The sequence below is a fragment of the Sciurus vulgaris genome (genome assembly GCF_902686455.1).
Source record: "Sciurus vulgaris genome assembly, chromosome: 2".
Lineage (NCBI taxonomy): Eukaryota > Metazoa > Chordata > Mammalia > Rodentia > Sciuridae > Sciurus > Sciurus vulgaris.
In genome coordinates this window covers 178,745,473-178,815,311 of record NC_136462.1, presented here as the reverse complement: position 1 = coordinate 178,815,311, position 69,839 = coordinate 178,745,473, and the positions used below count along the sequence as shown (strand labels likewise).

At 50.0% G+C, this 69,839-nt stretch overlaps 3 protein-coding genes across 5 annotated transcripts in view; 2 read left to right on the top strand and 1 right to left on the bottom strand.

Annotated features, from left to right (window-relative positions):
• The first annotated feature begins 3,561 nt into the window (after positions 1–3,561).
• On the top strand, positions 3,562–10,032 carry PDRG1 (p53 and DNA damage regulated 1). Of its 2 annotated transcripts, none has more exons than XM_079126633.1 (5): positions 3,562–3,727; positions 5,111–5,186; positions 6,242–6,316; positions 8,490–8,570; positions 9,147–10,032. In XM_079126633.1, the coding sequence occupies exons 1-5, from the start codon at positions 3,641–3,643 to the stop codon at positions 9,227–9,229; spliced, it is 402 nt and encodes a 133-aa protein (XP_078982759.1). In that variant the 5' UTR covers positions 3,562–3,640; the 3' UTR covers positions 9,230–10,032. The 2 variants fall into 2 exon arrangements, with proteins under 2 accessions (XP_078982759.1, XP_078982760.1); XM_079126634.1 differs by having other exon boundaries at positions 3,593–3,727; positions 5,062–5,186.
• A 2,070-nt stretch (positions 10,033–12,102) lies between these two features.
• On the bottom strand, positions 12,103–57,557 carry TTLL9 (tubulin tyrosine ligase like 9). Of its 2 annotated transcripts, none has more exons than XM_079128288.1 (15): positions 57,326–57,557; positions 54,237–54,280; positions 51,030–51,122; positions 44,281–44,392; positions 43,161–43,346; positions 32,381–32,449; positions 31,961–32,035; positions 30,033–30,123; positions 28,704–28,744; positions 27,803–27,890; positions 21,105–21,163; positions 19,850–20,046; positions 18,286–18,399; positions 17,073–17,197; positions 12,103–12,592 (listed from the first exon to the last, which is right to left on the bottom strand). In XM_079128288.1, the coding sequence occupies exons 1-15, from the start codon at positions 57,338–57,340 to the stop codon at positions 12,516–12,518; spliced, it is 1,386 nt and encodes a 461-aa protein (XP_078984414.1). In that variant the 5' UTR covers positions 57,341–57,557; the 3' UTR covers positions 12,103–12,515. The 2 variants fall into 2 exon arrangements, with proteins under 2 accessions (XP_078984414.1, XP_078984413.1); XM_079128287.1 differs by having other exon boundaries at positions 51,030–51,183; positions 57,326–57,556.
• A 6,216-nt stretch (positions 57,558–63,773) lies between these two features.
• The window catches only part of DUSP15 (dual specificity phosphatase 15), an 8,951-nt gene continuing 2,885 nt past the window's right edge, over positions 63,774–69,839 (top strand). The window contains exons 1-4 of the mRNA XM_079128373.1: positions 63,774–63,989; positions 64,661–64,694; positions 66,363–66,445; positions 69,038–69,087. Of these exons, the coding sequence (XP_078984499.1) occupies positions 63,969–63,989; positions 64,661–64,694; positions 66,363–66,445; positions 69,038–69,087 (188 nt within the window). The 5' untranslated portion in view covers positions 63,774–63,968. The remainder of the gene's footprint in view (positions 63,990–64,660; positions 64,695–66,362; positions 66,446–69,037; positions 69,088–69,839) is intronic.

Sequence of the window (69,839 nt, the reverse complement as noted above, 5' to 3'; positions counted from 1 at the left end):
CCGTGGGTCTTGGTGAAGAGTAAAATGGGAGCTTGGAAGGTTCTGACCATGGAGGTCTGGAGGGGACAGGGCAGGGAAGAAGAGGAAGTCAAGCAGGGCTGTGATCTCAGACAAAGTCTGTGGGTTCCTGCTTCAGCCGGATCCTGCAGGGCAGCTCCAGGGCATTAAGTTCCACCTCCTTGCCATCCACCTGACCCCTGCCTTGCCCCAGGCAAGAAAGATGGCTGAGATGATGGGCTATTGCTTGAAGTTCCTCCAAGAGGTTCCAGCGGCCCAAGGGCTGTCCTCCCCAAGGAGAGATGGGGGTGGCTGGTCAGTGACCCCAGAGAATGGTTAAAAAAAAAAAAAAGACCTAAGGGCATATCATTCCTGTTGGCTCCAGTTCTCAAACACCACCTCCCTAGAGTGGGCTGGCTGAAGTGGGGACGTAGTCCAGAACAACCCCAGGGAGGTTTCTTTGGTTAGAAAAGATGTAAAGTCCACCCCGCCCACACCTGGGTCTCCTCCAGTCTTGACTCCCCTGCCCGCCCCCCGGGGTGGGGAGCTCGGTGTCCTGAGTCAGCTCTGTTCGCCGTTACATAGTCAGAAGTTTAGAAGGTCCATCGTCCATTCCATAAACACACGCAAGGGCTCACTGTGTGCCGGGCCGCAAGCTGGGATCGGGTCAGCCAGCAGTGAACACACGACACCAGGTTCCCATCCCGAGGCGCTCACCCCCAGGAAGGGAGAGATTTAGAGGAAACAAAACATAACGGAAGCTCTGACTGATAAGTGCAGGGACGGGAGACTCCAGGGAGCTAGGGGCCCAGAAGGGCTGCTGGCCAAGGGGGGATCTGAAGCAGTTGTGCAGGTGGAAGAAAACACGTCCAGGCCAAGCACGTGCAAAGGCCCTGAGAGCCCTCCACGGGCCACTGACCCACCACTATCCCTGGGTTCAGTGACCATCCTCCTCTGGATGGTCACAGCCACAATGCACAGAAAGACAGACACTGTGGGACGCAGTGGCTAATCCCTCTCCTCTCGGTGGGGTTCGTTCCTGTAGGTGTTAACTCACCTCAGCAGGCAGAGAGGAGCCACAGCCACAGGCTTGGTGTCCAGTGAGGACCTTGAGGCTTTTGGTGGGCCACTGACAATGCTTTCTGCATCCTGCTATTCAGAGGAAACCTTCTGTGTCCTCTGCCAGCCACGCTGTTCCCCCAGATATCCACATGGCCCACCGTGGGCGCCTCACCTCCTCCTGGGCCACTGACCAGCTTCCCTCTCCACCTTGCTCTGCTCTGTTTCCCCCCTCGCACTTACCGCCGCCTCAAATGTGATACATTTATGTGCTCGTTTGTTGATTATTCGTCTCACTTTCCAGACTGGGAGCTCCTTGAGGGCAGGGACCACGTCTGGTCTGGCTCATGGCAGATTCCCTACCACAAAGCCTGGGAAGGCAATCCACATTTGTGAAATAAACGGATCTGAAAGGTAAGTGATCTCAAGAGCCTTTCTCCTGACTCTCTTCCCCAAATTCAGTGGCCAGGGGTGGCCTTTAAGAACCAGTCACACCAAGAAACCACTGAGAAGGGAGCCTCCATCCACCCCTCCCCACCCAGACCCATCTGGCCAGGGTCAGGGGTCAGCCTGTCCAGCCTTCACTCCGCGCCCAGGTGGGCGAGGCCCAGGGCTAGGGTACAGGCATCCCAGGGGCCCGGAAGTAAGGCTCGGTTCTCCTTGGCAAATGCCCCGCTTCCTTCACAGGGCCTGTGTCTGCATTTCTGAACCAGAAGGTGTTTACACAAAACATCCTGGGTTTGGCGACAAATTCACCCTCGATGAAGAATCCTTAATGAATCTCCCTTCTTCCCCTCACTAGGCGGCTTCAGGGAAAACTAGCTCTGCCTCTGGTACTTAAAGGTGGCGGAAGTCAGGCAAAGGGGAGGAGCTGCTAGGGTTTCCAGGGCCACAATTTTGGCAAGAGTCCAGAGACAGCTGTGGGATGGAGACAAGAGCACTTCCAGACCCAGGTCTGAACCTGACGTACTGTGTACAAGGCGTAGTTCTTCTTTTTTCTCCCTTCCTCCCTTCCTCCCTTCTCTTTTCTTTTTAAACTAGGGATTGGACTCAGGGATGCATCAGCACTGAGCTACAGTCCTTTATTTTTCACTTCTTATTTTGAGACAGGGTCTCACTAATTGCTGAGGCTGGCCTCAAACTTTTGATCCTCCTGCCTCAGCCTCCAAAATCACTGGGATTTCAGTGAGGCTTGGTGAGGCGTTGCCCTTCTGGCCTCCATCTGCAACTATAAAATGGAACAATAAGAATCCTGTCTACACAAAGGTTGCTGTGAAAGTCAAGCAAGACAAGAGTGTGAAAGGGCTATGTTACTAGGAGCCAAAGGGGAGAATAAAAAGCTGGAATCAGGGAGGCAGGAGGTCAGGGCCTTCCCCTCCCTCTGAGCCTTGGTTTTGCAGCTATACAGTAAGGGTTTTGGGCATAAAGATCTCCAGGGGGACCTCTGGTTTTGATGGGCAGCTACGTTCCATTGTCTGCCTCCTCTGGGAAGCCCTCCTGGATATATGGTCCACACAGATTCATTTACCAACTCTTAGAGGACTTCTTTTCTGAGTGGCACTTCCTTGCTCACTGCTCATTGTTTTCCAGAACCTTCTTTGGGTCAAGATCAACTATTCCGAATGTTGGGCTCAACAAAGGGGCTTAATGAACACTGTGGTCAGATGAATTTAAAATGGTTACTGCTTCCTTTCCATCCTGCAGGGAGAGACAATTGAGGGATTTCTATTCCCCTTTATAAATTGAAAACTGAAGGTGTCAGAGATTAGATAAAAGTTACACTGACACATGAACTTTCCTGATGTTCCTTAAACAGGGGAAGGATGATTAATCTTTCTAAAGCCCTTATCATTATCCTGCATAGCTCTTTTTTTTTTTTTTTTTTTTTTTTTTTTCCTTCTCTCCTTGCAGTGCTGGGGATGAACCCAGGGCTTCACACATGCTAGGTGGGTACTTACTGAGCTATAATTCCCAACCCGCCCTCCATGGAATATAATTATTTGTTTTGTCATTAATTGGTGTTTCCCACTAGGATGAACTTCCAAGGGGACAATGATTTTGCTTTATTTAACTGCTGTGTCTTCAGCATTTAAAACGGCCTGGCACATGGTAGGTGCTCAAGAAATACTTAAGGGAGGGAGGGTTAACAGGCAACTCCAAACCGGGTGTGGTGGCGCACGCTGTAATCCCAGAGACTCCCGAGGCTGAGGCAGGAGGATTGCAAGTTCAAAGTCAGCCTCGGCAACTCGGCCAGGTCCTAGGCAACCTCGTGAGACTCTGACTCAAAAATAAAAAAATACAAAGGGCTGGGGATGCGGCTCGGTGGTTAAGGTCCCCTCGGTTCAATCCCTGGTCCCAGCAACAGCGGCAGCTCGGGGACCATGCTGTCCCGGCCTGCAGGGGGCGCTTCAGACCCACCCCACGCTGGGCCCCGCCTCGGCCCCGTGCGCGGAGCCTGCGCGCCGCCGTTCGTTGGACTGCGCAGGCGCACCGGAAGCTCGGTCGAGCGGCGCGGGCGCGGGCGCGGCCTCGGAGCAGCTCGAGCGGAGCGTCGTGGGAGCCGCGGCCGGAGCTGGCAGGAGCCATGCTGTCACCCGAGGCGGAGCGGATCCTGCGGTACCTGGTCGAGGTGGAGGAACTCGCCGAGGAGGTGCTGGCGGACAAGCGGCAGGTGGGAGGCGCTCCGCGGCGCGGGGCCCAGCGGCGAGGCCGAGCGGAAGCGCGCGGTGGCAGAGTTGGCCTGGGCCGTGGCCGGCGGCTGCGGAGCGCAGACGTGGCTGCGAGGCGCGGGCCAGACGCCCGGCGGCTTCAGCTAAGAGCGCGCCCGCTCCGCCCGCAGCCCCTGCCCTCCCTCCTCTGCCCCTCGCCGCCCCTCGGGATTCCGACGCGCCACGACTCCGCGCGGTTCCACGGGCATCCCTTTCAAAACGCAGTTCCGAGCCCCTCGTGGCTCTCGGTGCTGTCCCCTGGTCAGGGCTCTGGGGGGACCAGAGAAACAGAAGAGGAGCGCGGGGCCCTGGTAGACCCGCGCCGGGAGTTCGGGTGGGTCTGGTTCGTAGGTTTGGGGGCGGGTAGTGTAATTGGATTTAGGTTTTAAAAAACTCCCTGAGACGGCCGCGTGGAGTCCAGAATATAGCGGGGGCGGGAACAAGGGGAGGCAGGGAGACCTGCAAGGGCCCATGTCGTAGCCCAGACTCGAGAGGGATCTAGGCCCGGTGGTGGTGATGGGAAAAAGTGAGTTGATCAGAGACATATTTTGGAGACGGACTCAGTAGTAGGCCGTGATGATGGCTGGATAAAGGGGTGAGGGAGCCATTGGAATCAAGTTTGGTTCCTGAATTCCTCTCATCTCCAGTGAGAGGGCAGGGAGGGGGTCGGGTGTTCACTGAGAAGGGGAGGGCTTGGGGAAGAGCCTGTCAAATTAAATACTGCATAAAGGTCTGCCAGATGAGGACCAAAATAAGAGTCAAAAGTGTATCACACACTGGGTGCCAGGTACTGTGTTGACTCATTCAGTTTCTTGTTCAATAACCTGTAAGGCAGGTTCTCCATTTTTCAGAGTAAATAGGAGGGTAAAAATTACACAGCTCAGAGCAGGCAGTGCAATTCAAACCTGGGTTTTCCAGCTCCAGGGCCAGCACTCTCAAGCAGTATTTGGTACTGCCTCAGAGTAACTTGTGGTAGTGCCCCCACTGCTGCTGTTCCAGGCTGGTGTTGTTGGGTTGCTTATAATATTAGATCAGAATTAGCTAGAAGGACTTGTCCAAAAATAGGTCTTCCCGAGTCTGCTTCATTACAGTGTCCAGAGAAAAGGTTTCCTTCCACTCCATGGAGATTCTGATACACAAGTTTGAGTGGATAATATAAAATCACCCATTTAGTCAGTGAAAGTTTTCTTCACACCTTCTCTGGGGGCTAGGCATCTGCACAAGGCATCATCTTTAAGGACCTGGAAGCTGAGTCCAGTTTAGACAGGATGCTGGAGGTAATGCCTTATCTCCTCAGCCACTCATCTGTTAAGAGGTAGCTGAGTTCCAGTCTGCTCCTGTTTCAGATTGTGGACCTGGACACCAAAAGGAATCAGAACCGGGAGGGCCTGAGGGCCCTACAGAAGGATCTCAGCCTCTCTGGTAAGTTGGAACTTCCTTACTGTAGCCTGGAGGCCTGTTCAGTCTTTGAAGGCCTTCACCTTGTCCCTGATAGTCATCAGGCAGGAGGCCACAAATGTGTGTGATTCAGTCTCATGGGAAACTGAACAACCTGTGGAGGTTAGGGAGCAAATAGCACTGTTCATACATAGACTGTGGCTCACAATTTTAGCTACTCACTTCAGTGATAGGCCATGAGCTCCTATCTCATGGATCATGGCAGACGCCGAGACTGGGGATATGTATGAAAATGATGGTTCAGGTCCTCGTGCTGTACAGATAAGAAAAACAATATAAAATACATAAATGGAAATTGTGCAAAAGCTAAAGACAAAATTGGACATGGGTGGGTGTTGAGACTATCCAGGAGGCAGGAGGGGGTGGAGCTCTTTGGATAAGGCCAGGTGGCTGCGGGCAGAGTAAGCAAGTGGAAGATCAGCTTGGAGATAGGCAGCAACCAGGTTGTAATGAGAGGCACTGGGGGCCAAAGGAGACATTTGCATTTTGTTTAAAGTTCAGTAGCATGTGCAAAACCTTCCAGTTGCTTTATATCTCACCACAATACCAGAGTTGTCCTACAAGGCCCCATGTAACCCAGTCCCCATAAACACCTGCCCTGCCTGCACTCATTGTCTTACACTGTCTCTTTGTTGTTCCTAACACCCAAGCATGCTACAGATCTTTGTGTTCCTGTTTTCTCTGCCTGACTCCCCCTTCCCCAGATGTCTGCCAGGCTTACACCCTCACTTTCTTCAGTTCTTTGCTCAGATATCACATCATTAGCGAGGTCTTGTACCACCTGGTATAAGTAACAAATCCCCTACCCTAGTATTCCTCTTAGCTAGTTTTATTTTTCACACCAGCTCTTAACGGGGTCTGATAAATCATATCTTTGTTTATCCCCTGTCATCTGCTAGAGCTCCATGAGGGCAGGAGCTTTATCTTCTTTTGCTGTGTTCTCAGCCTCTAAAACAATGCAAAGATGATAGGTGCTAAAAATAAATACTTGTTGAAGAAATGACTGTTTGCTATTTCAGAAGATGTGATGGTTTGCTTTGGGAGCATGTTTATCAAGATGCCTCACCCTCAGACGAAGGAAATGATTGAGAAAGGTAAAGCCTGCTGAGAATGGGTCGGGACGGGGCTGCCTGCACACCAGCTTGGGCCTTCCAGGCAGCTTGATGGAAGGCAACTCTGTTACAGGGTTCACACTGATGTGTGTCTTGATCCCTGCTCTGTCACTATGGGCTATTTCCTCATCTGTAAAAGGGGACATATCCATATAGCACAGTTAAGTTGAGCTAAAATAGTATATGTATAGCATAGTGCTTGTTTATAAACTGGGTTACAAATAACAGAAGACCCAACAAATTGAAGCTTAAGGAAATATGATTCTATTTTTCTCATATAAGAAGTTGCCCAGAGGACTGCCAAAGCTCCCAGCAGTGGCACATAGTATATTCTCATGTCACCATTATGGGCCTCCTGTCCTTGAGCCTTACTGAAGGAAAGGCAGAAGACTTCCTCCATATATGGCCTTGCATTCTGTTTGGAAATAAGGCCATCCGCCCCAGGGACTTCTGTCAACATCTCATTGGCCAAAGCCATACATAGCTAACTAAATCAGGGAACTTGTAGGTACAAGGGAGCAGGAGCAAGTGACCTTTTGTCTTTTACATCCCCTGTAGTAGAGAATGGAAAACAGAGGTTTGGGGAGAGCGAACCTCTAGGTCTGCCACAGCCTGGGCACCCAACATGTGCTATGCCTCCAAAACCATGAAAATTCTGAAATCTCTGAAGAAACATCATAAAAGCAAACAGGATTTATAAACATGGGTCCTTGACTAGGAGAAGGTTACACATATTTTCTCCTTCATATCCTTGAAAATATATAGGACCAGCAAGGTTGCCTCAGTTCCTGAAGACAATGTCTTTCTATCCTTTGAAACCAAAATTCTCAGGACTAGATCAAGCCTGTGAGTTTCCAGCTTTTCTGTTTGAAAAGCATGTAGTCACAGTATTGTCGGTGAAGAGTTACCGTGCCTGGTGGCAGCCCGAAGCTACTCAGGCCGAGCTCTCAGCAGGGTCACTTGTATTCCTCTTAGCTAGTTTTATTTTTCATACCAGCTCTTATTGGGGTCTAATAAATCATATCTTTGTTTATCCCTGTCATCTACTAGAGCTCCATGAGGGCAGGAGCTTTATCTTCTTTTGCTGTGTTCTCAGCCTCTAAAACAATGCCAAGATCTAGTCCAGGGCTCTCTTGGCCCACAGATGTCGTCTAGTCAGTGTACCTAGAGGGGCTAGGACATCGGTGTTCTCAGGGATCTGTACTGACTAGACAGGCTCATGAGACTCTTTCCTCAATGAGGAGTGGACCCACTGAGCCAGGGGCAGTGGTGCTCGCCTATAATCCCAGTGTCTTGGGAGGCTGAGGTGAGAGATTGACTCGACAACTTAGTGAAACCGTGTCTCAGAATTTTAAAAAAGGGCTGGGGATGTAGCTCAGTGGGAAGGCCCCCTGGGTTCTGTTCCTAATGCTGGGGGTTGGGGGAAGAAGAAGAAAGAGAACTTGCCTAGGCCCTGAAGCTTGGCCATCCAGGGCTTCTCTCCAGCCAAAAGAATGAAAGTCTGAGGGACGACAGATTAGCCAGAGAGTTACCTATAGCAGGCGAAATGTCACAACAGTTAATAGATACGAACTTAGAGAGCTGCCTCTGTCATGTACCGCTTCTTAGGTACATGACACTTAAGAAGTGATATTAGGATGACCTTTTGTGTCCTTGGGGTTAATTAGACGAATCTGAAGCATTAGGGTTGCCCACTGATTGTTTAGCTCACACATTTCCACAGTCCTCGTTTTCCAAAAACCCCTCACCTTGACAGACTTGGATTTGTAAAATCCCTCAGTCGTCCATGTTCCAGCCGTCTTGCGTTGGCTGCATGCCTCGTTTTGTTTCTCACAGTTAAATCTTCCCTTACTCACAGAGGGCGGGTGGCCTACAGTTCTGAGGTTGCCTACCCATCTATCGGCCACCTCAGTGTTCTTTTCATAATAGAAGAAAGATGAGTGAACCAGGAGTCAGGGAAGTAGGTGCTCAGTCCTATCTTGGGCAGATCATGTCCCTCTTGCCTTTAGTCCTTCCTCAGTTGGTTTCTGAGGTCCCCTTTTCCTTCCCAAATGCTACCAGCCCTATCCGTAGCCCCTGGGGAGAGGCTGCATCCCCGCAGCTGGTTACTCTCTGTATTACAGCCTCATCTTGCTTCCCCACCTCATTTTTTCAGATCAGGACCACCTGGATAAAGAAATAGAAAAACTCCGGAAACAACTTAAAGTGAAGGTCAACCGCCTCTTTGAGGCCCAAGGTATCGTCCTGGGGGACCTAGAGCCAGGAGGGGAGGGAACCATCAGTCACACTTTGAAGGACGGGAATGGCAAGTCCCTTAGAGATGGGCAGTAGCTAGAGCTGCATGTGCTGAAGCAGTGGTTGTAGCCACCCAGAAATAAAATGGATAGGGAGGTTTGTGGGTCTTCTAACTCCTATCACAGCGTCTTTTCCAGGCACCAAAACCTGCCTGGGGTGATGTCATATCATATGCCAGGACTTGGTGTAAGGACCATGATAATTCTGAGAAAACTCAGGTGATGTAGTTCAAAGCTGAAATCCTAGGTAAACCCAAGCATTTCTGTGGTGGGTCCAGGTCTGGCATAAATCCTGAGTTGTGTAGGCAGCAGCCATGACTTTGCAGGTTCTTGAGGCCCAGGAGCAGTGTTGCTGTGCATCGTCTAGTGCACTGCAGAGTTGGAGGCCCATCCTGTCAGACAGGCTGCATTTGGCAGTATTAATGCAGAGTTAGCTGCTTTCCTGGGCCTGACTCCAGAGCCAGCAGTAGGTTGGGCAGCAGGAAGCACGACTTGCTCATGAATTCTTCTCCCCCCAGGCAAACCGGAGCTGAAGGGTTTTAATCTGAATCCCCTCAACCAGGATGAGCTTAAAGCTCTCAAGGTCATCTTGAAAGGATGAGACTCAAGTACCAAGATGGGGGACCTACGACCAGCATCCCCCCTGCGGTTGCCAGAGGACCCTGGAAACCTGCAAGGACAGAATCGGCCCTGTCAGGGCATAGGCTTCAGAAATATGTCTGTGGCTCCTCTATGAAGCCCTGTCTGCAGTACTTGTCTGCTGTGATGGCAGGAGGGACCCCTCAGCTCTTCCCTGTCTGCTGCCTGACCACTGAGGGTCAGTGGATACAAGGCTTATTGACAGACCCTGCTGCCACCAGTAGGTGTGTGGGGGTGTTGAATGACTACAGAGGCACTTCTCAACAATGGCCTGCTGTCCAGATGGGCCCTGGGAGGGGAGAAGGGAGGAGGCGTGCAAGCTTCAGGCCAGCATTCCTCTCCGGGAGAGGCCTTTCAGGCAGCGTGAGTAACAATTGAAGCAGAGCAGGAGGCTGGGCTGGCAGGTGGCTTCTGAATGAAGCTTGGACTCTTGGTCCTCTGTTCATCTCTGCCATCACGGGGCAAACCCACATCCCCCCTCCCCCCAGTTTTGTCCTTCCTGCTGGCTTTCCGGAGCAGGTGCTGCTTATCAAGCCCCAGGGCTGCTCTCTCACAGGGGGCCTTGCAGAGTGCCACAGCAGGGAGGGGTGGGTGGGCCTTCCTCCAGCTCATGTTCATATCTAGTGCCTCTGAAAGCTTTTAAAGGTGGCCAGTGCTGCTCAGTCTTGGCTTCTTCCTGGCCCAAGATGCTAGGATATATGTGCTGTGAGGACAACTGTCCTTTGTGTATATTGAAGGATCAATAAATGTTAGCTACTTGAACAAGTAGCTTCTAGTTGTCAACCTCATTCGGTCCTTCACTGAGGACACAGCATTCCTTCCAAAATACCCCCTTTGACGGGATGGGGCTCTTGCCTTGAAATGATACCAGGTTCAGACAGGTAACAAGTGACAAATGAGATGTACCTCACATGGTCTCCTAGCTCCAAGTGGCCCAAAGTTATGTGAGAACATGGGCTGGTGTGGCCAGATCTTCAGACTTCAAGAGGAGCTAGAGGGCTGGGGAGATAGCCCAGTCGGTAGAGTGCTTGCCTTGCATGCACAAGGCCCTGGGTTCAATCCCCAGCACCGCAAAAACAAACAAACAAAAAAGGAGCTAGAAATCTGGGTGGTTAGGTTGAATCTCCTGCCTTTTAAATATTGCTGATCAAATGTTCAGAAACGAGTGCCCGTGAAGTGAAACACCTTACACAAGCCAAATTTGACCCAAACCTGCAATTCACCTCTCTGAGTCTTGTAGAAATCCCTGTTTTCCCCGGGATGACCCTGAGAAGTAGGAGGTGGAGTCTGAACAAACTCCACATCTCTCCACGGGGACTAGAGGAGGGAGTAGCTCCAGAGTGGAAGCCACACAGCCGTGAGCAAGAGGGCAGCTCCTTGAGCGCCGAGTTGGAGCAGGTTCCAAGCTAAGTTGAGAAAGCAAGAGGCACAGCAGGCGTGAATCAGCTGTGTGACACTTCATGGTTCCCTCAAGGCAGAAACCGTAGGGCAGACATGAGGGTAGGGGAAGAGGGCACTGTCTACCCTATTGTGAATTTTGAACTTTATGTGAATATATTGCATACTTTAAAATACAAATGTAAAGGTAGGGAGTTGCGGGATTAACTTTGGTGGATGATGCTGTCTGGTCCCACTGCTTACAGTTTCCCTGCTTGCTGGCAGGCGGGTGCCCGAAGAGCTGACCAGATTCTTTTCCTGGCAGCATGAAACCTGGACCTGTGGCTGGGAGTGCACAGGCTTGCCTCGCGGGATGAGCCACATTCCCATGCTCTGGGGGCAGAAGGTCCAAAGCCGGTCTCCTGGCCTTTCCAAGGGCAGCTGCTCACTTGGGTTTGCTGACGCCTTCCTTCTGCAAACCCCCTTGGACTTAACCCAACAGTCAGGTTCTGCCATTTGTAGCCAGAACAACCCAGAGATGGAGAGGTGGAGGGAGCTGCCTGGATCCCTGGGGTAGGTCCTGGAGCAGTAGGCCCACCAGTCCAGCTTGTGCCAACACCTCTTAAACCAAGGGAAGGCTGCAGAATGGCATGTAGAATGAAAGGAGTGGGTAGGGGGTGCCAAGTGTTTTACTTGCACCCAATTCCCCAGGCAATCTTGCTTATCAGCCCAGGACTTAAAACAGCTCCCATCCTCAAACAGGAAGCCCCAGAGAAGTTCCTGAGGCACCTAGCTGCCAGACAAATGCATTTTTGGGGGGAAGGGGTGCTGGAGATGGAACCCAGGGCTGCCTAACCACTGAGCCACATCCCCAGCCCTTTTTTATTTCGAGACAGGTTCTCACCAAGTTGCTGAGGGCCTCAATTAGGACTGGCTTGAACTCGAAATCCTCAGCCTCCTGAGCCACTAGGATCATGGGCATGCGTCACCACTCCCAGCGACAAATGCATTTTTGAAGAGACCTTTACTAGGCAGCTCTACCTTCCCAACCCTCACGTTGTCCATCTGAAAAATGGGCACACTGGCTTTCAGATGGTGACCGGGAGGTCCACTGACAAGCAGGGTCATTGTGTTGCGAAGAGGAGGGCTTAGCACTTCCCCAGACACCTAGTAAACATAATCTAATAATTGCTTGCTTTGAAAGTACAGTTTAGAGACAAATTCCTTGAACCCTGAACTCTTGATTCAAGGGGCCCTTCCAGCATGACCTAAGAGGCACCAAAATGCCAAAGCCAGCCAGGCATGGTGGTGCACACCTGTAATCCCAGCTACTTGGGAGTGGAGGCAGGAGAATTGCAAGATGGAGGCCAACTCTGGCAACTTAAGTAGACCCTGTCTCAAAATTAAAAACAAAAGGGTAGGGCACCCAAGTTCAAGCCCCAGTACCACCACATGAAAAAAAAAAGCCAAAGTCCGATGAACTTGGCTGCAGCCAACAGCCTCCCCTGAGCCAGACCCAGTGCCCAGTGACTTTCCTCCACATGAGGTCTGTGCTCATTTATTAGATGTGATCTCTCTGGGGTAGCAGAACTTGCTGCACTTGTCATCTTTGGGTCCAGTCACCAAGCCAGTCTGTCAAGGTTAAAGCCCCTCAGGTTCCAGGGATTGGTTGTCTCCTGGTGCGAAGAAGCCCAGGGGTGGGGGATCCAAGGAGCCAGGCCAAGCAGCAAGCAGAGGCTGCTTAGCCAGCGAAGCTGCTGCCAAGCCTGAGGAAGGGAGGGTGCCATGCGGTGCCGCTGGGCTGGAACTGGGGGGCCAGAGAGGCCAGGGTGGCACCTTGCAGGGCCTCTTGGCTCCCGTGGCAGCTGGGGTCAGCTGGATGCTTTCTTCTGGGCTTGAAGGGAGCGGAACAGCTGCCTCAGCTGTTTTTTCCGATCGTTGACACAGCCTGGAAGGGAAGTGAGGTGTTGGCTGGGATGCTGTTCTTGGGAGTGGAGGGCCCGGTGCGTGCATGGCCAGAGGGAGGAGGGGACAGCAGGAGTCACGCAGCCATGCGTGGCCAGGGTTTGCTTCCTGGCTCCACTCCTGAGCTGCCAGGACCCTCACGTGGCCATTTACCTCTGTGAACATGAGTTTCCTCAGTCGGGACAATACTACCCCCTTAGCGAGAGCTAACGCTGAATGGCTGGCCTCCAGCCAGGGCTGCTGCAGGTGTCGAACGGGAACTTCTGAAACCCTCACAGGGCCCTGTGCAGGCAAGAAGATGGAAGCTCAGAGAGGTTACTTGCCCATTTGACACAAGCAGCAGCACGGGGACTTGAACCCAGGCTAGCGGGGCCAGAGTGAAGCTCTTGGCCACTACCCACGCTCACTTCCCTCCTGGCGTTGCTCGGGAAAGAGGCATGAAGCTGCACAGTACCTGAAGCCCAGAAAGTGTTAGCTTTCTTCCTTTACTCCGCCTGTGTGCCAGCACAACTGGTTAAGAGATGAGTTGTCCCACAAGTTGTCCCACAAGTGGCCCCTGGCTCCTGGCAGTGTGTCCCCAGACAGTCCAGGCTGAGGCCACCTCTCCCAGCACGTTCATGGTGCAGCCTGTTTCCTGCTTGCTCTCACAGCCGATCCTTAAGGCAACTCCACAGTCATTTAATCTGTGCCAGGCATGTTGACGGCACTCACAAAGGCTGCTTCAGTGACGGTGGCCTCGGTGCTGACCTGGAGGTACCTGCCATCTTTCTTAGCGCTCAAAACCCGGTGCCTGTCTCTGGGGCACTCACCAGTCATCAAGCATCCCAAGCTGAGAGCCCACTATGTGTATCTTCAGGATTTTCCAAAGTGAGTCCCATGGAACCCGAGCTTTAGCTATAATTGGCTCATTCATAGTGCCGAGATTTCCTGTCCAGTGCAAACCCCTTTTTACAAGTTGTAGACTGATCTCTGTCTACAGCTCTGAGCTTTTCACCCAGATGTCCCTGAACACATCCCTCACTCAGTCCTCAATCAGTTATCTTCCTCCTTCCCCTAGCCCCGCAGCCTCCTGTGTTTACCACCATCCACCCAAATACTCGACTGGAAACTTGGCTCTCTACTGCACTGAGTCATTGGGAGCTTTTAAAAATACCCATGCCCAGTCTAATCATATTTTTATCTCTGGTAGGCATATTTCTTAAAGCTCCTGGTGGTTCTGGTGTGAGGTGAAGAACCACCGTGCCCTTTCTGTGCTGCCCAACAGGGGCCCAGGAGCCGCAGCACTGGTATTGGGTGTGCTTTGTCCACAGAGATGGCTGCAGTTTTTCCCATTGCTGTACAAACCTCTATGGGTGACTGCCACTCCTCTCAAGAGAGGGGTCTGTTTCCTCACTCTGCAATTCTGGGCTGGCTTAGCAAACTGAATTAAGCAATGGATCATAGCAGAATGACAAAAGGGGACTTCTGAGCCTCTGTCTCAAGAGGCTTTGCCATATTTTCTCTTGGAACCTGGGACTACCAGGGGAAGAAGCCAGGGACAGACTGCTGGCCACACGGAAGGAGGCCCAGCTGACCGCCAGTATCAACCCTCATTTGGGAGAATGAGGCTCTCCTGGGTCATTGTGTCCCAGGGGCCTATAGCCCAGGAGTTACCCCAGGAGAGAGCTGAAGAATCATGAGGAAGTAAAATAGTCACTTGAAACTGCTGGGTTGAGGAAGGGCTGGTGACAGACAGCATGCAGCTCTTAGGCCCCACCCCTTATTAAATCCTAATAACTAGATTCCCAGGCGATCATAGACCCACTAGATCCACTGGCATTACAGTCATCCACCAACATGGCACTGCGGCAGACACTGGGCTCCACCGTGGAAACCCTGATCACAACCCCCCTCTGCCTTCATCAAGTCAAACTATTGGTTCCAAGCTTCCTGCAGCTGGGTGGCCATGTGACCCCGTTCTGGCCAATATGATGACACGATAATCCCTAGAAGGGCTTCCCTTTTGGAATAAGAAGTTGATGCCTTTGAGAAAAGGCATCGGTCCTTGGACTTTTTGGTCTTTCCTCCCGGGACAAGGACACAGTGTCTGGAGTTGGCGCAGGCATTTTGCAACCTGGAGACAACAACCATGAATACCAAACCAACCTGTTAAGTATAGCAAGGCAGAAGAAAGAACTGGGTCCTCAGGAGTATCACACAACCATCGTGTCAGCCCTGTGTGGCCTACCCAACACTTCCTGTGGCTCAAGACAAGCCAGTCCCTCCCTCTCTATTTAACAATTAGTTGGCTTTTTAGTTGCGGGCTGCCAAACCCAATCCAAGTCATACCAACCCTGAAAAAGATATAAAGTTTCATCGAAAAGGAAAAAGGCACCATAAAACAAAAGTTAAAAACAAATGACAAAACCAGGGAAATCTTTACCGTAAGTTTGACAGAGGGGTAATATGTCCAACATACTAATATCCAAAGCTTTTATAAATTAAAAAAAAAAAAAAAAAAAAAAAAAGAAGCTATAAACAACCCATAGAAAAATAAAGGGCATGGATCACTTACAAAAGAAGAACTGCAATTTTGAAAAACCAAAACCTCACCTGGAACCAATGATGTGCACATAAAACAATAATGTGCCAGGTCTCTGTACCTCTCAAGTTGACACGGATTTTTTTTTTTTTTTTAATTCAAAACTGGCAAATTGGTGTAATCTTTCTGGAAATCAGTTTGGTTGTAATAAGTTCATCCCTTTGGCCCAGTAATTCTGCTTCTAAGAATCTGCCCTAAGGTAACTGCCAGAATTTCAGTTGGGTTATGGGAGAGGAGTCTACCACAATATTATAAAAGTAAAAAATGAGATTTGTGCCAAATGGCCAATTAGAAGAAACTGGCTTGGTAAATTTTGGCATCTATGCAAACTTGAATATTTTGCAGCTGTGTGGTAATTTTAACTAAAAGGTCAAGAGAGTCCAGCAGTGAATGTTCGGGCTTCAGAGTCTCACTAGAGTTCAAGTCTGGCTCATCACTTAATACTGAGGCCTTCAACAATCCATGAACATCTGGAGACCATTTCCTCATCTGTAGAATGGTAATAAAAACTCCTCTAAAGATGAAACGAGATAATGTGTGTAAAGGGTTTAGTTCAGTCCTGGCCAAAAAATGTTTCCAAATGGGAGGTTCTGGTTAATATTCTTGAATGGGAAATGTTGGACTCAATTCCAGCCCAATGCCAATTTTATGAAAGAAAAATATAAATATGTACATTTTTGAAAAACTGGAAGGAAACACACATTGTTAAAGATGGTTTAACATGGTTAAACCATGTCTGCATGGTTTTTTAAAAAATTTCCTTCTTTAGTTTTCAAATATTCTACAATGACTGTGTGTATGTGTGTGTGTGTGTATAGTGTGTGTGTGTATAGTGTGTACAGTGTGTGTGTGTATAGTGTGTGTGTACAGTGTATGTGTGTGTATAGTGTGTGTGTATGTGTGTGTATATAGTGTGTGTATAGTGTGTGTACAGTGTGTGTGTGTATAGTGTGTGTACAGTGTATGTGTATGTGTGTGTGTATATAGTGCGTGTGTGTATTGTGTGTGTACAGTGTGTGTATGTGTGTGTGTATATAGTGTGTGTGTGTATAGTGTGTGTGTATAGTGTGTGTGTATAGTGTGTATGTGTGTGTATAGTGTGCGTGTGTATGTAGTGTGTATATGTGTGTGTAGTGTGTGTGTATAGTGTGTGTGTATATAGTGCGTGTATGTATATAGTGTGTGTGTATGTGCGTGTGTGTATAGTGTGTGTATGTGTGTGTGTGTGTATAGTGTGTGCATGTGTGTGTATATAGTGTGTGTATGTGTTTGTGTGTATAATGCGTGTGTGTGTATAGTGTGTATATGTGTGTGTGTGTGTACACACATTTTTTTTTTCACTACTAGGGATTGAGCCCAGGGGTGTCCTAACCACTATGCCAAACCCCTAGTCCCTTTTATATTTAATTTCAAGACAGGGTCTCACTAAGTTTCCCCCTCTGACCTTGAATTTACAATCCTCCTGCCTCAGTCTTCCAAGTCACTGGGATTACAGACATGCACCCTGCACCCGGTTGTGTGAATAGTTTTTATAATCAGGAAAAAATTTTCACTTTTTAGAAACTAGCTTAATGTCAAGCCCTGCGGTCCTTCATTTCCTTAATGACATATTATGCAGTTTTGCATTAGTTTTCCACTGAAGCCTTTTGACGTCCACCTCCTGACTGATTACCAATGTCTCGCTATGTGCCAGACAGTGTTCCAGGCACACAGAGGAACTAGTCCGTCTTCATTCCACAGATGAGGAACAGCAAGGCTAAATCCCTTGCTGACGAGGAGCAGATCCGATTCAGACCATCTGACTGCTTGGCGAGGCTGCCTCTAGACCCCGGCCACCTCCCGGACACAGCCTGGGGCCCGCGTCCCACCTGGCACCACATACCGAGGTGTGTGTTGGTCACGGAGTTTCCGATCCCTGACAGGTCAGTAGCCCCCTCCTCTCTGCTGACAGGGCCATCATTCCACATGAGGTCAAAGCCCCCAACTCGCTTCTCTCTTCCTGTGAGCCTGGACAGGCGGGAGACACAGAGGTTAAAGAAGCCAGGACCCAGCCCTCCTCAACCCCACGGGGGCCCACCCTGTCAGAACCCTCCTTTGGTCTGTGGCACCCACACAGGTCTCTGAGAGGCGGCCCCTTTTTTTTACCCTGAGGCCCCCACACTTGCCCTCAGGAAGAGGCACCCAGTGTGATTTCAGGTTTAAAGTCTGCTTTCCTCCCCAGACCACAAACACCATGAAGCCAGGGACTAGGTCTGCCATCTTCTTTATGTATCCCCAGTGTATGGTGCAAGGTCTGGCACACAATAGGGTCTCAAATGTTTGTTGAAAGAATAAGTAATGGTAGATTTAGTGGATGAAGGTTTCTCTGCTCAGCATCGGGTTCACCCTCTTTCAGTCCAAGAATGCCTCTGTTTTTCTTTAAGAGTCACTCCTCTCTCCCTCACCCCTATGGATCAGGTGAGGTTGCTCCTACCCGCTGGTCTGGTCTATCAGAGTTACAGTGATTGGTTCAGGAAGGGGCATGTGACCCACTCTCAGCAATGAGAATTAGCCCTCCAACCTTTGCTGGAGTAATTGAGGGAAAGCTGATGCAGAAGAAGGGGGTGGGCAGAGAGCAAGGGAGGGAGGGGGAGGAAACAGACCAACCAACCTACATTGACTAAGTACCTGGACCCACCTATTCCTGAAGCTGACCCTGGATTCTTCCCATTATATAAATATTGTTACAACAATGAATAGTCTCTTATTGGGCAGTTACCGTGAGCTAAGCATTTTGCAATGAATTATCTTAGTAAATTAATCTAACCCTGAGGGATAGTCATGTTTCCCATTTTACCTATGAGGAAACTGAGTCTCCGAGAGGTGAAGCAAATGGTCCAGGGTCCCACGTTAGGAAATTTTGAGTAAACCCTGCTAGATTGCATCTCAGAAAGCTGCAGTTGACCTCGCTCCATTACAGAGAGGCTGAGTCCGTGGGCTAGGACCCCATCCTGTGTGGACATCTCAGTTTCCCCATCTGTACAATGGTGGGGCCATGCAGGGCCCTGGGTCCTCCTCCCCCATGGAGACCCAGCTGCCATGGCGGGCTGCCTCACCTCGCCTCCATGTCCACCACGTGCAGTGTGTCCTGCAGGAGTCGGGTCTTGAGCTCATAGTCCTCCTGGCTGCTGGCCGTAAGTGATGGGGACGCATTGACCTCCAGGAGCCACCTGGGGAGGAACGGGAGGGAGACTCTGAGGGCCACTTGATCTCTGGAGGCCCTGGGACTTCCTTGAGGCTAGACTGGAACCACTGTCAGCTCCACCCGGGCTGCTCCCTCCATCTTTCTGCTCTGAAGAAAGGGAGCGTAGAGGAGGGTGCTGGTCCTGGGCACGGAGGATCCCGCGCTCCTGCCAGTGATCCTCCTCTTCCCGCAGAGACCTGAGCGCAGGGCGATCCCTGGCGGGGAAAGTCTGCCACAGCTGGCAACTGACCAGCTGGGTCGGGGCTGGCAGACGGTGGGCGGGGTGGGGGTGAGCAGCGAGGGGCGCTCGGCACCTAAGGGGTGGCTCCGGGCAGCTGCAGGAGCGCGTTGCCCCGGGGGAGTGTGAGCCCAGAACTGTGAGATCTTCTGATTTTTCTAGAAAAGCCCCAAAGCCTGATTTTTATGTAGACATCTTCTAGATTTTAGAGCTTGTCAAAAAATTTAAACACAAACAAAAACATTCTGAAGGTCAAACCCAAAGTCCCTGTATCTGCAGGCCCAGAGCAGCCCAGGGCCTCCAGCACGCAACCTGGAGGTCTTGTACAGCCTGGTCATTTTACAGATAGGAAGCTGGGGCACAGCGGAAAGGGCTCCCCAGCAGATAGCAGGGGGCCGGAGACCCCCTTTCTACTCCACGCTTCCTCCTCCCAAACCTGCTCCTGCCTCAGTCCACCCTGATAATGCAACCAGATCCTGCTGCAGGGGGCAAAGGAGAGAGACCACTGGGTACTGGGACTCAGTTTCCCTTTAGCCAGGTGCTGACTTAGGTGTTGCTCTGGCCCTATTCCTGGCTCCAAAAGTCCCTTGGCACCTATGTGGTGACCTTGGGCAGGGGAGTTGCCTCCTGGATCCAGCAGTGCTGGTGGAAGCAGCCCAGCCCAGGTACTGGCCCCTGAGCCTGGTTTTGCCCTTGACTCGCTACTGACCTCACCCTCCCCCAACGCCGAACTCACGGGTTTCCATGTCCTGCCGTGTCATGTGAGGCCATCGCTCTGGTCCCTGCCAGCTCCAGCTTGTTCTCCTCGCCAGCTCAACCCCCTCCATGGGCAAGAATGCACCACATTCTTGGCCGCAATGGCCGCCGTGACAATATTCCCTTATGTGGCACTTTGCACCCTCCAAGTGCCGAGACTTCCAGAGGGGACGTTTTTTGCCTGGTATGAGGGGAGCAACCCCGACTCCACCCATGAACAGGACAGGCTTCCGAGAGCCAGCCGATGCCCCATGTCCCACAGACACTAGCTCATTTGTCCCTCCTAACAACCCTAGGTAGAGGCCCAATGACCAACCCTGTTTCAGGCTGGCAAACGGAGGCACAGAAAAGGAAGTGTGGCCAGGGTCTCACAGCTAGGCAGTGGCAGAGCTGGCATCCAAACCAGGTTGCCTGGCTGCTCTCCAGGCCCCCGCCCACTTACGGCTTGAGGTCCTGGTCGATGAGGATGTCGTAGCCGTACAGCTCGAAGCAATGCTTGTCACTGATGATCACCTTCTGCACACTCTGCAGGCTCTTGACGAAGATGTTGTCCATGTCGCGGAAGAGCACCTCCACTGCCTCCGGCCCGTGCTTGGACGCCAGGTACTGCCGGAAGCGCTGGAGCATCCACTTGCAGCCCTGAGGCCCAGGCAGTGGGGTCAGGGGAGGAAACTCAGTTACCAGACCCTGCCTGCCAGGACCCTCCAAGGAGCCCATCCGCACTACCCTTGAGTCTGGGTAAGAGGGGCCCAGCCCTGAGTCCCAGGATCGGGATGACCTGAGTACACCCCTCTTGTGGGGTGGAGATTCTGATAACTCAGAGGACTGGCCACCCAGGACCCAGGGGACCCTGCCCTGATGGCCGGCACAGGCCCCTTACCAGGGCCTGCTTTCGTGGGCCTCCCAAGGCCTAGGATGACCAATGGCTGCAGGTCACAGGGGTGTGTGTGTGCAGCACCCCGTGTGGGGTGCAGGCACAGGAGGGGAAAGAGGGGAGCAGGTGTGACCTGAGGCTCACTCTCCAGTGTCCCTGGATCAGGCCCTTCACTCTGAGAAGTCTGAATAGTCAGCACTTCAGCCTGGCTTTGCAGGTTGTTGTATAGGATAGATGATAGATAGATAGATAGATAGATAGATAGATAGATAGATAGATAGATAGATAGATAGACAGACAGATAGGCATGGTGGCACACACCTGTAATTCCAGCAGCTTGGGAGGCTGAGGCGGGAGGATCGAGAGTTCAAAGCCAGCCTCAGCAAAAGCGAGGCGCTAAGCAACTCAGTGAGACCCTGTCTCTAAATAACATACAAACTAGGGCTGGGGATGTGGCTCAGTGGTTGAGTGCCTTGAGTTCAATCCCCAGTACCCCCCCAAAAAACAATGTCTGCATGGTAACCAATCAATCGATTGGTCAATAGGAGATCTCTGTCAAGGTGGGAGGGTGAAACGACTTTCTTTAGGGGTGCGTAATTTGACCTGCACTTTCAAACATTGAGATACCAAACATTGAGATACATGATCCATGGAGCTCCCTTGTACTACTGCCCTGGGCTCTGCAAGTGGAAAGGGTGGGGCCTGTCCTCGCTGGTCAACTATGAGCCCCAGACAGGCCTGTCCTGGGCTCCCTGCCATCCGCCCTTCCCTCCCAACCTTGCCCCAGAAGGCTGTACTGGGAGGGCAGGAACCCATTTCTCACCTTCTTTGGGTGGTAGTCGGGAGATGTCTTTTGCACAGCGACATTGGTGAGGTGAACATCTGGCAGAGGTTGGTGGTCAAGGACTGGTGTGGACAGGAAGGACAGCAGCGCTCCGCGTTACCCCAGGATTGAACGGAGACTGTGCGGGAATTGACGGGGAAAGCCACACAGCAGCTTGAAGTTCACATACGTGGGCTTTGGACAGAGAGGCCTGGATTCAAATCCTCCCGCCTCCTTACTAGCCATGGGCCCTGGAGCCTGGGCCCCTTGCCCTCATGGGCCTTTCTACCCACCGGTTAGAAGGGGGACATGATAGTACACTGACTTCACAGGATCAGATAAAACACTGTAAAAATGCCTCTTAGCCAGGGGCGGTGGCCCTCGCCTGTCATCCCAGCTACTTGGAAAGCTGAGGCAGGAGGATTGTGAGTTCAGTGCCATCCTGGGTGACTTAATAATACCCTGCTTCAAAATAAAAATCTCAGCAGGCTTGGGGCCATAGCTCAGGGGTCGGACACTCCTGGGTCCAGTCCCCAGTCCCCTCCCGACACACACAAGTGCCTCTCAAGGGGCTGGCGCAGCTGACAGCATCATCTTGTGGGTTTTTTCAACTCAAGAGGAGAGAGAGCTTTCTGATGAGTAGAGGGACCCAGAACAGTGATCTCAGGACACACTGAGCTCCCTGTCACCAAAGGGGTTTGGGCTGGGCGGCCACTTTGCAGGCACATTGGAGAAGGGATCCAGCATTGGGGTGGGGTCAGGTGGCCCTAAAGGCCCAGCCGTGAGAGTCTGCCTCTGTGTCATCACTGTTGTCACCTCCAGTGACACTGGTGACCCTGTGCAGCTCAGAGTTCACACACCATCTCCTTTGTTCCTGGATATGTCCCATCTCACAGATGAGATTGTGGAGGCTCACCTGAGACACCCCTTCCTCAGCACCCTCCCCCGGGGCTCAGCAGGATGGACCCTGCACCTCCTGAAATGACCATAACACCTAGCTTCCACCCGGCCTCGCTGGGGACACCTCTCAGCTGGGGAGGGAGAGGTTCCAGGTCGCTGGCTCCAGTCTAGGTCTCCTAAAGCCTGTCTCTCCCCGCCTGGGGCAGGGCGCGGCGGCGTCTGCCTCTGAGAAGGTGGATGTCCTTGTTAGCATTTTTCCTAGAACGTCCGTCATCTTCAGAACCTTTCAAAGACATGTTTTTCTTTCACAGTTGAGAGTTTTCCTGCCTCCATTTCCAAAGAACAAGCACATGAGCAATCACTCCATAGGACGGAGCCCCACGCTGTGGCCCGGTGATTTTCCAAAAGATGCCAGGGCGGTTCAATGGAGGTGGTGGGGGAGTTGTTTTGGAACACAGAGCAGGGACTCCTGGATATGCAGGTACAAAAGAACAGAATGGAACCCCTTTCTCATTCCATAGACCTACATATGAGACAAAACTAAAACTTCCTAGAAGGATACATAGGGGTAAATCATTGTGACTTTGGGTCAGGCAGAGTTTCTTAGCCATGATACCAGAACCACAAGCAATAAAAGAAAGATAGATAAAATGATCCTTACCAGACTTAGAAATGTCTGTGCTTTAAAGACAGCGATGAGATGCCCCACGGATGGGAGAAAGAATTTGCAAATCATGTATCTGATACAGGACCAGCCTCCAGAATACATCAAGCATTTTTACAAATCAACAATAACGAGACAGACAACCCAGTTTTCAAAAGGGCTAAGGATTGAATAGACAGATCTATAACTGGCCCACAAACCCATTTTGCGCCGTGGGGGAAAATGCACGGTAAGACTACCTCACAAGCACTGGGTTGCTCCAATGAAAAGTTGGATGATCCTGCGTGTGGGTAGGAGGTGAGGGAACTGGAGTCCCTCCCACAGTGTGCGTGGAAACGGGAGAGCGTGCAGCACCTCGGAAACCGGTTCAGCAGCTCCTCAAAAGGTTAGACAGAACTACCACGTGGCCAGCGGCTCCACTCATAGCCATATGCTCAAGAGAAATGAAAACAGTCTGCACAAACACCTGGACCTCTCTCCACCTCTGCTAGTACTGGTGATTGAACCCAGGGCCTTGCACATGCTGGGCAAGGGCTCTACCAATCAATTCTCAAAGCCACATTTTTTTTTATAATAGCCCCAAAGTGGAAACAACTCCTGTTTATCAATAGGTAAATAAAATGCTATATCCCCTTTATTGGATGTAGTACACCATCACCATGCGATAGAATACCGTTTGGCAATAAAGAGCTAGGAAGTTTAATCCCAGCTCCCTGGGAGGCTGATGGACCCAAGAGTCAAGCAGCAAAGAGCAAACAAGCCATCAAAACTGATCTGTGAGAGGTGGAGCTGCTGAGAGATCTTTAGGGGGAAGAGAATTTTCCTAGCTTCGCAATGACAGCAGAAATGACAGGCGATCTCAATGGACAGCTATGGAATCAACTAGGTACAAATGGGAATCATCACATCAGGACAAAAATTAAGGGCAAACGTGATTAGAGACTACAGTGAATGTGACGGTCTAATGTTTCTGCCGCATGAAAATCTCCATAAATTGTTAACGATAAAACGTTATGGCCCTAATAAATAAAGACTGTGAAAACATAAAAGAGAAAATAGAACTGGTAGAAGACCATCTGGGAAAATGCTCGAAGTTCCTAGTAATACAAGATACACAATTTAAAAGGAATATAAATGAGGGGGACATGTAAATGGAAGAGGTGCAAATTTTAAGGCAAAAACCTCCTTCCTCATCAAGTCAGTTCCATCTCCTGACTTTTTCATTTTGGAAAATGTATAATTCAGAATAGTCGCAAGAATAGCATAATGAAGGCCCAGGTGTGCCTCAGCCAGTAGTGCCTATTGTCTTAGAAATGGCTTTTAAAAATAATCATCCCCAACACTGGGGATCAGAGATGAAATGAGTGTGCTGGGCTTGGGGACATAAAGAGCTCCTCCGGAAAGAATCTGGCCAGATGCCCTTGACCCAGAATCCACTCCTCTGTGACATCATCCAAAGGAAAAAATGCAGTAAAAGGTTGACCAAAAAAGTTGTTTCTCCTAGAAGAAAATGCAGGGTCAATATTCCAACATATAGGTACAGGCAGTACTTTCTCAATAAGACCCTAAAGCTCAGGAAATAATAATAAGAATTAATACCAAGAATTAATAAATGGGGGCTGGGGATGTAGCTCAGTAGATAGAGTGCTTGTCTCACAAGCACAAGACCCTGGGTTCTAATCCCCAGAACCACAAAAGAAAAAAAAAAAAAAAGAATTAATAAATGGAATGGCATCAAATTAAAAAGCTGCACAACAAAGGAAACAATTAAGAATGTGAAGAGAGGTAGACACGGTGGTGCAGGTCTACAATCCCAGCAGCTTGGGAGGCTGAGACAGGAGGATGGCAAGTTCAAAGCCAGCCTCAGCAGCTTAGCGAGGCCCTAAGCAACTTAGTGAGACCCTGTCTCAAAATAAAATATTTTAAGAGGGCTGGGGATGTGGCTCAGTGGTTAAGCACCCCTGGGTTCAATCCCCAGCACCAAACAAGCAAGCAAACAAAAAAGAGTAAAGAGAGAACCCACAGAACAGGAGGAAATTTTCCCTAGCTACTCTTCTGGCAGAGGAGTGCCTGGTAGGGACACATTTTTTAAAAGCAAAAATAGGGTCGTAAATAAACTGGTGCTACACCTGCATTGTTTTTTTTTTTTTTTTTCCACTTAGGATTCTGTCTTACACACTTTTCCATGTCATTACATTTCTACTATATATCTTTTTTTTTTTAGGTCCTGGGGATTGAACCCAGGGGCACTTAACCACTGAGCCACATCCCCAGCACTTTTTATTTTTTTATTTTGAGACAGGGTCTCACTAAGTCGCTTTAGGCCTTGCTTTTGCTGAGGCTGGCTTTGAACTTGCCACCCTCCTGCCTCAGCCCCCCCAGGCACTGGGATTACAGGCATGGGCCTGTGACTACATACTTTATTATTCTTAACAGATGCACCACATCAGTAGGTGCTTTATAATTCAGTTCACCATCCCTCTAGGGTGATTTAGGTTGTTTCTACTTGATCACTATTATACACAATGTTTCAGTTAATATTTTTATAACTTGTGTGTGTTTGTATAGATGTGCATGTATTTGAATAATTGTATGTAAACTACATGTGAGCATAATACATATATTAAAGTCAGGCTAAATATATTTCTTATTATTTTGTGATCCCAAAATTTATTTGCTTTTTGAAAGTTGGCATGTAATAGCTGAAGCAAATCGGGTCAAACATTGACATGTTCAATCTGGAGGTAGATACGTAGGACTCTGTTATAGTCTTTTCTGCAGTTTCTACACATTTTACTATTTCCAGACTTAAAAATTAAAAACAGTTTAAGAGGAGGGGTGGAAAATGATGCGTATTCCCTCACTGTGAATGTTCAGTGAGTGCAGGCTCATTAAATAGAAGCTGGCCCTGGGAGAGGGCTCTTCGCTTGGTAAGGCCCCCGAGTCTGGAGATGGGCAAACACGCAACAGGAGAGGGAGGACCCCAGCGCAGACTGACCGCCACAGTGCTTTGTCTGTATTATTTAATTTTAATTTAAAAAGAGGTGCAGTGAGACTAAACTAAATTTGAATACTTGCATGTGACAAATGCTTGTTAGAATTATAAAATAAACAGACTGGAAGTGAAGTCAGCAAAAGAGGAAAACGATTTGTGAAAAGCGCAGAAGAGCCCGAGGCGGGTCCCTCGTGCAGCCAGTGCAAACATGTGACCCTGGACACACACTTGCACTGAGTGACGGAACCAAGGCAGAGAGGTGGGTTTGTGATGTTTAGGGGGCACTGGGGATTGAACAGGAGGCACTGCAGCTGAGCTGCACACCCCCAGCCCTTTTGATTTTTCATTTTGAGACAGGGTCTAAGATGCCCAGGCTGGCCTCGAACGTTTGACCCTCCTGCCTCAGCCTCCCGAGAAGGAGAGATGAACTGGCTAAAAACATTGGCTGGGGTCCCCAAACCAGAAGCTGGGCAGCAGCATTCTGTTTCCATACACAGATTATCTCCCACGTGCAGGTGAGCTGCCTCCCAAATCTTTCTGAATTGGCTCTCCATTTTCTTTTGAAGCTCAGGCCTGGAAATCTTAAAAAAAAATTGGGGCACCTGGGATTGAACCCAGGGTCACTTAACCACTAAGCCACATTCCCAGCCCTTCTTATTTTTTATTTTGAGTCAGGGTCTTGCTGAGTGGCTTGGAGCCTCTCTAAATTGCTGAGGGTGGCCTTGAACTTGTGATCCTCCTGCCTCAGTCTCCTGAGTTGCTGGGATTACAGGCATGAGCTACCACACCTGGCTAAAAGCTTCTCTTAATGTGTATTTTTTATAGTTAATACATTCACATGACCCAAAAGTCAAAAAGGGGCTGGGGTTGTAGCTCAGTGGTAGGGCACTTGCCTAGCATGTGTGAGGCACTGGGTTCAATTCTTAGCACCACATGTAAATAAATAAAAGTTTCATTGACAACTTAAAACTATTTTTAAAAGAACATTAAAAAAATTAAAAAGTACAAAGATACATGTAAGAAAAGATTTCCTTTCCACCTATCCCCACCTACCCATTTCTTCTCCCAGAGACAACTTCTGTTTCCAATTTTTCTTCTCTCTCTCTCTCTCTCTCTCTCTTTCTCTCTCTCTCTTTCTCTCTCTCTCTCATTGCTAGGATAGATCCCAGGGCCTTGTTATGCTAGGCAAGTGCTCTCCTGCTGAGCTACTGTGTCCAGTTTCTTCTCTCTGGCCTTCAGAGATATCTATATGCACACAAGTAGACACATATGGACACATAATTTTTAAACATAATTGGGAGCATGATTTTTGCCGTTCTATACTTTGGCGTTTTTGTTTTTGTTTTTGTTTTTTCCCCAAGAACAATATATCTGGGAGATTGCTTCCTATCAGTACATAAACCACTCTGGTTTTTCTGTCTTACCAGCTGCATAGTACTCCACCTTATGAGTACACCACTTGCTTCCTTGCTACCCTCCTTTTTGTTCTCACAGCCAGGCTGCAAAGTGCTTGACCTTTAAGCCTGTTTTTTTCTGTATTGTGAGTAAACCTGTAGGTTAGAATTCCAGAGGGAAATTGTGGGAGCATTTGGCTGTCACAGATATTTACCAGGCTGCCTTCTAAGGGGCTGCACTAATTTACACTCCCACCAGCAACATACAGGTTCTCCCAGCCTGGCGAAGTCAGTGTGTTAACAAAGTGTTGGTCTCTGCCAATCAGACGGATGGAAACTGAATCGCATTTGAGCCACCCACTAGGCACTGAAGAAAAGGGCACCCACACCAAAAACAACAACAAACAAACAAACCAAAAAGCCCAGGACGCAAACATTCTCCACGGGGCTGTTTGCTCTTTTGCATGTGAATAACATACATGTCCGCACCAGTCAAAACCTGCCTCGAGCAAAGCAGTCTGGGCCAGCTGTTCTGAGCAGAGATGCGCTGCGCCCTCCACTCGCCTCACAAGCCTGGGAACCCCCAGGGGAGACGACGGGCCAGTCTTGCGCCTTGATCACTGCACCTCTCCTGGGCCCCTCCCAGGCACCCAGCACCCATCATAGGGCGAAGAGGTGCCCCAGAACTGGCCACGCCGTGGACCGCGCCGGCGTGTGGGCGGTGGTTCCTGGGACCCCAGGATACACTGGTCGTCGATGCTGTTCAGCGTGAAGCGGGTGTTGGAGAACCGGGCGAAGCCGTCGCGGTAGAGCCAGGCGCGCAGCGGGATGTACTGAGGCGGGGAGGCGGAGAGAGAGGTGACCGGGGATCCACGCTGGCACCGGTCCCACCTGGCCTTTACCCCCTGGTGTCCTCCACCTGGAACGCGCCCTCTCCCTTCCTAGCATCACGCTAACTTCATCCTCTGACTCCACTCCTCCTTCCCTGGGGCGCTGGGTTGCAGGCGGGAACCAAAGGAGTGGGCTTTTTCTGTGCTGCGCCACCACATGTGACACCCCACCAGATGGTGGGGTTCAGGAGGAAAGGGGCTGAGCCTGTCTCAAACCGCCTGTGCCCAGGGCGGAGTAGTGCACCATGAAGGCTTGAGCGTTTGCCGAATGAACGAATGAATGAATGGGGGGGACGGGTTGTGGAGTGAGGTCAGCCACTCCCGGGTTAGGAGAGCAGACCCTGGAGCCACGTGGTCTGGATCTGAATCCCAGTCTGCCACTCACTTGCTGTGTGACTTTGGCAAGTCACTCAACCTCTTTGTATGAGGATAATAATAGAACCTACTTCCTTGTGTTATTGGAAGGACTGAGATACAATCTGCTAGGTCCTAAGTAGGGCCTAGTACTTAGTAGGTGCTCAATACGAGTTCACTCTGACTACCATGGATGATTGACAGAAAAGAAGGACAGGCAAATCCAGGTGCCGAAACATCTGGGATGATGAAACTGAGGTTGCTGTGCCTACCCCGCTCCCAGCCCTAGATGTTCCCTTTGCGCTCTCCTGGGCAGAGAGAAAAGCAGAGAAGCTCACACGATCTGCTCCCAGACTGGCCCCCTGGCCCCTGCAAAGAAGGGCACTTGCCCTGGTGACTCACCGACATCACCAGCACATAGACACGTAGGTCGAACTTGCGTCCTGCCGGGCAAAGAAGGGACTGATTTGTGTACCAAGTATTGCTTAGCGGACATCTGGAGGCCCGGCAGCGCGGAGGGAGCTGCCAGGGAAAACACGCGAGGTTCCGCGAGAGGGTAAGGGGGGTGGGGGTGGGGGGCTGTTGGGGAAAGACTTGGGACTTGGTGGCCAAGGAAAAGCCCCGGGAAGGGTGGCCTGCAGTGAAGAAGGCGCCGGCCTGGCCCAGAGAGGCACCGGGCCTTCAGGCAGGACAGGCCGGAGGGGGCAGAGCCGGGGCCAAGGGAGAGAGGGGAGCGGATGAGGGGCAGGCGGGCGGTCCCTGCGGTCTTCGGGTTTATTCTACAGACCACGGACGCCGTGGAGGGTGGCTGAGGCCTCTGGCTGCTGGTGCAGCTGTCCAGGGAGAGAACAGTTGGCAGGATCAAGATGGAGGCAAGAGGGACAGAGGTGAGGGGGTGACCAGACAGCTTGGGGACCTGTGTGGGCTGGGGGCGTCACTCGGTGGTAGAGGCCTGCTAGCCTGTGCAAGCCCAGGTTCCGCCCCAGCGTGGCAAAAAGAGAAACAGAAACAAAACCCAGATGGGCTGGGGTCCCGGGAGGGAGGGGGCGGAGAGGAGACCCAGGGGTGCCCCGGGGAGGGCCATTGCCCCAGGAGATAGGAGGAGGCAAGGGCACTAACTCTTGCAATGAAGTGCCTCAGACAAGAGTCCCCAACCTGCTGCTTCTCCCCTGTGTGGGCAAAGCCCTGTAGGCTGGGCCTCCAGGAGGAGGCTGGCTTCCCCCAGGAGCCTTTGCCCTCCCCACTCCCTCTCCCTGTCTTCTCCCTCCAGTTCCACCCACAGATGACTCCCAGGCGTCACTGGGTTCTCCCGAGTCCCATGTCACCCTGTCCCCTGCTGACTTACTTCTCAGTGCCTGCCGCTGCAGGGGACTGTTGTATTTTCCTGGCTCACTGCTGTCTGCTCACAGGGGTGAGCACATAAACAAACTCCAGGAGAGCAGAGCCAGCACCGGGCCAGGGGCTGGCGCTGAGGAGGCGGGTATTCTTGTTGGATAAATGTGTGCATGAAAGAATTGGTTCTCATCGGAGAATTTCCATGAACCCAGAGGGAGAGGGAAGGGCACGCCAACCACAGGGCATCGTGTGGGCAACAGCCTGGACAGAGCTCTTCTGTGCATCCCTTTGCTCTGGATGTCTGGCTGGGCCCTCAGTGGCAGCTAGTCAAGGCTTGTTGACTGACTGTTTGACTGACTGGTCAGAAGGGCAGGGAGCTGCAGGCAGCCATCTCACCTCCGATCAGGTAGGGATTTTCGATGTAACGCTGAGCCACGTAGTTCTCCACAGGAATCTCATCTTTCTGGTCATCAGAACTTTTGGGGTCCTAGTTGCAATAATATTATTAACATTTTTTTTAGCACACTCTTCTTGGGGTACCTTATTTGAACATTAAATCAACCCTCTCAGGTAAGTACTAATGTGATTCCCATTTCACAGGTGAGAAATGGAAGCACAGAGAGGTGGAGTGACTTGGCTAAGGTCACACAACTGGTCAGTGGCATAGCTGGGGTGTGGACTCCCGTGGTTTGGGCCCAGAGCCTGAGGATTTAACCTGTAGACCTGGCCGGGCAGCCACTGGTCACTGTAAGGTCGATGCGGGTGACCAGAAAGGAGTCAGACCAAAGGCAGCTGAACAAGGCTTTACTGGGGTTTGGCCCTCAAGCAAGAGTCACCAGTGCTCCAGGGTGAAAGGCCAGAGTGGAGGGCCGGGGAATCTCCGCGTGGCTCCGGCTGGCTTGGGCCTTTATAGTCCAGAATTGACAGTCATGCATGGCTATTTCCATTTAAACTGGTTAAAAGCAAATGAAATTGCATGCTATGAACAGGATGGAACTTGAGGACATCATGCCAAGTGAAATAAGCCAGATGCAAAAGGACCGATGTTGTAGGATTCCTCTTACGCGAGACCCCAGAACAGTCAAACTCCTAGACGGAAGCCCTGAGGGCGGAGGTGGGGCTGGGGAGGGAGTTGGTGGTTAATGGGTGCACAGTTTCAGTTCTGGAGTAGATGGTGGCGTTGGCTGCAGAGGAACGTGAGCGCGCAGGACGCTTCAGGAGGGTGCGGGTCAGAGGGCGGAAGTGGGAGGGTCCACACTACGTACACTTGACCACGTTACATGTGCACGTGTGCTGGGGGTGGAGCCCAGGTCTTGTGCATACTAAGCCCGTGCATACCGCTGAGGCGCATCCCCAGTCCTTTCACAGATTTTTTAAAAAGGTACTGTGTTTTTATTTATTTATTTATTTGTTATAAATTTATTTTTGGTACCAGGGACTGAACCCAGGGGTGCTTAACATTTCCAGCCATTTTTTTTTTTTTTTTTTTTTTTTAAATTTTGATACAGGGTCTCTAAATTGCTGAGGTCCTCCCTAAGTTGCTGAGGCTGGCTTCGAACTTGTGATCCTCCTGCCTCAGCCTCCTGAACTGCTGGAATTCCAGGCATGTGCCATTGCCTGTAAAAATTTCATAATTTTTTTTTTGTACTAGGGAATGCACTCAGGGGCACTCGGCCACTGAGCCACATCCCCAGCCCTAATTTGTATTTTATTTAGAGACAGGGTCTCACTGAGTTGCTTAGGGCCTCGCTAAGTTGCTGAGGCTGGCCTTGAACTTGTGATCCTCCTGCCTCAGCCTCCTGGGCTGTTGGGATCACAGGCATGCACCACTGCACCCGGCCCTTTCACAATTTTTAAAAGGAAACAAACAAGAAATTCAGTCCTTCATTATCACTGGCTGTGGGACAGGTGCTTGACACGATATCCACAGGAGGCCAGTGGTCAGATATTAGACAGCTCGGATACAGGCCACTTCCACCGATGCAGAAAGTCCTGCTGTGGTGCTGCCCACAGGACATCCAGCCGCCCCGAGGCCCCTGGGCCATCCCTGGCCCTCTACACGGCCACCAGCGGGAAGGCTGCTGCGCTCTCACATGGGGGGTGCAGCCCTCCAGGTCTGCAAACTCTTTCCCACCCGTGGTCCCCTTGGTGGTCACTCGATGAGGAGCCCAGGCTCAAAGACAAGGGTCACACACTTCCTGGGCTCACATGGTGGCCCTGTGCTGGGAATGGTCTCCTGGGCAGACCCTCCCGCAGACCCCCAAGCTGCTCCCACCCGGCAGCCAGACTTCCTCCCTGGGACCCCAGCCAAGCCCTCTACTCACATGGCTTCCGGACGGATTGATTGTGCAGCGGGAGGGCTGGGCCTCAAGGCCCTGAAACTTCTTGCAGGCCGTGCCCTGACAGTGCATGGGAAGAATGGGAACACAGGTGGCAGAGGGGAGATGCATTAATTGAGCACCTGCTGTGATCCCACGGGAGTCGGGTCATCCTGCCCTTCCCACCCACACACCATCTCACTACCAAGGCTCAGAGGGCTTCAGGAATTTCCCTAAGGACACACAGCTGTTGAGAAGCAGAGGCAGGATTTGACCCAGGACTTCTACTTGCCCAAGGTCACACAGCTATTGAGTGCCAAGGTCAGAACCAGTCTGGTTCCAGCGACCCTGCTCTGTGCACAGCTGGCTCTCTGAACTTTGAAGGGAGAGGAGGGGAGAGGGCAGCGGAGGTCTGGGGAGGCTCACCTTCCTCCAGTCCATGATGTCCTTCAGTCTCCGGAAAAGGAAGATGCCCTTGCCCTGGGACCGGGCTACCTGGGGGGAGGGGCGGGGGACACAGAAGGGCCTGTCTCAGCTTGGCAGTTTCTAGTTGACCTCAGTACCTGGGGCCCCTCCCCAGCATTTCTCTAAATCCATCTCCCCCTGGGACCCCTCAGGGGGCCCCAAAGGCCTGGGAGAGCAGGGGGAGGAGGAGAGACTCCTTTGTGCACAAAGACTCACATTTGCATGAATAATGCAGAAGAGACAATTAGAAAACCATTCCTAACAGTCCTGGGAACATATCATCCAATTCTTTTTTTGGAAATCAATTTGCCTTCCTAATTAGGTTTTGCTTCTGCTAATACCGAAATCAGCCTGCCTGCCCTGACCCCCAGTGTGGTAATTCACAGCCTCACCGAGGCTGGGCCCGGGTGGATCTTCCTGAGCTGCGGAGCCTGCAGAGCGGTCCTCTGCCCCAGGAGCCCTTCTCCAACGGCGGCCGCCTGTCAGGTCTTGCACAGCTGCAGTGCCCAGGAACTCACCACCCTCTCCTCACCCCCCAAACACAGCCCATTCCGTTGCAGGATCACTTTGCTAAGCAGCCATCCAAAATGTATATCCTGGGTGCCTACTGTGTGCCGGGCGTTATGCAATAACTGCGGCAGACCTCAGGGAGCTTCCATAGCCTAACCTGTTTTGAACTGAAATTTGCCAGCCTGGCCTGGCTTCTAGGGCCTCCTAAACCAGGTCTGGTTCCTGGATACCAGAACTGCCCTATAATTATCTATGGCTACTGACTCTGTCCCCTAGAGTCACCTTTTTTTCGATGCGAATGCAAGTGCAAATTCTCATTTCTCTCTTCTCCTCTGAGCATGGTCTACCTGGCCCGCCAAGGCTTTCTGTCGGAGCTTGGGGCTGGGGATCTTCCAGGCAGGGCTGTAGAGGTTACCATGCTCATGCGGGGGTGGGGTGGGGGGCCTGCTCTGCCTGCCACTCTGTGCACCCTGGGTCAGGGCTGTGTGTGCCCAGAAGACGAGGGGGGCGCGGTGGTAGCTCAGGGACAGTCACGTGTGTGGCGATGTTGGAAATGGAGGAATCAGCGTACAGCAAAGGCTTCATGTCACCCACGGTAAACAGGCACTCGACTTCACTAGTCACCAGGGAGACGCAAAGGAGAATCACAAGATGGGATGCCGCACACTCCCTGAGAAGTCAAAGACGACAGCACGTGCGGGGGAGTTTGTGGAGACACCAGAACTCCCACATGCTGGACAGACAGGGACGTCCATAACAGGGTCACAGGGCTGGCGCCTTCTGGGAAACTGAGGCAGCATGAAGACCACCCCTTCAAACCCCAACTCTGCGATCAAGTCAGGAAGAGTTCAGACACGTCGCTCAGAGTAACAGGCATGAGTTATTGAAGAAATGGGAAAAGGGAGAGGGGACACTCTGAAGGGAGAGAGTGGGTCTGCTCAGAGAGGAGAGGGACAGTGTGTCTCTCCTGCACTCCAGTTTTACTAGGGATCCCAGAGAAGTTTCCAGAGAGTCCCGCCCAGGTCCACCTCTTGGCTTTTGACTGACAGCATGACACCACACTTTCAAGTCCCCCCTGCCATGACAGCTCTAGGTCACCTTGGTCCATGCTAACCGGTTCTAATTGGATTCTTTTTTTTTTTTTTTTTTTTTTCCCTAATGGATTCTTAACCATAAATCTTACAGATTTTATGGTTAGGAGGAACTATCCTTATCTCTACTAGCCTTATCTCCCCGAGTTTGAGGATCTGGTCTGTGAAAAGGGTCACCAAAGTCTCCCCCTCAGGGTGACTTGGGCTCCTTTTAGCAGCATTATTTGGGGTCTGTGTTTCTCCTGAAGTGAGCTGGTAGTTTGCTGAGGAATGTGACATCACCTGTCCACTTAAGCCAGGCAGGGCTGCAGGTAAATTGCTTCTTGGAAAAAAAAAAAAAGCATGCAGGGGTCGGCACAGCGGGCCTGTTTTATAGAATGATTCCCTTGATCTTGTGTTTCCGCTGTCCTCACTGTCTGTTCCCTGCCAGCAGCGCTACCCACCATAGTTTCCACTTACTCAGTGGAATAGTATACAGCAATGAGAGCTGGCAATTTACAGTCACTCACACCAGTAGGATGAATCACATTACTGTTGAGGGAAAGAATTAGACACAGCGTGGAAATAGCCATATTCCAACAATATCAATTACAAAATCAGAAAACAAATCTGTGGTGTTAGTGGCTCAGGGGGTTGTGAATGGTGGAGGTCCAAGGGGAGGCGCCGAGGGGCTGGTAGTTTTCACTTATGATCTGCGTGCTGGTTACTTGGATGTGTTAATTTTGTGAAAATTCATACCAGACCCCTATAACTTGGGCACTTTTAAATGTTTTCCTTCAACTAAAAGGTGTCCTTTAGGAGCTGGGGCTGGGGCTCATTGGGAGAGCGCTTGCCTAGCATGTGTGAGGCACTGGATTCGATCCTCAGCACCATGCAAATATAAATAAAGGTACTGTGTCCATCTACAACTAAAAATATATACTTTTAAAAGTGTCTTTTAAGGCTAGTACCCTTTGATTTCAGAACCCATGGTCACCCCTGAAGCTGTTCTCCTTCTTCTCTTTTCTTGCTGGCAAAGCCCCTCTCTCCATGATGGGGTTACAAAGGCTACATACTGGTTTTCCCAGCTTCCCTTGCAATTAGCAGAAACCACGTGAGCCAGTGGCTAACGAGAACTAAGGAGACATCTTCTTAGCAATTCTGGGAAGATTTTCCTTTGTGTTAAAGATAAAAGGAGAGGGGGCGGGGCCAGGGGCAGTGGTGCACACTTGAAATCCCAGCTACTCCAGAGGCTGAAGCAGGAGGATTGAAAGTTTGAGGCCAGCCTCAGCAACTTAGTACGAGACCCTGTCTCAAAATAAAAAATAAAAATAAGGGCTGTGGCTGTGGCTCAGTGGTTAACTGCCCCTGGGTTCAATCCTTGGCACCAAAAAAAAAAAAGGAGAGAGAGAGAAAGAGAAGAGAAGAGGCAGAAGGGAGAGAGACAGGAAGAAACGAATGGCCCTTCCTTCTCTGTTGCTACTTTCTGAGGAGGTGATCTGCAGTCACAGCAGCCATCGCATATCCATGAGGTGACAAATCTGATGACTCGAAGCCAACACGGGGGAAGCAGAGTGGACAGGGAGAAGGCACCTGGAGCCTTAATGGCATCCTGAAGCACATTCCGCCACCTGGAATCACCAACCTCCGGCTCTCTTGTTAGGTGAGAGATAATGAAATGTCGTTATCGTTTAAATCATTGTTAGTAACCTGGCAAACCTGTTCTAAGAGATGCCCCCCTAAGGGAATAATCCTAAAAATGAAAGGTAAGCGTCCCGCGGTCATATATCAGGGCTGCTAAGACTGGAAGTCACCCATAGCTCTGGCAGATGGTAGTTTCCAAAACCAATCACGACATCCCCAGTCCCATATGTTCTCCAGAACCCCACCAAGAGGTTAAGTCAAGGCCCCGCCCCTTGAGTGGGGGCGGGCCTTCAGGACTGCCGCAGCTAATGGTGTGTGGCAGAAGTGGCAGGGCACGACTTCCAATGACGGATCAGGAAAGGCAACGTGGCTTCCACCCTGTTGCAAGCCCAGACGCCATGCTGTGAGGAAGCCCTACTCACACGAGGGGCCCACAGGGAGGAGCCAAGTCTTCCAGCCCTTCCCCTGGCTGAGCTCCCAGCCAGCAGCCAGCACCATCTTGCCAACCCAGAGAGTGGGGCCAGCTTGGAAGCATCCTCCAGCCTCAGAGGAGCTGCCCCAGAGGATGCTGGCACACAGACGGGCCCTCCCTGTCAAGGACTGCCCTGGCTGGAGGCTCATGAGCTAAAAAGGAGAGCTTAGTATTGTTTCAGAGCATTCAGCAATAGGTAACCAGGTTCATTACAGTGGCAATATCCATGGCTAATACTTATCAGTGTACTCTCTACCAGGCCTCTATGGCATGGGCATTGATATTACTCCCATTTTCAGCCAAGGGAACCAGAGAACAGAGAGGCCAAGCATATTGCCCAAAGTCATCCAGCCAGCAGCTGGTAAATCCAGGATAGTTAAATCTGTGCTACGCAAGTCTGGAGCTCATGCACCTCTTTGCAGAGTGCCATGGGATACACAGAATCATATGGTAAGCATGGGCTTACTTCTGGGAATATTTATCATACTTGACAACTTGAGAGGAAAACATTTTTACCTATCAAAAGGTACATCTGCAATTGGAAAACATTTGAATGGATTATTAGAATGAACCATAACTCTGATTTTGTACCAAATGTGGCCATTCACAGTCTTTGTCTCCTTACCAAGAACCACATTTGGATCAACTTCTTCTGGTCACCCAGCCCTCTGGGGAGATCTGAGCCCACATGGTGGTCCCATGCTACTGCCGTGGGACTGGTTCTGGCAACTCAGCCCTGTTGGGTGCCCAGAAACCAAGCTGTGAGGAAGCCCAGGTCACACGAGGGGCCCACTGGGAGAAGCTGAGTCTCCTCTGCTGCAGGGGAAGTCCACTGCAGAGACTTCTGGGAAGAGTTTGTCACTTCTTTAAAAGTGACACAAGGCTAGGGCATTCCTTTATTCCCGTGGCACACAGAGGTGTAAGGAGGTGAAGCTGGAGCCGTGGCAACCACATTGTGCCGGAGAGGTGCGGTCCCCTGATGGGCTAGGAATTGATGGGGTTGTAGAGCTACCCAATAAACCATCCTCTGTCTGGCCATTCTTCATTAGAGGAAATTCCCTGCGTCTATAAACTTGAAAGAGAATAAAAACCGCCTTCATTTTCACCCCGCCCTACGTTTTACAGTCCCTTCTGTGATGCGTGCAGTCAACGCATCGTAGGACCGTCAGCCCTGCCTGTGATTGTGCCATCAGAAGACATCACAGCTATTTTACATGTTACATTACAGTTGTTGCAGATCCTCAAAGTACTGTTTATGGGCCTGGGGTTTTGAAATGATGGTGGCGAGGGGGCTGCTGTTAGACTCTTGGATAGTTAATGACAAGCACACAGGTTCCAGAGCTCAGAGGATTGTTTAGTAATGTGTGCGGCTGCCCTGAGAATCCTCACGGGCCTCCAGCTGCAGGAGAGCAAGGCTGGAAGGTGCCAGCTGCTGCCTGCTAAGAAGCTTGAACCCTGGACTCCTTGCCAGGGCTGCTCCCCACTGAGCCTCTGGGGGGTGGAGGGTACAAGACTGGCGGGTTCCTTAGGCACAGGGGACTCCTCTCACCGCAGGAAGCCTCCCCAGGCCTGGCTGGACTTCCCTCAGACTGCTCTGCAACAGGAAGTCCTACCCAACCTCCCCCCATCCCTCTTTCCCTCTTTCCCTCCCTCCATGAGGTCCCACAGCTCCTCCTCCTCTCCCAGCTCCCTCCCCATTTTCTCTCAGAGGCAAAACTCTGGCATGTGGAGTCTTGTCTTGGACTCTATCCCTTGAGGGACCCCCAACTAACACAGGTGAAAGCTAGTTACAACATAGTTGTTTTATTTTGTAACCAAATATGCTTTGACTATGCCTGTAATCCCAGTCACGCGGGGAGGCTGAGGCAGAAGGGTCCCACGTTCAAGGCCAGCCTGGGCAACTTAGGGAGACCCTGTCTCAAAATAAGAAATCGAAAGGTCTGGGGTTGTAGCTCAGTGGTAGAGCACCTGGGTTCCATCCCCAGTACCGCAAAAACAAAGCAAATGAGAAAAACAAAACAGAAAACTCACTAGTCTTTCATGGATATATACTGTATATACTTAGTGAAAGTTCCTTAAATTGTACACATCAAATATGTGCAGATTTTATGTTGATCAGATCTCAATAGTTTTTTTTTTTTTTTTTTTTTTTTTTTAGTTGTAGATGGACGCAATACCTTTTTATTTTTTGCGTTGCTGGGGATCAAACTCAGGGCCCTGTGCTTGCAAGGCAAGCACTCTATCGACTGAGCTATCTCCCCAGCCCACCTTTATTTTATTTATTTATTTTTATGTGGTGCTGAGGCTTGAACCCAGTGCCTCACATGTGCTAGGCAAGCGCTCTACCACTGAGCAACAGCCCCAGCCCTTCAATAATGTGATTTTAAGAACACTGTTGTTATATTTCACCAAGCGTCGAAAGGTTCATAGTGTTAAGACAGTTCAGATGCCCTACCCTCTTGTTCCAGTAAGCCACGATGGTTGGGTTTTCTATTATTTGCTGATAAAGCATCCTAGCTCTGAGACAGTTTTGGCGAGGCAGTTCGAGATGTGCTGTTTGGTGCACACCGTGTACCGAATGTTAAAACGTGGCTCTTCCCACTGGTGGATTGAGCCCAGGGTCACCAAGGATACCTGTGGCCCTGTGCCAGGGGTTAGAACAGCTTGGTGGACACATAGAATGATGGATAGGCGAGTCCCTGACCACCCAGCACCACAGGGAGGCAGGAGGAGGGAGAGTGGCCCCTGTGATCTGTCTGCCACCTCCCACACCCCAGCAGGCCCAAGCTGCAGGGAGGGCAGAATGCTCAGATGGGAAAAAGGATGTGCATCCATGTGCTTTATACGCTAACCTCAACATTTTTTCTTCCTGTTCTAGGGATCGTACCCCTGGGCTTGCGCACGCTTGGCAAGAGCTTTACCACTAAGGCATGCCCCAGTACCTAGACTGGATGTTAATGGATGTTTGTGCTCTCCAAGACTGACAGCTGGGGGTGGTCTGGGCTCCAGCCCTGTAGGAAGAGGGTCCCAGCAGAGTGGTACTGGGGGACAACGCTGCCTCCTCTCTCTGATCCAGCCGACCCTCCCTGGCTCTTTTGCCACCACTGCAGAGGAAAATGAAGGCTCACAGGCTCCAGGGAAACTGCAGAGGGGATGTGGAAGGACGGGGTTGCTAGGGACTGGCCAGGACACAGCAACCCTGTGAGAACTTCTGCCTGCGGGTGGACATGCACCAACCAAGTCACAATGACAGGCCTTATGGGAAGAGTGGGGAGACTCAGGGGACAGCTATTTCCCACGTTTAAAGTCCTGTTCTACCTTTTAATATTCCCTTCTTCCCAGTGGTATCCAAACAACAGATCCCGGGACTAACACTCCAGGCCCCGGTTCTCAAAGTGCAGCCGCAGAGCAGCAGTGGCACCCTCATCCCTGGAGCGACCTTCACCTTACTCATCAGCCAGGTGAGGCTCTGCTGCCCAGTTGTTTGGTCAAACACTTGTCTAGGTGTTGCTCTGAAGGTCCTTTGTAGATGTGAGTAACATCTATAACTAGTAACTCTAAGTAAGGATAATGCCCTCAATGTGGTTGGGGCTCAGCCAACTGGTGAGGGCTTAGGAGCAAAAATGGAGGCTCCGTGGGAAAGAAAGGATTCTGCCTAAGACTGTAACATAGAAATCCTGAGTTCCCGGTCTGCTGGCCTGGACTGTAGATTTGGACTTGTGGTGCCCACAATATTGCATAAGTCAAGTACTTAAGTGCGCGCTGTGCGCGCACACACCCAGGCTTCAGTTTCTCCGGGCAGTGCTGGATGATACTCTGGAAACCTGTCAGGACAGCACAACTGCTCGCAGGTCTGCCCAGGCGTTGGGAGTCAGACACTCGGGTAGGTGCGCTGAACCAGGCTCTGCCAGAGAATCTGACGTTCCCCAGTTTGGGAACTGCTGCTTTCCAACCTCGCCACTCAAAGTGTCGACTTGGGACCAGCAGTGACAGCATCCCCTGGGCGCAGCCTCTAGGCCCCAACCCAATCTGCTGAGTTCGGCTCTGCATCTTAGCCAGATCCCCACAGGATGCGTGGGAACATTATAAGAAACACTGCCCTAGTGCTCCCCAGGGGCAGGGAAAAGAGGGGTGTTTCCTGGACTCTTGGAAAGAACAAGTGAAGTGAGACAATTATTGGGCACCTAACGCCAAGCCCTAGATAGAACTTGCGCGATCCATGAATATAATACGTGTAGCTTCATCGAATTCTCTACCCTGTAAGGCGGGTCTGCTCAGTCCTTGTTTACAAATGAGGAAGTGGACTTGCAAGGACTGAGTAACCTGCCCAAACCGGGTGGATGCAGAATCAGGTCCCAGGGCACGCCCATTAGCCGCACTGCTCACCCCCCGGCCACGCCTACAAGCCGCACCGCTCCCCCACGCCCACTAACAGCACCGCTTTTCCCAGGCCACGCCCACCAGCGACAACCCTCTGCCAGGCCACGCCCACACGCAGCACCGCTCCCCGCCCCTGCCGCCACGCCCACAGGCCGTGCGCCTCGGCGCTTCAGAGTGGAAGACACACAGCCAAGATGCCGCCCCTTAATTACAGCTGTCTTGTGTCTGCCGCTAACAAAGGCCGTGGGCCGGGAAGGGAATCAACCTAACACGCAATTGCTCATTCCCAATTAGCTCAAATTATCATTTGTCTAAGAGATAATGCTGGGAGCTGGAATCCGCCCCTGGTGGGTCACAGTGTTCATCTGCCTAATGCCTACTGCTCCAGCCCCAGCCTTTTTTTTTTTTTTTTTTTTGGCACCGAGGATCGAACTCACTGAGCCACATCTCCAGTCCTAATTTGTATTTTATTTAGAGACAGGGTCTCACTAAGTTACTTAGCGCTTGCTTTTGCTGAGGCTAGCTTTGAAGGCGATCCTCCTGTCTCAGCCTCCCGAGCCTCTGGGATTACAGGCGTGCACCACCGCATCCAGCTCAGCCCCAGCCTCCTCACTGTACCTTCCTGAGAAGCAGAACTGGTGAGAGGACCAGGGAAAGAACTGGGAAGTCTGGGTACATCCAGGCTGGGACCCCGCTGGGGCATTCTTTGCTTCTTCTCCTGGCCCTGCACTGGTCCCCATGCCAGGTGACTCAGTTCACGCCAGCCAACACTGGGCCTGCCTCTTCGGCTCCACAGGAAGGGCTGCTCCCTCCTCCCTCACACCCAGCTCCTTTCCTGCGACTTGGCACTTTCTCCAAGGGCTGATGCCCTTTGAGGCTACGGTGGTGTTATGGTTTGGATCTGGAACGTCCCCCAAAAGCTCTGCAGCAATGTCCAGAGGTGGGTCATGAGGGTTCTGACTCCATCAGTGGATTAATCTATTTGATGGATTAATAATCTGAGAGGTGGTGGTAACTGTAGGCAAGTTGAAGGAAGTAGGTCAGGAGGCCTGCCCTGTTCCTGGCCTCCTCTCACTTCTCTCTCCTTTCCCGTTTCTGACTGCCATGAGCTAAGCAGCTTTCCTCTGCCATATCCTTCCACATAATTTTCTTTTGTTATGCAGTTGCAGGAGAACTATACCACCAAGCCACATTCCCAGATCTTTAAAAAAAAATTTTTTTTTTTATTTTGAGGAAGGGTCTTGCTAAGTTTCTGAGACTGCCCTTAAACTTGAGATCCTCCTGCCTCAGCCTGCAGTGCTGCTGGAATTACAGGTGTACCCTACTGCACCTGGGCAAGTGATATTCTGATTCTGCCTCACCTCAAGCCCAGAGTGATAGAGCCGCTGACCATGGACAGAAATCTCTGAACACATGGGCCATAATAAACCTTTTTTCCTTCAAGTTCTATCAGGTAATTTGGTCACAGCAGGGAAAAGCTCTAACAGGTGGCATGTGGCTGAGAGGGTAGTCCTGGTGCCCTGGCACAAGGAAGGGCTGAGCATCATCTTGCCCTCTGCTCCGTTTCTTGACCCTGGAAGGTCTATCCAGAGCAAGGCCTTCGCACATGCAGTTCTCTCTGCTGGAATGCTCTTCCCTACCTCTGCCTTTCTCCAGGGTAACTCGGGCATCCTTCAGGTCTGAGATCAGTACTAATTCCCATAATCATCATAATGACTATCATGTACAGAGCACATGCATCACCTGTGTTAATTTGTCTAGTACACAGTACTGTGCAATAGGTACCACAGTTCTTCCCACTTTGCACGTGGGGAACTGGGGCACAGCAAAGTCGAGTAATCTGCCCAAGGTCACACAGTATTAAGTGGCATGGCTAGTATTTGAACCAAGGATTTAGCCTCAGATCTCAATCTCTCACTTCTTTTGAGTAGCTTGCCTGTCTGGGGAGGTCCCCACCCCTGTACCCTCTCCTGACACTGTTCTCCTTAATGACATTCAGCACACCTGTAACCACACAACACACGTGTCCTTGGTTGGCTTACTGTCCATCCTCAAAGGGAGCAGAGACCACATGTGACTTGCAGAAAGTTGGATTCCCTGGGCCTAGGTCTGTGGCTGGCACTTGGCAAGGGCTCAGTGAGCATTTGTGGGATGCTTGAATAAACAGGCCTCGGGCTCTCCATCTTTAAAATGGGGTGATGCCCCACCCCCAGGCAGAGGGCAGTAAATCACTGGACAGGTCCACCCACTGTTTTCTTTCATGTCAGGAAGAAGGGCTCCAGATTCCCTGCCTCATCCCAATGATCACTTGTTCATTCAACAATATTTATTGGGGAGAAAAAGAATAACAGAATGAATCAAAAACTATTACCCTAGGTAAATGTATGATTACACAAATGGTATGCCTCTACTTCATGTACAAACAGAGAAACAAGATGTATCCCATTTGTTTACAATAAAAATGAATTTAAAAAAAACCAACAATAGTAAATGAGCACCTACTGTGTGCTGGGTCCACACACTGCAAAGAAAAGGAACTCACACGGCCCTTCAGGGAAGGCAGTCTGTGCTTCTCGCAGAGCACCCAGGCAGCCGGAGCACCCTGTTTGGGTCCCCGGGGCTTCCCAGGATCCCTGCTGTCTCCCTCCCTCAGGCCCCTGCTCACCGGCTTCATGATCCAGGTGATCCCTGGGTTTTTGCGAAACTCCTCCACAAACAGGTGGTACTCGCAGGGCATCTCGAAGGTCTTGGGGAAGAAGTCGCACTTGGCAGCCTCCAGCTTTCCCGCGTCCCGCTCCAGTTGTTTCCGAAATCGCTTCAGGTTCTTGACCATATAGTTCTTGCGGGTCAGCTGGGCAGCAGGGTGGGCGGGTGAGCCACCAGCCCCTGACCCCAGCCCTGCCACCCAGCACACCCCCAGCCTCCTCTCTCTGGCCCACAAAATAATAGGAACGGTCAGAGCTACTCAGACAGAGAGGCTGCTGGTCTGTGGTTACCCAGGTCACAGGCAGGGAAACTCAGGTGGGGCACAGTGAGGTCGGTTGTCCGGGGCTAGCCAACCAACAGGTGGCATATCCAGCATTTGATCTGGCCTTTTCTGACCCTGAAGTTTGTATTTATTAATCATTAAGCTACACTGAATTCTATTTTTAATTTATTTTTGGTACTGGGGATTGAATCCAGGGGTGCGCAACCACTGAGCCACATCCCAGGCCCTTTCTATTTTTTTTTTTTTTTTTTCTTTAATTTTGAGACAGGGTCTTGCTCAGCTGCTTAGGGCCTAAATTGCTGAGGCTGGCCTTGAACTTGGGATCCTCCTGCCTCAGCCTCCCAAGTCTCTGGGATTACATGTGTGCATGCCGCGCCCAGCTACACTAACATTTTAAATCTCCCAACACTGGTTCCTCCAGATCTGTCTTTGACGTCGGGTTCCCTCCAGATCTCCTTCTATCTCGAGACCCCAAACTTCTCAGCTTGGCTCCACCCTGAAGTCCTCCAAGCCTCCTGCTCTTTGCACCCCAAAACCAACCTGCCCCTTATAGCCTGTGTCTTTAAATCCACATCCCCAGACAGGCTGCTCCTCAGGCTTTAGACCTGCACAACCTCAGACCATTAGCTGGTCAGCACTCTAGGCCACATGTCCCCCGCCTGACTTGTGCCCGCCATCCCCTTATACTTTCCTGTCCTGGTCCTGGTCCTTGTACCTCCCAAACCAGCTCCTCCTTGCCACCACACCCAGTAACTTGAGTTGGCGGGTTGGGTCCCTTCTGGCCTGCCCTGCTCACCTCATAGTGATTCCGAAAGTGACAGATCCTCACGTGCTCGTCCATGTAGGTGTGGTCAAAGTTCTCCCGCAGCCAGCTGACGTCACACCAGTAGAAGTCCCACTCCCCTTCACTGGGGGGAAGGGACAAAGGGCATGATCTGAGGACCTCAGCACTGCTGGGGTCTGGGGCCCTGGGACCTGAGGGGCCCAGGGAAGGGCACAGGGCAGTGTGTCCACCTGGAGTCTTTCTGAGGCCGTGGGCACCACTGTCTGCAGGTTGTGCCTTCCCTGAACCCTTAACAGATGTGGCCGCACTGAGCCCGGGTGCCCAGTGGCCGCAGCTTTAGCCAGGGCGTGCCCATCCAGATCCCAGTCCACACTAGGCCCTTGGAGCATGCCACGCCTGTCCACGCCCCTGCCTAGGCCCTGGAGGCAACTGCGCTTCCCTCCGCAGCCCACGTATCGAATGAAAGTCCTTCCCATCACAGCGTCCCCTCTCACTAAACCTCAGAGTGGCCCCAAGAGGTGACAAGGACCATCCCACAGCCCCAGGACAGGACGGCCTTGTTCAGCAAGGACACTGCACCACCAGGACTCACACCCGGCTCCGCCAGACTCCACCCGTTCTTCACCACTGTGCTAGAGAGGGACAGGGAACCAAGGGATCTGCCAATCCAGGACTAGAGCCAGGTCCCTGGAGCTTGGGTGCTCAAAAAGATGTGCCCGGAGATAAAACAGCACCGCCATGATTGTTCCACTTCCTGTAAGTAGGTGTGACTGAAGGCCCTGTGTATCCCTAACTGAGTCTGCCTCCTCCTTCTGCCCAGAGGAAGCCATCAGCCCGAGCTTGGTGCCTCCTCAGCCTCTTGATGGCTTTACTCTGAACAGATATGTGTCCGTACAGGGCACGTGGCATGGTTTGGCACGTTTTCCCACTTCCTCCTTGCTAATGCTTATGGCTCACCCCCTGCCAGGCACTGTTCTAAGTACTTTGCAAATATTAACTCATTGGTCCTCATAGCAACTCTCGGTTCTGTTATTATGCCCATTTTACAGATGAGGGAACTGAGGCAGGCCCAGAGAGGTTAAGGAACTCACTGAACCGAGGCCGCTGGGCTCCAGAGTCCAGGCTCCGGCTTGAACCACTCCAATCTGACTCCTCGCAACTCGTTTCTTTTGCACAGACTTATCCCTTTGATTCACATGGTCTACTTCAGTCATTAAACCCCATGTTCCATTTCACTGAGTGAACATACCACAATAGATCCATTTCCAAATGAAGAGGTGTTTGGTTGCTCCCCTGCTGGGTTTTTTTTTTTTTTTTTTTTTCCTACTATGGACAAATGGACTGAGTTTTAAAAAAATATCTTGGGAAAGTTTGAGGCAAAAACTGAGCAACGAAGAGTTAGCTACCTCAGGGTGACAGATGGCTTTGGCTTGATCATGACCGAGTGTGGGAGAACCCTGTGATGGACTGCATTTCTAAAGATGCCAACATGAGCCAGGCATGGTGGCACACACCCGTCATCCGGCCTCTCGGGAGGCTGAGGCAGGAGGATTGTGTGATCACAGCCAGCCTCAGCAACTTAGGGAGACCCTGAGCAACTCAGTGAGACCCTGTCTCTAAATAAAATATAAAAAGGGCTGGGGAGGTGGCTCGGTGGTCGAGTGCCCCAGAGTTCAACCCCAGGGCCAGGGTCAGGAGTTTATCAGCCATGTCCCTGTTTCAGTGTTAACTGGGGGAAAACGTAAAAAAAATAGCAAGACAAACCCATAATCCCACAGATATTATCATAGCGATATGAACGTTCCTTGTTTTAAGTAAAGGGAGTGAGTCAGCTCGAGGACCATCCTAAGCAAACACCACATGCCCGCACAGGTGGCGCACAGGTGGCGGCGGCAATGGAGCCACGTGAGGCAGGAATCACCCCTTTTCCAGTTTCGTTCTGAGTCATGAATGAAAACCTGGGGCCTGGTCCCTCTCCAAACCCGCCCTCAGGCTGTTGCCGCACACACAGCAGTCGAGAGCAATGTTTGGTAGTGGATGGAAACCCCCTGGGGACATGGCCATCTGCCCTCCAAACCCTCGCTCACCAGAGAGCCCCATTCCAGGCTGGCTGGCCGGGGCTCATCCAGCTCCCTGTCCCTCTCCACTCTGATGCTCTCGCAGAGCAAGATCACGCAGGAGTGACAGCCCCCATCCTGGTCCTGCCACAGGCAACGACTCCTGTGTGACCTTGCCCTCTTCTCTGGGCCCCGTTTCCCTACTGGAGAATCAAAGAGTGGACATTTGTGGTCAAGATGATGGACATCAATGAGCCGGACCAATACTAAATAAGTAAGAAGCAGGAGAAGAAAACTGTTTCTTTACAGAGGGATGCTACCTGATAGATGTAAAAGGGATGACCCAGCGAGGGAGTGACCATTTTGTAATTATCGTAATAATAACGGATTTATGCAAGAATCTCCAAAGGATGCAAAGACCACTGTGTGAAGGTTCGTTGGGGCCAGACTATTTGCAGTGTCAAAGTACCAGCCTACGAGATACATAGTAATCACACAAAATTAGACAGCTAATTTTCACTGGAGAAACCTCACCAACACTTAGTGATCCAGGTAACACCAGTGTAGGACACACCGGTACCATGAACCCCCAGAGGGTTCACAGGCCAGGGCACCCCTCACTCTTGTGGCATTCTTGCCAGAATGCACGGCCTCATGATGAGAAGACATCAGACAAATCCCAATTCCGGGACATTCTGCAAAATAAAGAGTCCTCCTTGAATGTGTCAAGGGCATATTTGTGGTCATCAAGGTCAATTAAATGCAAGGTGGGATTCTGGAATGGATTCTGAAGCAGAAGAAGAATATTAATGGAAATAACTGGTGAAATTCAAATGATGCCTGTTGCTTACGTAATAGTGTCAGTGTGAATTTCAGGCTTTGACAAATACACTTTGACGACATGAGCAGCGAATAGGGGAAGCCAGGTGAAGCTGCTAAGAGAAGGCGCTCTGTCCTGAGATCAGTCCCACAGGGCCACCCAGGGACCACTGTATTTTGAAATTTTAAGTTTGAAATTATTTCAAATAAAAAGTTTAAAAATGACATTGAAGGGCTGGAGCTGTGACTCAGTGGTAGAGCGCTTGCCTAGCATGTGTGAGGCCTGGGGTTTGATCCTCATCACTGCATATAAAGAGAACAAAGGTCCATTGACAATTGAAAAATATATTTTTTTTAAAATGACATTGAAAATACTAAAGTTGGATTTCATACCATATGCAAAATCAAATCCAAAACCTGTATGTAAGAGTTCAAAGTATAAAACTCTTAGAAGAAAACACAGGAGTAAAAGAATTGTGATCTTGGAGCAGGCGACGATTTCTTAAATATGATACTCAGCACTAGTAACAAAAGAAAAAAATAGATAAATTAGACTTCATCAAAAATTAGTTTTGTGCCTCAAAAGTCACTGTGAAGAAAGCCCACGAAATGGAGGAAATATTTGTAAATCATGTGTCTGATAAGGGTATAAAGAAAACTTACAGCCCAACAATAAAAAAGCAAAGAACAGGGGCTGGGGTTGCGGCTCCGCGGTAGAGCGCTTGCCTAGCATGTGTGAAGCCCGGGGTTCATTCCTCAGCACCACATATAAATAAATAATAAAATAAAGGTATTGTGCCCATCTACAACTAAAAATATATTTTAAAAAGATTTTTAAATGTGCAATAGATTTTAATAGTCATTTCTCCGAAGAGTTACAAATGGCCAACAAGCAAAGGAAAATATATTAAGTATCATTCACGATCAAGGAAAAGAAAATCAAAATGAGGTATCATTTCACACTGACTTGGATGGCTAAAAATTTTAAAAATATCCATATTGAATATTGGTGAGAATGCATAAAAAATGACTTTTCATGCAGTCCTGTTGGAAACATAAAAGGGAGAAGCCATACTTTGGAAGTGTCTAGTGGTTCATCAAAAAGTTTAATGTAGGGGCTGGTGCTATGGCTCAGTAGAAGAGAGCACTTGCCTACTATGTGTGAGGCACTGGGTTTGATTCTGAGCACCATGTATAAACACATGCATCAAATAAAGATCCATCAACAACTAAAATAATATTTTTTAAAGTTAAATGTAGAGTTACCACAGGACCCAGCAATTCTATTTCTAGATGGAATTTTTCCCAAGAGAAATGAAAACATGTCCACTCAAAGTTTGTACCTGAATGTTCATAGCAGTATTATTAGCCAAAAAGTGGACAAAACCCAAATGCCCATTCACTAATGAAGAGATAAAGTATGGTATGTCCATACAGTGGAATATTATACAGCAAATGAAGGGAGCTGAGGATAGCTCAGTGGTAGGACATGTGCTTAGCACGTGGGAGGCCCTGGGTTCAATCTCCAGAACCAAAGAAAAAAGAAAAAAAGAAATGAGGTACTGATACAACTGATTTCGGGGCCTGTAGGACCTTCCTGATTGGAGAACTCTTGAGGCAATCTGGGGTCAGCCTCAGGGTGTGACTCCCACCTCGTCAGCGCCAGAAAAGTCCGCACACTCTCTTCTACGTGACCACTGAGCAGAGGCTGAGGAGGGGCAGGTGAGAACAGTGCCTTTTTCCACGCGCCCGCCCCCACCTGCTAGTCACCTCCCTTCCCTGGGACTCATTCCCTAGGTCCCCACTCATCTTTCATTATATCAGTTCCCCTGGATCCAGGAGGAAAAAAGCCCTCATTCTGATTCTAGCAAGAGGGCAAATCCATGGTCACCGCCGTTATCAACATCATCATCCTTGCCATGACAGTCCCCAAAGTCCCAAGGAGCGGGCGCTGCTGGGTGCACTGCCTGTACCACAGCTTGCCACGGACAGCTGACTCCGAATTTCTTGTGGATGATTTAAAGTCTGTCTCCCCCGCTGACTGCAGCGCCAGGATCCATAACAGTCACCCATTTGTTCTTTCAATCCCCGAGAGGCTGCTGGAGTGAGCGGGGCAGAGCAGAGCCTGTGACTCCGCAGACAGGCAGACCAGCCACAGATCCCAGCGCAAGCCCTGAGAGGCCAAGGAATCTCTCCATCATGGCGTTTTCGCTATTTTGTGGTCCAGGTTTCTCATTGGTAAAATGGGAGTGATAACAGCACCTACCAGATTTGGGGGGATGCCTAAAAGAGATCATGGATGCCAAGTGCCAGAGTATCTAGCAGAGCTACTTCTTCTTTTTCTTTCTTTCTTTTTTTTTTTTTTTGGTATTGGGATTGAACCCAGTGGGGCTAAACCACTGAGTCACATCCCCACCCCTTTTTTGTATTTTATTTAGAGTTTATACTGAGTTGCTTAGGGTCTCACTAAGTTGCTGAGGCTGGCCTTGAACTCACGATCCTCCTGCCCGAGCCTCCCAAGCCACTGGGATTACGGTGTGTGCCACCACGCCCAGCCCAGCTATTGTTAAGCAACAAATATTTATTAAGCAGCTCAGCATGGCCCCTTACCCCTCATAGCCACTCTCCCCTTTTCCTACAGTAACAGAGTTCTCAGAGTTTATCTGGGGAAAAGCAGTGTACATTTTGCAGGTTTCCTTGCAGCTAAGTATGCCACATGGCTAAGTTCTGCCAAGCAAGATGTGAGGGACTTTGGGTTCGCGTCCTTCCAGGGAATGATCGTGCCTTTTTTGTTTCGGTACTGAGCATTGAACCCAAGGGCACTTTACCACTGAGCCACTGAGCTACATTTCCAGCCCTTTTTATTTTTTGTTTGTGACAAAGCCTTGTTAAGTTGCTGAGGGTGTTATGAAGTTGCCGAGGCTGACCTCGAACTTGTGACCCTCCTGCCTTGGCCTCCTGAGTTGCTGGGGTTACAGGCGTGCACCACTGTGCCTGGCTGGGCTTTCCTTGCCTCTTCCTGCCTCCTGCTGCGTGAAGGTGGGCTGTAGCTCCACTTGGCCCCGTGAGGATGAGGGACTTGCTCAAGGCAAAGCAAACTAAAAAGATGGCACTAGCTAGGTCCCATATTTCTATCCTGCCTCCTCACCATCTCTGAATTTCCTGTTTATGGACCTCAGTTTGGGGGTGGGGTGCAGACAGATGAGCTTCTAGCCCTCAAAGCCTCTTTGGGTCTCACTCACATAGCCAGATGTTGTACATTTATTCTACTCAGTTGGCAGCTCCAGAGGTCAGCATAAAAACAGAAATGTGTGGGGCTGGGGCTGTAGCTCGGTGGCTGAGCAGTTGCCTTGCATGTGTGAGGCACTGGGTTCGATCCTCAGCACAGCATACAAAAATAAACAAAATAAAGGCATGCTGTCCATCTACAACTACAAAAAAATATATATTTTTAAAGCAGAAATGTAGGCTTACAGGCCAGTCACTTGTTCTAGGTCACAGAACTAGTAAATGACCAGGGAAGGTTAGTCCTTGACCTGGGCCCCTCCCAGGAGGATTCGAGCCAGCAGGTCTATGCTGACAGCACTCCCTGTTTCTCCGGAGAGCCACAGGGCACCGCCAGCATCAGTCAAACTGAACTGGGCACCCACCTGCTGTGTGACCTTGAGCAATTGATGTAATACCTCTGAACATTATCATACCTGATGGGATGGTTGTAAGGCCTAAATTAGAGACGGTGTGCATGATTTGACCACCACATTGTGGGTGCTAAATAATGTCACAGCTACTTTGGGGCAAGTCTTAGTGGCTACTCAGAGAACTAGGAGGCAGGAATCTGTAAGAAAAAGGGACAAGGGGTGGGAGGAGAGGTAGGTGGGCTCTTACTCTTTCACTTCCACCCATCCGGGCCTGTGGCGCAGGACGTCCATCAGAGTGTTCATAAGAGTAGTCTTGAACCGGATTAGTGCTCTCTGTTCTCTGCAAGACAAGGCAACAGAACACTGGCTGGAATCCATTACTTTCCTAGGATGGCCCAGGGCTAGGAAAAAGGGAGAGGAAGAAAGATCAAATGTCACACCTAGAAATGCCAAAAAGAAACACCCGAATTTCAGAAGTTAGCATCCTAGTGTGACAACACTTGAAATAATCAGAATGAGAATTACTGAAACTCTGAATCACTGATAAAAAGCAAGTATCTCATCCAGGGCCTGCCCTGTGCCGGGCATGTGCTGGTCACTTTATATACACCATGACTGATTCTCATATCGTGTGCAAAGTGTTTGCAGATTCCCTTTCCTGGCACTCACCTGGGAAGATGGAGCCGTGGTGATCTTGCCCTGTTCCTCCTACTAATACAACTAAAACCCAATGCACTCTTATGAAACGTAGGAAAACTGAAAGAGAAGACGGCAGAGTGGTTTGGGGCCTCAAGACCAAAGGAAGGACAAGGTGGTGAATCCCCTGGGTTTTCTTTTGGACTCTACATCCCAGGCGTGGAGATCAAAAAGCCAGCCAAGGGCAACCCAGAAATGCCAGTGGGCACAGACTTAAAGGGAGCTCTAGCAGAAGCCTGCTCTCTCTAGCCACAGGACTAATAGAGCAACCTCGGGGAAGGGAGGACGGCCATAACTGCTCACTCCAGCAGCATCCGTGGCCCGCACCCACTCATGCCAGCCAAGGCCCAAGGTGAGTCAAGAAGGGAAGCCCCTGCTGGGGTGGTGTCACCAAAGGCCCGCGACAAGGCTGGGCTTCCCCCCTGCCTGGGAGACCCCATGGAGAGCCTGGACCTCCTCTCCCACCCCACAGTGACCAGCTGTCCCTGTCACCCTGGGGTGATGTCAAAGGAGGCCTTGGTGGAGAGTCGGAAATCAATAAAATTCAAAACAGAAAAAAATCAATAAAAGAAAAGGCTCATTCTTGGGAAAGATCAATAAAACCGACAAAGCTATTTGTCAGCAAGACTGACAAAGAAAAAGAGAGAGAGAGAGACAGAGAGAGAATGAATTACCCACGTGTGAGAACCGCAGTTAGGAGCAAGCCAACACTCCTGCGCACCTACGCGCGACAACCCGCACTTGTGGGCCTTGGAGAGCACTCAGCTCCACAGCACCCTAACGTGAAATGCGTCATTTAGATAGCGCTGTAACTACCGAAGAAATCCCATACATAACTTTAAAACTCCCAAAAAAGACATCTTCAGGACCAGATGGTTACACTGGAGAATTCCCCCAAACGTTTAAAGAAGTATTAACCCCAGTTCCACAGTCTCTTCCAGAAAAGGGAAGAGGAGGGAGAGCTTCCAAATTCACTTTGTGAATTTAATGTTTACCTGCTATCAAAATCAAACCAAGAAGCCAGGTGTGGCGGTGCACGCCTGTAATCCCAGCGACCCCGGAGGCTGAGGCAGGAGGATTGCAAGTTCAAACCCAGACTCCGCAACTTAGCAAGGCCCTGAGCAACTCAGTGAGACCCTGTCTCTAAATAAAATATATTTTAAAAAGGGCTGGGGATGTGGTTCAGTGGTTAAGCGCTCCTGAGTTCAACCCCTGGCACCAAAATTAAATAAATAAATAAATAAGTATAAAAATAAATGAAAATCAGACAAAGAAAACTGCACCCAGGGGCAGGGGATGGGCCTTGAGGTAGAGCACTTGCCTAAGCATGTCAGAGGGTGGGATTTGACCCCCTGCACGGCAAAACAAACAAACAAAAAACCAGCAATCAGAATTTAGGAATACAGGAGAATAATTAACAATACATAAAAGTCCAAAGGTGAACACCAACAAAATCATTGAAAATGCAGCCCAACCTGTTCCCTCCTCCAACCCTGACGAGCTCAAAATGGCAGTGAGGATGTCAGATAGGAGTGAATTCCATCTATATGGAGTCACGGCCCAACCCAGGCTTGACTCAGCTTTAGAGGTCAGAATAGTCAGCCCCGACCTGAACTGCTTGTCAGAAGAAAAAGTCTGCCTACTTGGAAAATCAATCACCCAATCATCCAATGTCTGTGTGTGTCTCTCTCTCTTTATATTTAAATATATATATATATAATATATATAATATATATAATATATATATAATATATATATAAATACACACACACACACACACACACATATTTTTTTAATTTACTAAACTCATACCAGATACAAAGTTCCTTCAGTATGAGCAACTTTTTTTTACTGTTTTCTTTTTTCTCTCCTGGCTCTTTTCAGGATTTATTTATATTTTAGGATTTATTTTTACATATCAGAAAATCTAATGCAGAATTAAGAGGAAAAAGGGATGACTGAAATAAATTAATAAATGATTTAGTATTGAAATTATTAGATGAAAAGTTCTAGAAATAGAAATGTTAAAGGAATTACAGGGGAAAAAAGTGGATATTACACATAAATAGATGAGTTGTTGCAGAAAATAAATGAAAAATCTAAAGGAAAACCAAATGGAAATTCTAGAATGGAATACTAAAATAAAAAATTCAGTGGAAGGGGTTCATGGTGAGGGCAGTGGTAGATCACTTGCCTAGCATGCTTGAGGTCCTGGGTGCGCTTAACAGGAGCTTATGCATTGCATAAGAAAGGGTAGTGAATTTCTGGACAGGTCAATTGAATTAGAAAGAAAAATGTTTAAATAAACAGAACCTCAGTGACTCATGGGGTAAACATCAAGCAGTCTAACATACGTGTAATTGGAGTCCCAGGAGGAGATGGGGAAGGGAAAAGGATGACTGAAAATTTCCCCAAATTCCATTATCAACCCACAAATCCAAGAAGCTCAATTAACTTGAGGCAAGATAATCACAACAAACACCACACCAAGGTAAAGCACAGTCAAGTTGCTGGAGACCAGGAAGGGTTACTGCCAGGGGTGGAGGTAGGGAGACAACCAGACTAACTTCTGACTTCCCAGAAATAACGTGGGTCTGAAGACAAGGGAGCATCATCTTTCAAGTGTATAAAGAAAAAAGTCAGCCTCGAATTCAATAGCCAGCAAAACGGAAGGGAAGGGATGAGGGAAGGGAAGGAGGAAGGAAGAAGGAATGGAAGGAAATTAGTTCTGTTGATTAGATCCAGAGGGACCACTCACCGCTCTTTTCCTTTTGACAATCCATGGCCCTTGTAATTTTGATTCTGTAAGGAGAAAAGGAAAATGATGTAACTGATTTTGCATATCCACCTGCCTTCCCAGCTCACTTACTGCAGAAACCATCGTGCTCAGCAATGCCTAGGTCCTGAAACACAAAGTTCCAACCTGGTCAGGTTCTCATTCACCATCATGTGCCAAGAAAATCAGTGCAGAATTTACCTTCTATCCCTCTGCACTGGAGGCTAGTTCCATAAGCAACACTGGTAGAGTGCATGCCTGGTTTTTGATGCTGCAAAAGTTCAACTTTGAACCCCAGTTTTGAAAGCTCAGTTTATTAGGCTCTGTGAAGAGGATCTGAGTCTATCCTAATTTGGGGTTGTATCTCAGTAGTAGGGTGCCTGCTAAGCATGTGTGGAACACTGAGTTTGATATCCAACTCTAAAAAATAAAAAAAATAAAAAAAACTTTGAGTATTTGATTGGACCTAGAATCCAGGAAAGGGCTGTGTCAGACTCAGCAATGTTAATTCCTTTCACCTAAAACAGACCTTTCAAATCCCCAATGTGTGTATGTGTGTGTGTGGGGGGTGTTTTTCAGCTTCAACCGTATCCAAAACAGCTTGTTCCCCTGGTAAAACTAATCCTGAAGGCATACATGAAAGAGAAACCGAAATTGGTCCTGTGCAGCTGACCTTTAAAGTTGAGACAGAGCTGTTGTCTGTATTCGTTTTCTGCTGCTGTGTAACAAATTGCCATAAATTGAGTGGCTTAAAATAATGCACATTCATTATTTCCTAATTTCCGTGGGTTGGGAGCATGTGCACAGCTCAGCAGGCATGTCTGCCCTGGTCTCTCAAGGCTACGTTCAAGGTGGTGGCTGGAGTCATGGTTCTTATCTGGGCTGGAGGCCTCTTCAAGCTCATTCACATATTGGCAGCATTTGGTTGCTTGGGGTTGTAGGACAGAGGTTCCTATTTACTTACTAGCTGTCCACTGGGGACCACCTGCTGTTCTTTGCAAAGTGGCTCCATAGGCAGGCAGTTCACAACATGGGTACCTCCAGGACACCCTGAGCATGTCCCTTGGACGCAACTCCCTCCCCTCCAAGTCAACTATGATGGTTTTATATAACATAATGTAATCATGGCAACAGCTATGCCAACAAGTTCACCCACACTCAAGGGGAGGGAATTATACATGGCACCTTGTACAATGACCTTGGGGGCCATCTCCCACACCATCGTACCCTCAAAGAGCCCACGGAGGGGGATGCAGGATCGTGCTTTATGAAGATAGCAGAAGTTAATTCCCCACAAAAGGAAATAACATTGTACCCTCCTTCCATCCTACTTGCCCAGCACTGGGTGGCCCATCCTATATATTTTTGGAACTTATGCATTTAATCCTCTGTTTTCAATTCCACTGTTCATGGGTTTATCCAGCTGCTCCAGTCTTTGCAAATTTTTTCTTACCTTACCAAATTACATTGGCATGTTTGTCAAAATTCAGACTATATTTGGCTTTATTTACTTGTCTATCCTTATGCCACTATCACATTTTCTTAATTATTGTAGTTTTTTAGTAAATCTTGAAATCAGGAGTGTTAAGTCCTCCAGCTTTGTTTGTCAACATTGTCTTTGCAATGAGATGCCATTTGCACTTCCATATAAATTATATTTTATTTATTCATTTATTTTTGGTGCTGGAAATTGAATCCAGCTAAGCATGGCTACACATGTGCTCTACCACTGAGCTACACTCCCAACCCCATCTATACAAATGTTTAGAATCAACTTGCTGAATTCTACTAAAAGACATGCTGGGATTTTTGACGAGGATCACATTGACTCTAAGATTATTTGGGAAGAAGTGGCATCATAAAACACTCTTCCAATTCATTAAAAAAAAAAAAAGTCCTAAAAAAAAAAAAGTCCTTCTCTCTCTCTCTCTCCATTAATTTAAGTCTTCTTTATTTTTTTCTCAGTGTAGTTTGTAGTATAGAAGTCTTGCACATTTTGTGCAAGGTACGCACAATTTATTCTGTCCTTCTCTTTTAATAAGTTTTTATTCTCAATTCTTTGGGTCATTTGAAAGAAAGCACAGTCCCATATCAATCAAAATATAGGTGAAATTGCCTCTCTGACAACAAAATGCACACCATCACCAAGATGCAGTCTGCAATGTTTTTCTTTCATCCAGCCTGGGTCCCCCACACTCTGATGTGCAAGGTATGGACTGTTGAGTGTCTCTATCCCCTGGAGATCTGCCCTTTGTCTCTCCTTTCAAAGGAAGCAGACAGGCTGATATGGGTAGGGACTAGTGCAGTAGATATTTCTTTCTGTTTTTAGAATAATGCTTTTAAAAAGTGATGTTTGATTAGGACTGGGTGGCCCATTCCTGTAATCCCAGCGACTGGGGAGGCAGGAGGATCCCATGTTCGAGACCAGCCTTGTGTGTGTGTGTGTGTGTGTTTTACTGAGACCAACCCAGGACTTCATGCATGCTAGGCAACTAGGCACTGCACCACTGAGCTAGATATTCCCAGGCTGAGACCCTGTCTTTATAAAATAAAAAGGACTGAGAATAAAGATCACTGGTAGAGTGCTCCTGAGTTCCATTCCCAGTGCCAGAAAAAAAAAAAAAAGAGAGAGAGACAGAGAGAAGGAAGGAAGGAAGGAAGGAAGGAAGGAAGGAAGGAAGGAAGGAAGGAAGGAAGGAAGGAAGGGAGAGAGGGAGGGAGGGAGGGAGGGAGGGAGGGAGGAAAGAAAAGATAGAGAAGGGGAAAAAAAGATGTTTTAATCTCTGACATTAAAGAGTATTGAGTATTGACATTAAAGAGTATTGCCGAGGCTGGCCTTGAGCGATCCTCCTGCCTCAGTCTCCTAAACAGCAATTTTGTGAGGACAGCGTAGAAACCCGTCCTGTAACTTCCCCGCCCGCGCGGCCACGGCTGGCAGTCTTCGGTCCCAGCGGGTCGCTTTCCTCCGGGGCAGGAACCCCTCCGCGAGGACCCGCCGGGGTTCTGAGCCCCAGTGGCTTCCCTCCCTCTCTCGGAGGACGATGAAGCCTCTGGCTCGGTGCCATTCCTACCTTTGGTCGCGACATGACGCAGTTCCCCAGGGCCAGATCCAAGCCGCCACTGCTCGGGCTAGAGCCTGTGCGTCCAGTTGCCAAGGTGACGAAGGGGCGCCCGGATCCGCCGCTCTGATTGGACGAGCCAAGGGCGCGCCTCGCGGTGGGGTGCGAGACCCCGCAGCTTGCTGGGCGTCTGGCTGCCCAGGTCCCTCGACTTGCCCCACCTTTCCGCGACCTGGGCACACCGGCCAGAGGCTGGCTGCCCGCCCCGGGCACTTACTGCCCAGCGCCGTCTCCAGCCCTGCTTCCTTTGATCTAAAAGCGCTGCTTCTGAAAAGCTGTCCCTTTTTGGTAAAGGCCATGGTACTCTTTCCTTACTCAACTGACCACTAAGACACCTGGTCAGTGGTAACATGACCAGTCCCCTCTGCTCTCTTTCAATCACTTTCTAATTCTTAAGCAGCATCTCTTATGCCAGAACTTCCCTCGACAGCAGCCTCCTGATCAATTTAAACTGTCCGTCTAGCCCAATCCATCCCAATCCATTCATTCTCAGGCTTTTTGGTCAAAAAGCACTGGAAGACACAAATTCAATCATGTCTCTCCGCTGCTTGTGTATAACCTTCCCTGGCTCCCATCACCTGTAAGACTCCATCACCTGTAAGATTCCTCACCTTGATCGGCAAGTTTTTGTTTTTTGTTTTGTTTTGTTTTGTTTTGTTTGTACTGGGGATTGAACCCAGAGGTGCTTAACCAGGGACACTGAGTCACATCCCCAGCCCTTTTTATTTTATTTTATTTAGAGACAGGGTCTCACTGAGTTGCTCAGGGCCTCGCTAAGTTGCTGAGGTTGGTTTTGAACTCGCGATCCTCCTGCCTCAGCCTCCTGCCACCGTGCCCCACAATCCAAAAGGCTTTTACTGGTCTGGGGTCTGAAGACTTGACAGCCTCATCCGTCCCACTGTTTGCCACTGCTCTTCCCATTCCAGTGTCCAGTCTTCTTTCGGTTATTGTTTGACCCTTGTGTCCCCTCCCCACACTCCTGTATACACACATAACTCTGTTAATCTTGGGGTTCCCTTTTTGGTGGCTCTTTTCATCCCCTCTGCCCAGATCTCAGCTTGCATTTTATCTCGGGAAAGGCTTCTCTGACCACCCACTTCTCTAGGCAGATTCCTTTGAGTCCTCAAAATCTCCCTCACGTGAGCACCAAGAAAAAAAAAATGAGTTTTATTTATTTGCAACCACATTCCCAGAGCTTAGTGTGAAGCCAGACGCTGGGCACATGGCCAATACTGGTTAGTGAATGAATAAATAAAACACATTAACTCAACGAATAATTACAAACTATGAAACAAAAGCACAAGGAACCTGAGGTGTAGATCCCAAAGAATTGAAAATAGGTATTCACACATTTATACACATATGTTCATAGCAGTATTATTAACAGTGCTAAAGTGGAAGAATCACAAATGTCCAAGCTGCAGTACATACATACAATAGAACACTATTCAGCCATAGAGAAGAATGAAGCATTGATACACACTGATATTTGAACTATTAATGTCATACATGAATGAACCTCCACAGCATTATGCTAAGTAAAAAAGACACCCAAAAGCCTACAAAATGTGTATGTATATATGTACGTATGTATGTATGTGTGTGTGTCCTACCTAAAGAACTACAAAACTCAAGGAACAAGAATCTCCTTTGCAACATTCTTTATAATAGTGGAAACTATTAGAAACAATCTAAATGTCCACCGGGAGAATAGTAGATGAAGAAGATGGGGGTATATTCTAATAATAAAATATTATACAGTGATTAAAATGATTCAGATGTCCATCAACATGGAAATAGCCCCCAAACCTATTGTTCAGTGAATGAAAGTTATAGAATGGTATATTTTAAAACATTATAATTTGTGTTAATTATAAACATACATATGAAAATATGTTTCATATTCTTATGGGTGCATAGATATTAAAAGCTTAAAAACGTGTCACAAGGGTTGGGATAGTAGCTCCATTGTAGAGAGCTTGCCTAGCGTGTGTGAGGGACTGGGTTCAATTCTCAGCACCACATATAAATAAATGAATCAAATAAAGGTCCATCAACATCTTAAAAATTATTTTTAAAAAATATTTAAAAATAAAAAACTTGTCTCAAAAGATACACATCAAGCTCATGAGAATTGTTGTCTCTGGGGAAAGAGTAAAGGAAGTAGGGAGAGGAAAGAGGACTTCACCTACTTCACATTTATTTGGAATGTTCTATTTAAACAACGCAGTTGAAGCAATTAGGTCAAGTAGTTCCTTAGCTGGATTTTAGATTTTTTTTTTTCCCCAAATGAAAAACACTCAAGTTATAGTAATACTATGGTGGAGGAGTTCAGGATGTTTGGGGAGTGCATAACAGTGGGGTCTAAACAAGTCGAAATGGGGTTAGTAAAGACTTCAGGAGGAAATGAGAGTTAGCCTGAGAAAGGGAATGGGAAGCGTATTGCAGGCAGGGGGAACAGTACGTGCTAACTCAGAGTGCGAAGTATGTCGCAGGAAGCCAATGCAGAGCAGTACCAGGCAAGAGTGTCAAGGAGGGGAGAGAGGAGGCCATTAAACTGCAACACTTTTGTTGGTCTCTTTTTTACAGATTTGGAAACAAAGCCCCGGTGAGGGGAATAGAACCCAGGTTTCCTAATTTACCTAGCTACTTTAAATATGTCCTCTCATTTAATCACATTTACAGATCCGCAGAGTTCCCCCACTACTATTTATTGATGATGAAACTGAGGCCCAGAGAAGCCAAGCAACTTGCTGAAGGTCCTGGCGGCTGAAGACAGATCCCATGCGGCTGTGCTGAGCAGGCTGGAGTTTTTACTAAGAGCATTGGTGAACACACAAGTTTCCAATTGCTGCTTGTCATTATCGCAAAATTAGTGTCTTGAAATCACCCAGATGTATTATCTCACGATGCTGGAGGTTAGGGATCTGACACGGGTCTCGCTGAGCTAGCGGGCAGGGTTCCTTGTGGAGGCTCTAGAAGAGAATCTGTTGCCTCGCAGTATTCATCTGCATTCCTTGGCCGGTGACTCCCTTCCATCTTCCAAACCAGAAGTCACAGGGCCCGCCCGTCCTCTGCTTTTGTCATGCCTCCTTCTGATCCTCACTCTCTTGCTCCCTGTTTCACCTGGAAGAACCCTTGTGATGAATCCAGGTTATCTCCCCATCTCAAGATCAGCTGATTAGCAACTTGAATTCCATCTGCAGGAAGGAAAAAAAAAACCATAATTCCTTTCGCAATATTAGTCCCCCCTTCCCATGTAGCATAACGTATTCAGTGTTTGCTGGGCCTGAAGTATGGACGTCCTTGGAGGACCATTATTTTGCCTACCACAGTGAACCACTGAAGGGTTTTAAGCCAGGGAATGAGAGGGTGAGACCTGCATTTTAACATCTTCATGTAATTGGTTTTGTAAAATGATCAATTTTTAAGAAAAATTGGGCCTTGCAATAATGAACACTTTCCAAGGCTGAACGATACATAGCTAATCGCTTGTTAAGTCCAATAATGATATCTCTCCTTTCTTCAAGGCTTTGAACCTGACAGTTCTTTCATGCATGTGACTAGATCATTCCCCCTAATGATCAAGTGAGGCTACACAGGACTATTATAATTGACCCTCTATGGATGAGAACACAGACCCAGGGACACTCACCTGCCTAGGTTCACAGAGCTGCTCAAGCCAGGACTGTGATGGAGGCCTAGTCTTCAGGGTCTTTTACCAACAGCATTTCACGCCCTCCCTCTCCCTCCTTCTTCTCCACCCGCCCCGAAGAACTGGGGATTGAACCCAGGGCCTCGCACATGCCAAAGGCAAATGCTCTAAGTGCAACCCCAGCCCTTTTAAAATGCTTATTTTGAAACAAATTCTCGTTAAGTGACCTAGACTGGCCTTGAATGTGTGATCCTCCTGCCTCAGCCTTCCAAGGAGCTGGGATTACAGGCATGTGCCGCACCCGGCAGGTGTCAGCATCTCTTTATTCCAGTTGGGGTGAGGCATTCTGGGAAACTCAATATCAGCGCATCTTGGGAACAATTTTCCAAATATAGTTGGGCACCGAACAAGCGTGCATTGAACTGGTGAACACCCCGGCTTTCCTTTCTGTGGCACAGACAGTGATGGTCACAGCAGGGAGCCTAGAAGCCATCCTCCAATTCCTTCCCTCCCCCGACACCTGTCTGCCCAAATCATCATCTATGCTGAGTGTCCACACCTTTTTTCCCAGCGTCTTGTCCACTCTGTGCCAGGGTACCACCATCTCTTGCCTGGGTTGCTGCTGCAGGCTTCTCACCAACTTCCCAAAGGGAAGTGTTAGTAAGGGAATAAAGATGAACTTAAAATTCGAACCAGATGATATGGCCTCCTGGGGTAATGTGTCCCATGGCTTCCTGTCATACGGCAGAGAACGCGATGTCGCCGTCATAGATGGTCCTGCGTGCTCGGCCCCCATTCTGCTCTTGAGCCCCACCTCTTACCACCTCCCTTGGCTTCCGCTGCTCTGGCTCTTGACAAAGGCCACATTCTTCTCACCATGGGTCCTCTGCAGAGCTGTCCCTCTGTTGGAAATACTCTCTCCACTCTTGCAATAGTGCGCCCTTATACCCCAGCTCTCATGTCGCCCCTTCAGAGAAGTTCTCCCTCCCTCCCCTTTGTCTCTTGCATAGAAAACTGCCACCTTTTGTAAATGCGTTATTTGGCCATTTGCTGATTTTATTTGCCTTCTCTCCTAGATCTGAGATGTCCGCTATGTGCTTCCCAGCCACACGTGACTGTTAAACGTCTGACAGGTGGTTTGTCTGCATTGAGATGAACTCCATGTGTAAAACACATACCGGACTTTGGAGACAATCCAATAAAAATGATATAAAATACATCAATAATCCTACACACTAGGTGCTGCAATTATGATATTGTAGATATAGTGTGTTAAATAAAATTATTAACCATCAATTTGCTTCCACTTTTTTTAATGTGGCTACTAGAAATTTGTAAATGGCACATGTGGCTGGCATCCTGCTGCTCTTGGGCAGTGCTGGTCGACACTGTTAGCTAGTGAAGACAGGAACCCCCTCCACCTGGTCCACAGATGGGTGGTACCTAGTACCTAGTGCATAGTCAATACTCAGTAAGCACTTGCTGAATTATTTGGTTTGTATGAGAAACCTGAGCACAGAGAGAACTGAGACAGGCTGTCTGATGTGTGCTGTGAACTTGAGAAAGGAAGAAAACAGGAAGAAAGGTTTTTTCTCCAGTCACTGCATCTCAGTTGGACTATGTCATCTCTCTGTCCTGCTCTGTGCTGACACTGCCCCACAGTCACCTACTACTACAGATGAGAGAAGGGTAATCACTGGAAGAATAAGGCTGGTTCAGCTGCTTCTACTTCAGTTCCATAAGGGATGTCTAGTCTCAATTATTTGATATGCTTGGACCAAGACATTCAGACAGAGTTAGCGGACCCCATGGGGGTATTCCCAGGGTCACTCATTCATAAGTTAGAGGTGAACAGGGTCTTGAACCTTGGTCTTCCAGGACTTCTGCCTCTAACTAGATCCCATTGAAGTTTGCTAACCCAGGACCCAGGTGACTGGAATCCTCCCACATCTCCCTCCCCACAATTTTACCTCTGATTTCTTAGGTAAACAGCAGTTATGCCTGGTCTCAGCAGAGCTTGCCCAGATGGTATCATCTTCATAGGGGGTCAGAGTGGATGAAAGGAGGAATGGGAGGATGGATGGATGGATGGATGGATGGATGGATGGATGGATGGATGGGAGAAGGGATGGGAGAAGGGATGGATGGGTGGATGGGTGGATGGAAGGAAGGAAGGATGGATGGATGGGAGGATGGGCACGTATGCAAAAGGATGAATGGGTGAATAGGAGGGTGGGAACGTGGGTGAACCAAGAGGGAAAGAGGAAGAAGGCTAGCTGGATGGCTGCATGGATGGGTGATGTAGCGGAAGGAAATTACCCACTTTTCTTGTTGCAGATAGAAACCGAAGAGCGGGGAGCACTTGGGGATCAAAGTCCAGCCGGCATTACGTTTCCTAGCTTCACTAGAAAACCCAGGCGGAGAAGCGGGGCGCTCTGCACCGGGGCGCGGGGAGGTCGGGCCAGAGCGGGAATGGCTCTCGAGGGATCCGGCCGCGGGGGGCTCTCTGCGACATGCCCCTGTCGCCCGCGCCTGACAGTGCCAGGGTGGGGGGAGCGCCCCGCCCCCACCCGGTGTGGCGCCCCACGCGGCCGCAACAAGCTGCCGTTGTCCCGCGGGCCGTGGGCCCAGCACACTGGGGCTTTGTCCGGCCCCCGCCACGACCCACGGGGGGGCCCCACATGACCGAGGGGGTAGGAGGAGCCTGCGGCGGTGGCGGCGGCGGCGGCGGCGGCGGCGGCTCCATCATTTCCCTCCAGGGCCGGGGGTCGGCGGGCGGTGGCGGCTGCGGCTGGACCAGGCTGGGTAGGGCCGCGGACGCCAGGCCCCCGGTTCCCCGTCAGGCTGCAGGCCCCGGGCCTGGGCCATCAGGGCAGCTGTGACCCGAGCGCTTTCCGGGCGGCGAGCTGGGGGTGCGCCCGGCCCCCCGCCCCCAGGATCATGGGGAATGGCATGACCAAGGTAGGGGGGCGGCGGCCGCGCATCCCTCACCTGGCTGTCTCCAGCCCTTCCGGCAGGCCACCGGCTGCGACTAGGTCGGTGTGCCCGCCTCTGACCTTCTGGTCCCTCTCGGAGCCCTGTGTGTCCACACCTCTGTGTCCCCGAGAGTCTGAGACCACGGTGTTCTCGCCTCTGCCTCTGCCTGTGTGTCTGTGTCTGTCTGTCCTCTGTGTGATTCTCTTCCCCTGTGTCTCTGTGGCTCTCTCTGGGAGTCCCTTCCTCTGTCTTGCTGTGTCTGTCTCCTGCCTCTGACCCCTTGGACTCTGGCAGTGTTTTTCTGTCCCTCCCCACCTGCCCCTGCATGTCCCTCCACCTGTGCGGCCTGAGTCCCCCCTCCCAGCCCACTCCTCTTTGCCCCCCTCCCTCCTCCCCAGGGACCTCTCTCCCCTAAGCCTCCCTGCTCCTTGCTCTCACTGGTCCCTAGGCCGACCCTCCCTTGGTTAACTTGCAGGCCTGCTGTCCACCCTCCCAGAGCCTCAGACTCTCTCACAGAGGGCCCAAGCCTTGAGAAAAGGAGGCAGTTGCTCCCTCAGGTCCCCTCATGGGACAGAGAGAGGCTGTATCTCCCCTAGTCATGAAGGTGGGAAGGGGGTACAGCCCCGCCCTGCTGACCCCGCCTCTTCGTCCTCTAGGTACTTCCTGGACTCTACCTCGGAAACTTCATTGGTGAGCACTACCCACTCCGTCCCAAGACCATGGCACTCTGCGTGTCCCAAGCCTGTGTCCACTGTTCGTGCTCTGGCCCACGCACCTGAGACACTCTCGGGAAAGGGGCCGGAGGCGGGGAAGCCACACCAGGCTGGGAGGGAGGAGAGGACTCCTGGAGGATAAGGGGGTACTCGGGTTGAGGGTGAAGGGGCAGCCAGGGAGCTCTGGCATCTGATGCTGGCATCTTTCCCCCATGCTAACCTCCACCCTTATTTCACCACAAGACCCAAGGGCAGCGCCAGGGTTCATGGTCTGAGCTGGGGACCATGTGGCAAGTCTGCTCTATGCCTCTGCCACCTCCTTGGCACAAGGCCCACCAGCCTCTTAAGGGCTCGCTGGCCCTGTGGTTCTGAGTTGAGATCTGCTTGAGGGTGTGTTTCCACCTGGAAATCAAGGACCTCTTGCCCATCCCCATCTCTCCAGAGGAGAGGTCTCAGGCCCTCCTGTAAGCACAGACGCGGGAGGGCGAGCCCGCAAGCTTCTGCCTTCCCTGTTCTTTCAGCCAACATTTCCCAACTTTCAGTGGGGGATGGGGACCAAGAGGCAGTGCCACCCCCATCCCTCTCCTCAAGGGCTTCCAGGTGGCAGCAGGGAAGCAAATCTAAACAGAGATCTTAGTGAGGCAGGAAACAGGCTAAGGCAGGTGGCCCAGGGCTTGGGGGATTCAAAGTGGAAGTCACTTCAGTCTACAGTGTCTGAGAGGGAGGGGCTCAGGTGCTCCATCCTCATAAGCCCTGGGCCCTTCTTTCCTGGGACCCCAGGAGCTCCTGCCATGCTGATCTCTGTATTTGACTACATTAAGGTCTGAATCCTCTTTAAGTGTGTGGGTCCCATGAGGATAGTTCATGGAGCTGACCCCCAGCCCCAAACAGCTGCACATCGTATGCACTCCCAAAATGACTGTTGAGTGAGGACGTGGCTTTATAGGGGGTTGATTATAGAAGGTCTGCACAGGCTACATATCCAGTCCCTATAAAAGGCTATTGTGGGACATACCCCTGAGTAGTTTTTCATTTGTCTTTGTAGATAAAGATATAATATTTCAAACAAAATGGAAACTTATCCTGCACACTGTTCTAGAATCTGTACTTCCCACTTAATATCTATTGTGTGCATTCTTGCACATCAGCACAGAGATCATCTTAATGTCTGCACAGTGTTCCAAAATATGAGTATGCCATTGTTTACCCAGTCCCTTTCTGATGGACATTAGGTTGTTGTAATTGTTTAACTATTTCTGATATAAATCCTGCCGCAGAGAACACCGTCTGCCACACAACAGTATTCTGTGTGTACAAACGCTTCTGTCCACAGATTCCTAGAGGTAGAATGACTGGGTCAAAGAATGTGCTGGCCAAGGGTGTTTGGGTTGGAAAGAACAGCATGAGCAAGGCCAGGGAGAGGCTGGGTCGTGTCTCCTGGGTGCCCCGGAAGCCAGACTGAGCTTCAGGGTGTTCAGCACCTGTCGTGCCCAGAGCGGGAGCTGGGGAAGGAGCCGCAGCCAGGGGAGGAAGGGCCCCGCTGGAGTGAAGGGGTAAGGGGGAGAGTGGTACTTAACCATCAATAAGTCACACCTGCCAAGAAGTCACACCTGCCAGCTTGGCTCAAAGCACCTATTTCTTTCAGATGCCAAAGACCCGGATCAGCTGGGCCGGAATAAAATCACACACATCATCTCTATTCATGAGTCACCCCAGCCTCTTCTGCAGGTATTCTGAACCCGCATCCCAGGGCTGCGCAGAGGTGGGAGGATGGGCTCTAGATCCCCATAGCACCCATGGATCAGCTACCTACTAAATGCCAGGTCCTCTCTTGTCTGCTTGACACAGGCTTTTCCTTCTTCACCATTGAATTGGTTTATATTATCATCCCTATTTGGCAACTGAGGCTCAGAGAGGTAAATTAACTTACCTAAGGTCACACATCCAGGAAGCTTACCAGCTGGGATTTGCGCACAGGCCATCTGGCCCAAGAAGTTTCACCCTGATGCTTAAAAAGGCCCTCACAGAGCCAGGAGCAGTGGCGCATGCCTGCAATATCAGCCACTCAGGAGACTGAGGCAGGGATATTGCAAGTTTGAGGCCAGCCTCAGCAACTTAGCAAGACCCGGTCTCAAGATTGAAATAATTAGAAGGGCTGGGGATGCAGCTCAGTGGTAAAGAGCCCGGTATTCATTCCCCAGTACAGGTGGGAGAAGGGGACAAGATCTTCACATCCCCTCACTGAGTGAATGACTCCAAACTCGTGATTCTGGGCTGTGTCTTGCTAAGTGACCTTGGACTGTGGCTTCACCTCTCCAGGCCTTTGATCCCCAACCCTGACTGTCTCCGGGGGCTGTTGTGAGGATACAAAGGGGCAGCAGAATGATGAAGCTGCTTCCAACACTGCAAAGTGGGGTCCCCACTGCAGGGACGGGCATTGCTGTCAAACCCTGGGAGAGGGGGTGAGGGTGTGCGGACTGAGGAGGGAAGCAGGCAGTCCAGACCTCAGGTTCTGCAGTTAGGAGACCTGGGTTCTCATCTTCACCATTAATTGTTCTTGCTGACCTTGGACACAAAACTTCCCACCTCTGAGCCTCAGGTACCTGACATAGGAAATGGAATTTTTGTAACAGGACCTCACTGAGTTGCTGAGAGCCACATAATAGATGCTCAACAAATGAAAACTGATACAATAGCAACGTTCAAAATATTCTCATCACATAAACAGAGACTCCTCCTCATCTGTTAAGAGTCCGTGTTGCCAGACACAGTGGCACACCCCTGTAATCTCAGCAGCTCTGAAGTCTGAGGTAGGAGGATCACAAGTTCAAAGCCAGCCTCAGCAACTTAGCCAGGCCCTAAGCAACTCAGCAAGACCCTGTCTCAAAATAAAACATTTTAAAAAGGGGGGATGGGGACTCAGTGGTAAAGCACCCCCAGATTCCATCTCTAGTTCCAAAAATAAAAAATCTAATGTGCTACATGGGGAAGGGTCCTTTCCCTCTCTGGGCCTCAGTCTGTTCAATTTGGGGGTGGTCTTTTTGAGGTTATGGGGGTCAAGCTCCAGACATACTACGCAAGTGCCCTCCCTCCGACCTACACCCCAGCCCTGGACCTCATATTTTCATGTGTTAGATTGGATAGTCTCCAAGGGCAACCTCCAATAACCTATGACTTTCAGCATCAAAGAAGAAATTTCCAGGCCATTGGGAGTGTGATTTTGCTTTATGGAAGCAGCCTCGTTTGAGAGTATTTGGAATATGCCGTTTAAATAGATTGCATGGGGGGGGGGGGTTAGGTTATTAATATATTTACTTACGAGGTGACTGCTTACAAAAATGAGTCTCTGCCCCGGCAGCCCTCCCTCCTCCCACTAGCCTCTCTGCCTCCCGGCCATCAGTGAATTTAGCAGAGTTTGATAATACCATGCAAACCCAAGGCCAAATGCGTTGCAAAGTGAAACTGCAAACCTCGCAAAAGATGCAGGATTTCATGACCTTGGGGGATGTGAGCCAGGTAGAGAAGGGCCAGGACCTCACACAAAGCCTTGGACAAATGAGGACCTAGTAGGGTCGTTTACACATCAAAGTACTAAAGGAGGTCCTCAAGAAAAGCAATGAGGTCCTCAGGATGTAAGGCAGAAATAATCTTGACAAAATTGTGGAAATTAAAAAGCATGAAATGAAGGGTGTCACAGCAAATGTGTTGGAAAAATTACCTACAACTTTTTCCTTGACTGTTATGTAAACTTGGTTTCATAATTTTTACTTCTTTTCAAGATAATCAAATCTGCTTTGCCCTTTTTACTATGTAATTTTGCAATCTCCACTTGCAGGGGAGTGACTTTAAGAAGTCTTTCCCAGGCTGTTAGATAAAAGGTTGCTAAGTCCTACTTATCAAGTCCTCATGTCCAAGTCACCTATGAAGTTAGGACATTGTCTACTCAGAGAGTTCTGGAATCACAGGCAGAGTTGGGAGGCTCACTGAAACAGCATCTACTTTCTTTGAACAGAGAGAGAACAGTGGCCCAGAGAGGGGCAGGAACTCAGCTGGGGTCACACAGCACTTGGGCAGCTGAGGCCAAGGGAAGGGGAGAATGCAGGCAAGGCCCCCCACTCCCTGAGTGTGGGTTTTAATGTGTTTATGTGGAACTGGGGATTGAGCCCGGGGGGGACTGTACTAATAAGCTACATCCCCAGTCCTTTGTAAAAAAAGTTATATTAAGAGGCCCTGCTAAATCCCCCAGGCTGGCCTCAAACTTGTGTTTCTATGCCTCAGGCTTCAGAGGCGCTGGGATTACAGGTGTGTTTTTCTTTGCAGGATATCACCTACCTTCGCATCCCAGTGGCTGACACCCCTGAAGTACCCATGTAAGTTCCCCTGGATGCACCAATAGCAGGACAGACAGCTGCCTCTGGCAGTTGAGGCGAGGGAGGGGTCCGAGGGAGGACAGAGAACACTCATGCTAGGTAGCCATCACAGGCGCCCAGACCCAGGTTTGACTGTCTCCTCCATGCCCTTGTGGTATGTCCCCACCTCGACTCTCACTCCTGAGCCTCAGTCTCCTCAGCTATGAAATGGAGAAAGTATCCTGCCTCTAAAGATCAGGTGCACCAGCAGATCCAAAAAGGTCAGGCTCGGCCTGTCCCTGGTCTTGGAGTTCAGAAGACATTTGGGTCCCAGCCAGTCTTTGCCATTTACTGCTGAGTGACCTTGGACAAATCACTTCCCATCTCTGAGCCTCATCTGTAAAACAGGGCTGTGACCAGAGTGGAGGAGGCTTTCGAAGGTCAGATGGCATGCGTGAAGGATCTAGGACAGGACCTATTTCGTAGTGGGAGCTCAGGAAGACAGAAGTTTTTGTTGGGGTTATTAGTATCCGTGCCCTTCAGCTTGGGACCGACCCAGGTCAAACTCCTGCCCCTTGGGGAATCCTGCTCCCGTCCCATTGCTGACCACCATTGTTTAGATGTGCCTATGTTTGGCCTTTCAAGGAAATGGGTAGGAGGCGACCCCGGGGTGCCACTCCTCAGGGGTCTTTCAAGAGTGGAACCCGGGGCCGCCTCCTACCCGATTCCTTGAAAGGCAGTGAAAACGGACCCACTGGAGAGGGGTCTGCGGG

Excerpts from the sequence above, each read along its gene's own strand:
- PDRG1 (XM_079126633.1), top strand. The coding sequence starts at position 3,641 with ATGCTGTCACCCGAGGCGGAGCGGATCCTGCGGTACCTGGTCGAGGTG. Across the intron at positions 5,187-6,241 it reads GAAGGATCTCAGCCTCTCTG|AAGATGTGATGGTTTGCTTT; the intron begins GTAAGTTGGAAC and ends TTGCTATTTCAG. Across the intron at positions 6,317-8,489 it reads GAAGGAAATGATTGAGAAAG|ATCAGGACCACCTGGATAAA; the intron begins GTAAAGCCTGCT and ends TCATTTTTTCAG.
- TTLL9 (XM_079128287.1), bottom strand. The coding sequence starts at position 54,261 with ATGGATTGTCAAAAGGAAAAGAGCG. Across the intron at positions 17,198-18,285 it reads GTGGTGGACATGGAGGCGAG|GCTCACAGGAAGAGAGAAGC; the intron begins GTGAGGCAGCCC and ends CCGCCTGTCCAG. Across the intron at positions 12,593-17,072 it reads CGTGACCAACACACACCTCG|GCTGTGTCAACGATCGGAAA; the intron begins GTATGTGGTGCC and ends CTTCCCTTCCAG.